The sequence below is a fragment of the Oncorhynchus tshawytscha genome, linkage group LG30, assembly GCF_018296145.1.
Source record: "Oncorhynchus tshawytscha isolate Ot180627B linkage group LG30, Otsh_v2.0, whole genome shotgun sequence".
NCBI classification, from domain to species: domain Eukaryota; kingdom Metazoa; phylum Chordata; class Actinopteri; order Salmoniformes; family Salmonidae; genus Oncorhynchus; species Oncorhynchus tshawytscha.
The window spans coordinates 42,716,970-42,789,058 of NC_056458.1; the positions used below are offsets into that span (position 1 = coordinate 42,716,970).

General features: G+C 43.7%; 2 protein-coding genes and 1 non-coding gene across 5 annotated transcripts in view; 2 read left to right on the forward strand and 1 right to left on the reverse strand.

Annotated features, from left to right (window-relative positions):
* Positions 1 to 30,282: 30,282 nt before the first annotated feature.
* LOC112228307 (beta-2 adrenergic receptor) lies at positions 30,283 to 37,882 on the forward strand. Of its 3 annotated transcripts, XM_042309303.1 has the most exons (3): positions 30,283 to 30,448; positions 30,662 to 31,684; positions 35,546 to 37,882. In XM_042309303.1, the coding sequence occupies exons 2-3, from the start codon at positions 30,672 to 30,674 to the stop codon at positions 35,598 to 35,600; spliced, it is 1,068 nt and encodes a 355-aa protein (XP_042165237.1). In that variant the 5' UTR covers positions 30,283 to 30,448; positions 30,662 to 30,671; the 3' UTR covers positions 35,601 to 37,882. The 3 variants fall into 3 exon arrangements, with proteins under 3 accessions (XP_042165237.1, XP_024249274.1, XP_024249273.1); XM_024393506.1 differs by lacking the exon at positions 35,546 to 37,882 and having other exon boundaries at positions 30,659 to 33,231; XM_024393505.1 differs by lacking the exon at positions 35,546 to 37,882 and having other exon boundaries at positions 30,662 to 33,231.
* A 16,833-nt stretch (positions 37,883 to 54,715) lies between these two features.
* Positions 54,716 to 72,089, forward strand: part of LOC112228282 (actin-binding LIM protein 3) — a 160,625-nt gene continuing 143,251 nt past the window's right edge. The window contains exon 1 of the mRNA XM_042309618.1: positions 54,716 to 55,366. Within this exon, the coding sequence (XP_042165552.1) occupies positions 55,354 to 55,366 (13 nt within the window). The 5' untranslated portion in view covers positions 54,716 to 55,353. The remainder of the gene's footprint in view (positions 55,367 to 72,089) is intronic.
* On the reverse strand, positions 67,330 to 67,406 carry trnaa-ugc. The gene has a single exon. It is a non-coding gene; the product is annotated as a tRNA-Ala (tRNA).

Genomic DNA, 72,089 nt, shown 5'->3' on the forward strand with positions numbered 1-72,089 from the left:
AACAAGTCTTGCATCTCAGATGAATACTTTTTAAAAAATCACTGCAAACAAATATTCCATTTTGTAGCTCAGTGATTAAATAACACCGATTGACCACAACAATCAAAGATCATTGTAAGAAACGTTACATAAAGAGATGTGAATCCACTGCATCGGCTGTTAAATATTGTTTGTCACGCTCTAGGCTATTTGCCATGATCTGGTGTGTAAACAAAAAAAAGCTGATACTGTTCTAATGAGCTTTTTCTATGTTGAGGAGATGATATGCATACACAGCCATAGACATGGGCATAAAAAGGCACACAAAGGCAACACATTCTCTTCAGTGTCAGATGACAAATGTGACGTATAGACCACCTTGTATATTACTGTGAGAAGGGAAGACGCACCATGCTCTTTCGCCCATGTGATCAGTCTAGTCTCATAGAATAGACGTAACATAGTTAAGGTAAATCCGGGACACTCAAATTAGTATGATATGTTACGTTTGGTATGGTTACTTACATAAGACAGATGGTTACTTAAAGCAAAAAAACAACAGTAGGATGGTTGGTCGTGATAACGCGAACATCTAGCAACAGATCTCATAACGGACATTTTTTTGCATTTGAAGCTAATTAGCAACTTTTCAAATACTTTGCAACTACTTAGCATGTTAGCTAACCCTTCCCTAACAATAACTCTTTTAGCTAATCCTTCCCCTAACATGCTGACCAGACCGGACACGTCGCGTGCACGAGCGTTGTAAAATACATTTAGAAATCCATGTTATTCAATTATTGCACCGACAACGAGTGTCTGCGATGCCAAGGGCTCAAATAGAACTCCTTTCTATTTCTGACGCAGATCGCGCTGGAATTCCTGCCTCTCCCATCTCCTCATTGGTTTATAGAAGCAGGTACCCACATGCCATCTCCTCATTGGTTATAGCCACGTTGGTGATTGAAAGATGAACTGTTTTGCCGGTTGTCTTTGTAATAGTATGAAAGTGTAGATGCGATCACCATATAAGTTCAATGAGGAAAAGGCCTGGAAGGAGGAGAGATGACTAGAAACGATTCAGTTGGCCATTTTATGTGTGGATTAATTGTCGGGTAGAGGACCTTGTGCATTTCAGGTAAAATAACAACTCAATGTTTATATCCCAAGACAAATTAGCTAGCAACAGCAAGCTAGCTAAATAGGACAAATTAGCTAGCATGTGCAAGCTAACTAGCTAAATTGACATACATGTTTAATGCTTTTCGACCTGTCCCCAAATTAATGTCATTGGCTCAGAGTTTGTTTTGATATTTTAACCTGTGTGTCGTGATCGCGTTTGGTGTGGGGGAACAAAATACATTTATGCACGATAGCACACGCGAAGCCTGGTTTGGGTTCCCATGTAACCCTTATTTTAACCTTTATTTAACTAGGCAAGTCAGTTAAGAACAAATTCCTATTTTCAATGACGGCCTAGGAACAGTGGGTTAACTGCCTGTTCTGCGATAGTATTATTTTGGAGCTTAGTGCCCCCTCGACCATGTCTAATCACGAGATATTGTAGCCAACAGCGAGGCAGGGAAGCGAATCCCAGTCAAACGCCTTACGCATCGAGACAATAGGCTTAACCCACTTGGTGGAATTGTAACATGGTTCATATAACAAGGACCCCCAAATGGGTAGACACGTCCCGTGCTTCGACTACTCATCCCCTCACATGTCTGGGCCGTGCGTTCCGATGGCCTCAAGGCCACCATCCCATTACTGATACCAATCAAACAAACGGCGTGGCAGGTAGGCATTGAGCAAACCCGGGTCGCTGGCGTGAAAGGCCAACACCCTACACATCGCACCAATAGGGTTAGCCCACTTGGTGGGAATTGTAACGTTACTCATATAGCGAGGGTCGTTATAATATACTGCCTAGAACAAGATCATTTAACGGTATCTCTGAGGGACCATTGAATGAATCTGTGGTGCCCTTGAACCACATATTTCAACCACAACTGTTCTAAGGCTCTTCTGTTCTCAATTATACAGCAACTCAGACAAATAACTGCCTCTTTAAGAGAAAGTCTATACAACGCTGTACTGTTGTCCCTCCAAACAAGACAACAGTGTTTGGCAGAACAAAAACATGTTGGTTAGAGCAGAGACAGATAGCCCCCTGAGTGTACTTATTGATTAAATAGCTAATGATATTTGCATTAGCATTTAAAAGAGAATAAGTCATGTCAAGACTGGGTGTGGGAAACCACACTGAGATGTGCTGAGAATCCAAAACTATTCAACTGTTTTATGAACTTAATGTGACATTAAATAAACCCATTAACCTCTTGGTCTCTGCTGAATTAGCACAGCTGTTCCTCCAACCAGTCCAACCTTTCTAGTGTTGACATTTAATAGGTAACCAACAGCCACAAAAGACAACTCCACAGGGACAGAGACAAGCCAGGGAAAACACTATGGAAAACGATTTCTTAAGGACAGTAATTTACTTATCTCCTTCCTCAACCCCCTCGGAGCAGGGTTAATAAGAGGAGGGTAATTGGTTGCCTAACAAATCAGACTGTGGTACCTGTAGTTACACAGTCTGAGATGAATGCCATTCATTTGTTTGGAATATTTCCTCTCACAAGCTCTGCCAGTTATCTGTGCTGTTGATTCTTTTTGTGGGTGGGAATTGGAGAGAAAAAATAGCCACAAGAAAATATTATTAAACCGATTTTTCCGTTACTGAAAGCCTTTGGTTAGTTATATCTTGAAGATACTGAGACATGCATGTTAAAGTCAGTTTAATAATACTTACGTGTGGATATTTCGTCTCAGATTTCGAACCACAAAAGGACGAAATCAGAGGACAACGTGTAGAGCAAGTCAAATTCCAATTTCATTTTATTCAAAATTTGCAACAGACAGTTGACATATAGGTTTTTCTCAACACAAATGTACGTGATTCACAGTCAGCTCCAAAAGTATTAGGTGACACAAATAGTGACACATTTGTTGTTGTTTTGGCTCTGTACTGCAGCACTTTGGATTTGAAATGGTAAAGTACAGAGTGTCATCTTTAATTTGAGGTTATTTTCATTCATATCGGGTTAACTGTTTAGAAATCAGAGCACTTTTTTGTACATAGTCACCTCATTGTAGAGGGCCAAAAGTATTGGGACAAATTCACTTCTACGTGTACTAAAGCAGTCCAAAGTTTAGTATTTGGTCCCATATTCCTAGCATGCAATGACTACATCAAGCTTGTGACTCTACAAACTCTTTGGATGCATTTGCTGTTTGTTTTGGTTTTGTTTCAGGTTATTTTCTGCTCGATTGAAATTCATCTTAAATAATGTATTGTCATTTTGGAGTCACTTTTATTGTAAATAAGAATAGAATATGCTTCTAAACATTTCTACATTACTGTGGATGCTACCATTGATTACGGATAGTCCTGAATGAATTTTGAATAATAATGTGTGAGAAAATTACAGACACACAAATATCATAGCCCCAAGACATGTTGACCTCTCACCATTACAATAACAGGGGAGGTTAGCGGTTTTTTGGGGGGGGGGTGACATTTATGGGGGACTATGTGCTGTAATTTCTAAATGATTCAGCCAATATGGATGAAAATACCCTGAAATTAAACGGCCAGTCTACACTTTAACCTTATAGTCAATGTATAATTTCAAATTCAAAGTGTTTGGAGTACAAAGCCAAAACAACTGAAAAATTGTCACTGTCCCAATTACTTTGGAGCTCACTGTATGTTGTCCACGGGACAGCATAGGAAGGTTGGGGCTACTTCTGCTGCCATGTGTTAAAACATGACAACCAGAGAGTCTACAGACCACAACAACAAGCCTCTGGGCCGGATGAGCATTGGGGCCACAGAATGGAACAGTCTTTTCTTCAACATAGCTGTTACGGATACAAGTATCCTGTGTGTGTATCCTGTGTGTGTGTTTCTTTTCTCTCCTTCTCCCCTCACAGGTGAAAATCATCACTCCCCAATCAGTCACCAATCATCAATCAGAAGACACACCTCCTCCTGTTTCCTACCCAATCACCGTTCCTTTCCCTTGGTTTAAAAACCCAGTCAGTTGTTTGCTGTGGAGCGCAATCTCTCTGTAAATGCCATGTCTGTAGGACTCTCTGTTTCACTCTCTCTTTGTGTATTGACCTCTTTTGTTTGAGCACCTCCATAGCACTTTATCATCACCTGTGAGTTTTGGTTTTGGTGTTTGTTTGCTGGTGGGAAAAGGGGGAACCAAGACAAGTCGCCCATGGGCATACACTACCCGTAGGTAAACTTAGTTAAATACACTAGTTAGAACTGGGTGGACCACCCACTGTATTTTTGGTTAGTTAGTTAGCTGTTGTTAAAGTAGGCTAGTCTAGCTTAGGGATGTTTTTGAATACTTATTGTTTCTTTCCTTGGGTCCAGCTCAGCCCCCAGAGCTTTTTCCAACTCATAAAAATATTTTTAATCTCAAATTCTGGGCACAAAATGGTTTACATCCCTGTTAGTGAGCATTTGTCCTTTGCCAAGATAATCCATCCACCTGACAGGTGTGGTATATCAAAAAGCTGATTAAACAGCATGATCATTATACAGGTGCACCTTGTGCTAGGGACAATGCTACAGATGTCTCATGTTTTGAGGGAGTGTGCAATTGGGATGCTGATTGCAGGAATGTCAACCAGAGCTGTTGCCAGAGAATTTAATGTCAATTATTCTACCATAAGCTACCTCCAATGTTGTTTTAGAGAATTTGGCAGTACGTCTAACCGTCCTCACAACCACAGACCACGTGTAGGTCCTGGGCTGGGGTGGTTGCACATCAGACTTCTTCCCCTGCGGGATGCACCACTGCAGAATTTTGTCAAACTGTCTCATGGAAGCTTATCTGCATGCTCGTCGTCCACACCAGGGTCTTGACCTGACTGCAGTTCGGCGACTTAACCAAATTCAGAAGGCAAATCCTTCGATGGCCACTTGCACGCTGGAGAAATGTACACTTCACGGATGAATCCTAGTTTCAACTGTACTGGGCAGATGGCAGACAGCGTTTATGGCGTTGTGTGGGCAAGCGGTTTGCTGACGTCAACATTGTGAACAGAGTGCCCCATGTTGGTGGTGGGGTTATGGTATGGGTAGGCCTACGCTACGGACAATGAACACATTTGCAATTTGAATGCACAGAGATACTGCGACGAGAACCTGAGGCCCATTGTCGTGCCATTCATGTTCCGCCTTCACCTCATGTTTCAGAATGATGATGCACGGTCGCAAGGATCTGTTCACAATTCCTGGAAGCTGAAAATATCCCAGTTCTTCCATGACCTGCGAACTCAGACAATGCACCCATTGAGCATGTTTGGGATGCTCCGGATCTACGTGTACGACAGCGTGTTCCAGTTCCCGCCAATATCTAGCAACTTCGCACAGCCATTGAAGGTGGTGTAGGACAACATTCCACGGGCCACGATCAACAGCCATATCAACTCTATGTGAAGGAAATGTGTCTCGAGGCAAATGGTGGTCACACCAGATACTGACTGGTTTTCTGTTCCACGCCCCAACCTTTTGGTATCTGTGACCAACCGATACATATCTATATTACCAGTCCTGTGAAATCCATAGATAAGGTCCTACTTATTTCAATTGACTGATTTCTGTCTATGAACTGCAACTCAGCAAATTGTTGCATGCTGCATTTAGATTTTTTTCAGTGTATTTTGTGTCAAGGTTGCTGATGGGATCAAACAGCTTTCATCATTTGGGGCGGCAGGGTAGCCTAGTGGTTGGGGCGGCAGGGTAGCCTAGTGGTTGGGGCGGCAGGGTAGCCTAGTGGTTGGGGTGGCAGGGTAGCCTAGTGGTTGGGGCGGCAGGGTAGCCTAGTGGTTGGGGCGGCAGGGTAGCTTAGTGGTTGGGGCGGCAGGGTAGCCTAGTGGTTGGGGCGGCAGGGTAGCCTAGTGGTTGGGGCGGCAGGGTAGCCTAGTGGTTGGGGCGGCAGGGTAGCCTAGTGGTTGGGGCGGCAGGGTAGCTTAGTGGTTGGGGCGGCAGGGTAGCCTAGTGGTTGGGGCGGCAGGGTAGCCTAGTGGTTGGGGCGGCAGGGTAGCCTAGTGGTTGGGGCGGCAGGGTAGCCTAGTGGTTGGGGCGGCAGGGTAGCCTAGTGGTTGGGGCGGCAGGGTAGCCTAGTGGTTGGGGCGGCAGGGTAGCCTAGTGGTTGGGGCGGCAGGGTAGCTTAGTGGTTAGTGGGTTGGGGCGGCAGGGTAGCCTAGTGGGTTGGGGCGGCAGGGTAGCCTAGTGGTTGGGGCGGCAGGGTAGCCTAGTGGTTGGGGCGGCAGGGTAGCCTAGTGGTTGGGGCGGCAGGGTAGCCTAGTGGTTGGGGCGGCAGGGTAGCCTAGTGGTTGGGGCGGCAGGGTAGCTTAGTGGTTAGTGGGTTGGGGCGGCAGGGTAGCCTAGTGGGTTGGGGCGGCAGGGTAGCCTAGTGGTTGGGGCGGCAGGGTAGCCTAGTGGTTGGGGCGGCAGGGTAGCCTAGTGGTTGGGGGCAGGGTAGCCTAGTGGTTGGGGCGGCAGGGTAGCCTAGTGGTTGGGGAGGCAGGGTAGCCTAGTGGTTGGGGCGGCAGGGTAGCTTAGTGGTTGGGGCGGCAGGGTAGCTTAGTGGTTGGGGCGGCAGGGTAGCTTAGTGGTTGGGGCGGCAGGGTAGCCTAGTGGTTGGGGCGGCAGGGTAGCCTAGTGGTTAGTGGGTTGGGGTGGCAGGGTAGCCTAGTGGTTAGTGGGTTGGGGCGGCAGGGTAGCCTAGTGGTTAGTGGGTTGGGGCGGCAGGGTAGCCTAGTGGTTAGTGGGTTCGGGCGGCAGGGTAGCCTAGTGGTTAGTGCGTTGGGGCGGCAGGGTAGCCTAGTGGTTAGTGCGTTGGGGCGGCAGGGTAGCCTAGTGCGTTGGGGCGGCAGGATAGCCTAGTGGTTAGTGCGTTGGGGCGGCAGGGTAGCCTAGTGGTTAGTGCGGTGGACTAGTAACTGGAAGGTTGCAAGTTCAAACCCCGGAGCTGACAAGGTACAAATCTCTCTTTCTGCCCCTGAACAGGCAGTTAACCCACTGTTCCTAGGCCGTCATTGAAAATAAGAATTTGTTCTTTAACTGACTTGCCTAGTTAAATAAAGGTTTAAAAAAAAATGGCTCTGATAGCCGTTGATAACAGACTGCTATTTAGCCATAAGCAGCAGATTACGTGGCAATACTTTCATTCTTTACTTTCTTAGTTCTCGACTTGGAAGTCGCCGGTATCTCCTAAACTCACATGGCATAATGGGGCAGTGCAGTCAAAGTGATTTTCCAGTTGTTTTTTAGGACATTCCCACACTGAGGTCAAAATAACACTCTGAAATTGTAAAAATTATAATGCCCTTTTAGTGTAAAAGCTTTTTGAAAAGAAGTGGAATTTCAACCTGTTCAAGTGGGATGGAGTTTTTGACCCACAGCATGACATCACCATCTGATCTGACTATTCTGACCAATGACCAGTCATCTTTTATTTGCATATGTATCTTCCTACTTCGAATGGGTAAGCGGGGTAGGCTCTAGAGTGTAGCTAAGTGATAATGCCCGAGAAGCCGGTTGTTTGGAGGATATATTGGCATTCGGAAAGTATTCAGACCCCTTTCACTCTTTCCACATTTTGTTACAGCCTTATTCTAAAATTGAATAAATTGTGTTTTTTCTATCCCCTCATCAATCTACACACAATGACCCATAATGACGGAAATGTATGCAAATAACAAAACGGAAATGTCACATTTCCAGAAGTATTCAGACCCTTAGTACATTTACATAAGTATTCAGACCCTTAGTACTTTGTTGAAGCACCTTTGGCAGTGATTACAGCCTTGAGTCTTCTTGGGTATGACACTACAAGCTTTGCACACTCTGTATTTGGGGAGTTTTTCCCATTATTTTCTGCTGATCCTCTCAAGCGCTGTCAGGTTGGATGGGCAGTGTCGCTGCACAGCTATTTTCAGGTCTTTCCAGAGATGTTTAAGTCCAGGCTCTGGCTGGGCCACTCAAAGACATTCAGAGACATGTCCCAAAGCCACTCCTGCATTGTCTTGGCTGTGTGCTTAGGGTCGATGTCCTGTTGGAAGGTGAACCTTCGCCCCAGTCTGAGGTCCTGAGTGCTCTGGCGCAGGTTTTCAACAAGGATCTCTCTGTACATTGCTCTGTTCATCTTTCCCTCGATCATGACTAGTCTCCCAGTCCCTGCCGTTGAAAAACATCCCCACAGGATGATGCTTCCACCACCATTCTTCACTATAGGGATGGTGCTAAGTTTCCTCCAGATGTGACGCTTGGCATTCACGCCAAAGAGTTCAATCTAGGTTCCATCAGAATCACTATATAATATTATTTATCATGGTCTGAGAGTCCTTTAGGTGCCCTTTGTCAAAACTGAGCAAGATGAAAAGTACATTAGTGTCTAGTTTGAGAAACTGAAGCCTCACAAGTCCTCAACTGGTAGCTTCATTAAACAGGACCTGCAAAACACCAGTCTCAACGTCAGCAGTGAAGAGACGACTCCGGGATGCTGGCCTTTTTTGGCAGAGTTGCAAAGAAAAAGCCATATCTCAGACTGGCCAATAAAAATAAAAGATTAAGATGGGCAAAAGAACAGACACTGAACAGAGGAATGCTGGGTGTTGCCTCTTCACTGTTGACATTGAATACCTCCCTAAACCCACTCCAATTTACATACTGCCCCAACAGATCCACAGATGAGGCAATCTCAATCGCACTCCACACTTTCCTTTCCCAGGACCCTGGGACTGAACACCTCCCTCTGCAATTGAATCCTGGACTTTCTGACTGGCCGCTCCCAGGTTGCAATGGTAAGCAACAACACGACTGCCACGCTGATCCTCAACATTGTGGCCCCTCAGGGGTGTGTACTTAGTCCCCTAGCTGTACTCCCTGTTAACCCATGACTACGTGGCCAAACACGACTCCAACACCATCATAAAGTTTGCTGACGTCACCGACAACGATGAGACAGTCTATAGGGAGGCGGTCGGAGACCTGGCAGTGTGGTGCAAGGACACAACCTCTCCATCAATGTGATCAAGACAAAGTGGTTAGAGTGTTGGGCCAGTAACCGAAAGGTTGCTAGATTGAATCCCCGTGCTGACAAGGTACAAATCTGTCGTTCTGCCCCTGAACAAAGCAGTTAACCCACTGTTCCGCTGTAGGCCGTCATTGTAAATAAGAATTTGTTCTTAACCTTTTATTTAACTAGGGAAGTCAGTTAACTTAAACAATGTGCTGCTGCTCTACATGCATCCACTATGGACTAACAGGCATCAGGGGAGTGTGTCAATGCTCTGAAACAATGAGGAATACGTTCTAGTAATACTGGTTTTATCACTGTAGTATACCAGAGCACATTTTGTTTTGAAAGATCAGTGTGCTAGGAACATAAGCATGGCTCCTCAGGCTATTCCTAAACTTGACTGCTAGCGTATATTCTTTCCTATTCGCCCAATCATCACATCTACTTGCGCATAAATCACCACGCGTTCTGTTTAATGTTACATGTCACAAATATTTCCATTCCTTGGTGTCCTTTAAAGAAAGGCCACCTGAACACAGTGTAAACTCTACTACATCTTGGATCGGGATTTCACCATGGGAAGCCCCACCTAATGTGAGGAAATAACAGTATAAACAGTGTGTACTTTACATTTTTCATCCGATGTTTACAGTTCACCTCCTTTAAAATATGTCCCATTGTGGTGTTATCCTGCGTCTATTGTAGGCATAGTTGGTTAGTCATATCATCCACTCAATGCAAACGTCTGGCAAAATTTTGCCAAGAGCAAAGTGCTATTAAAAACTGCCACCACTACTGTTTTGTTGATCATCCAAACTAGACCAAGATACGATGAACAAATACTTAGACACAAAGTTGGCTCATCTTTTTATGGTCTGAGTTGTCTGTAAACCATGACAGTGGTCGGTAAAACCTCCCCCCTCCCCAGTTAACCCCCTCCCAAAACAAACAGCATGATTTATTTCTATATGGTGACTACTGTGTGGTATACCTGCTGGGTCAAGGATAGCACCTGACCTTTGATGTTCTCCCTCAGTGCTTTGGAGGCAGCGAAGCATGTGGTAATAAAAAAAAAATTGTAATTTATCTCTAAGGTGTGCTAGGTGATAAGGAGATGGTAGACTGTGTGTCAGAGCTGCTGTGAGGGGGGGGGGGGCAGTGGAATGTGCTGAGCCAGATTAGGGAGGAGAGGAATAGTCTTCTGACAGGTGGAATTGCTCTGTGATGTTCTATCCCCAGATAGAGAGATGAGACCAATAACAATGCTAATACTTTGGGTTTTATAAACTGGAAATAATGTATTAAATATGTGGGGAAAATAAAAACAAACTGAAATAAACAATGGTGGCACGGAGATAGACTTTAATATCATATTAAAAACGCATTCAGATTTAGCATATTTCTAAAAGTTTGGAAAAGTACTTTGTGTTGAACAAAGGTTAGTTTGGTAACACAACAAAGCATGATTGTGGTGACGCAAGGTCACCACAATCATTGTGAGAATTCAAAAATAGCTATTTCAATTTCTATTCAAATTTCATAGGTATCAGAATGGGTCAAACACCGCAATTTAACTGAGACTTGTTACTTCAGTAATCAGTGTCATCCAGAGGGGTGAAAATGATTAGGATACTAAAGCCTCTCTGCCTGGACCAGAGGGCTGGAGCACAGAGGGAAACACAGACCGGATCAAGTAGCAGCTAATTAATTAATAGCTCACGAATTGATCCAAGATTGCATGGCAGTCAGACATCTGTCTTCGTGTACCGTGTATCTTTTTTTTCTTTGCTTATTCTTTTATATTTTTCTTAACCTCAACTTCAACATACTCTCCTGCAATCAGCTAGCGGTCATCAGCTAACCTTAAGCCCGGACATCTCTAGCCAGTCTGCACACCGCGATTCAAATCTGAGCATATCGGACTTATTTTTCTCCACATCTCCGGATTCCTACCGCAAGAGCTGAACCTTTTCACCTGGATCATCGCAGCTAGCTAGCTGCTATCTGAGTGGCCACTCCTGGCTAACGTCTCTGTCCCGAAGCACAAACCAATTAGCCTGGAGCTAGCCTTTGCTATGATCATCTCCCGGCTAACAGAAGAGGTCCATCAGCCACTCCTTGGGCTACAATACCTATTTTGCCAATTGGTCTGGACCCCTTTTTCTGTCGACACGGAGCCCCGCTGATCCATCACGACTGGACAACCAACGTAATCTGCCCGAGGGAGGGGGTTTCAACTGGCTCCTCCACTCGCGACGTCCCCGAATGGCCATGTGCTAGCCGCTAGCTGTCTGAATAGTTGTCTCCAGCCCGCCAAGCTACTCACTGGACCCCTATGATCACTCTACTACGCATGCCTCTCCCTAATGTCAATATGCCTTGTCCATTGCTGTTTTGGTTAGTGATTATTGTCTTATTTCACTGTAGAGCCTCTAGCACCGCTCAATACACCTTAGCTAACCCTTTAGTTCCACCTCCCCCACATGCTGTGACCTCACTTGATTAAAATTGTTTCTAGAGACAATCTCTCTCATCGTCACTCAATGTATAGGTTTACCTCCACTGTATTCACATCATACCATACCTTTTGTCTGTACATTATGCCTTGAATCTATTCTACCATGCCCAGAAACCTGCTCCTTTTACTCTCTGTCCCGAACGTACTAGACAACCAGTTCTTATAGCCTTTAGCCGTACCCTTTCCTACTCCTCCTCTATTCCTCTGGTGATGTAGAGGTTAATCCAGGCCCTGCAGTGCCTAGCTCCACTCCCATTCTCCAACATTAGAAGCCTCCTCCCTAAGTTTGTTTTGTTCACTACTTTAGCACACTCTGCCAACCCAGATGTCCTAGCCGTGTCTGAATCCTGGCTTAGGAAGACCACTAAAAACCCTGAAATATCCATCCCTAACTGTAACATTTTCTGACAAGATAGAACTGCCAAAGGGGGTGGAGTTAGCCTGCAGAGTTCTGTCTTACTATCCAGGTCTGTGTCCAAACAATTTGAGCTTCTACTTTAAAAAATCCACCTTTCCAGTAAGAAGTCTCACCGATGCCGCTTGCTATAGACCACCTTCTGCCCCCAGCTGTGCCCTGGACACCATATGTGAATTGATTGCCCCCCATCTATCGTCAGAGCTCATACTGTTAGGTGACCTAAACTGGGACATGCTTAATAACACCCCGGCCATCCTACAATCTAAGCTTGATAACCTCAATCGCACACAAATTATCAATGAACCTACCAGATACAACCCCAAATCCGTAAACACGGGCACCCTCATAGATATCATCCTAACCAACCTGCCCTCCAAATACACCTCTGCTGTCTTCAATCAGGATCTCAGCGATCACTTCCTCATTGCCTGTGTCCGTAATGGGTCTGTGGTCAAACGACCACCCCTCATCACTGTCAAACGCTCCCAAAAACACTTCAGCGAGCAGGCCTTTCTAATCGACCTGGCCCGGATATCCTGGAAGGATATTGACCTCATTCCGTCAGAGGATGCCTGGATTTTCTTTAAAAGGTCCTTCCTCACCATCTTAAATAAGCACGCCCCATTCAAAAAATGTAGAACCAGGAACAGATATAGCCCTTGGTTCACTCCATATCTGACTGCCCTTGACCAGCAAGGAGAGCTACAGTCCTGTAGGTTTTCACTCCAACCCTGTTCCTGGAAAGCTACCGTCCTGTAGGTTTTCACTCCAACCCTGTTTCATATGTAAGATGGCTAAATAAAGAGCAAAATGTTGTGACAAACTCACTCATTCTTATGTTTAATAAATGTATTGTATAGAGTGTGTGTGGTAGGCTTACAATAATGTCAAAAAACAACATTTGAGAGTGCGCTGACCCTGGTGCTAGAGGGGGTACGCAACTGGAGGTCGACTGTTTGAAGGGGTACGGAACTATAAAAAGTTTGGGAACCACTGCTACAGACCATAACACTATTTAGCCTTGTGAAACTAAGCGTGAGAGCAGTGATCAGTCAGATTGGCCAGCCCTATGGCTACTATAGATGACCCACACAGTATCTATATGTTATTAAGAGTTATATTTTCTGATGATTATTCCCTATTGGAATTTGGCCTCTAGGTACTCTCTGTAAGACCAGAGTTCACCTTAAAGCAGGCCTCAGTAACGGGTATCTGGGCCTCTGATCCATAAAATCGGCCATGGTTGTCCTTAAGCGATTTATGATTTTTCACATTTATAGTCTATTCAACCCCAAGGTCAACACCTTGATTGAATGTTGTGGCACCGGGGCACGGAAGGCTGAAACAGCGAACAGATGAAGCAATAGGTCAGCCCTCTCCACTGGAGGGTGAGAGATTTGCTGTGAACCTCAGAGTAACGTTTTCCCATTCGTCTGAGTATGTCTGTCTATTAAACCTTTAAATATAGAAGCTGTTCATCTTATATTTCCCATGAAGCATTTCTCCACACCTTGACCAGTTGTCAATTCCTGCTGCGAGTAGGGTGGGCTTCTCATCACCTGAGGACATGTGACAAAAGAGGTGAGTGCTTTTTTCATATTTATTTAGAATGATATGAATTTGATAGTCTCATCTCACATGCAAGAGAACATTTCGCCACAGCTTAGCCATTTTCTTTGATAAAGAGAACAATACCTTTAAAAATGTATAATTATTGTGCAACTTATAGGCTTCATTGAGGTTTTTCTTTCATTATTTTAGGCGATCTGGCATGAGTATATAAATACAAGCTTTATGGCCTAACTGTACACATGCCAAATAGCCTACACATCAATTGCCAAAAAGGATTTGGGAACGGGCAGAAAAAGTTAAGTCGATCCACGGACGCAAAAAGGACTACGTCTGAATTGAATTCAATAAGAGAAAGGCTGTGAGATGGAGAATTGAAAGTATAGAGAAACGAGGTCCAGAAAAGTCATGTCTGGGAAAGATTAGGTAAAGTGGTGAAAGAGGATTATAGTAGTGCTGGATATGTTGAGTGTGATGATTGTGAGGGCGCTATACAAATTCTACAGTCACAAGATGGGGACTTCAAATAGGCCTTGGCACATCAAGGGGACTGTATCCTACTGTTCAGATCTGTTAAATGGAAACTGAAATCTGGACACCGACTCTAGGTTTATAACCTCCCACATAGCCTTAATATTAACTCCTGCACAATTAAGCATTTATTTCAGTAAAATGATACACCGATTGTACAATTCTTGCAGTAAAATTATATACAAAAAATGGAAGCAAACGTTTGACTCACAAATAGGAGTGGAGAAATATGATTTTCTTTCAGCATCTTGATAGAATGAGAATGCTCAGTTAGTCTGTAGAGGTGCTGTCTTTATCAGCATCATAAAAGCTGAAAGTATTTCAACCACATAAAATATGCATCCAAGCCAAACTGAAATCTTGTTGGGTCGTTTTCACAATTGACATCATTTGGAAATGTTCACTTCGTCACATATAGTTGGCTGGTTGCGGACGGGTTAGTAGCAGGTGAACTAACAGCTGACCCGCACACCCATATAAGGCCCTAAATATTGTCAAAGACTCCAGCCATCCAAGTCATGGACTTTTCAGCATGGCAAGCGGTACTGATGTACCCAGTCTGGAACCAACAGGTTCCTTAACAGCTTCTATCCTCAAGCCATAAGACTGCTTGCTAAATAGTTAAACAAACAGTTTCCAGGACTATCTGCATTGATACTTTTGCACTAACTCTTCTGACTCATCACATACACTGATTCTACTGTTTATTATCTACCTAGACACTATATATACAAATGTATGTGGACAACGCTTCAAATTAGTGGATTCAGCTATTTTAGCCACACCCGTTGCTGACAGGTGTATATAATCGAGCACACAGCCATGCAATCTCCATAGACAAACATTTGCAGGAGAATGGCCTTACTGAATAGTTCAGTGACTTTCAAAGTGGCAACGTCATAGTATTCCATCTTTCCAACAAGTCAGTTCATCAAATTTCTGCCCTGCTAGAGTTTCTTCGGTCAACTGTAAGTGTTATTGTGAAGTGGAAATGTCTAGGAGCAGAAACGGCTCAGCCACGAAGTGGTAGGCCACACAAGCTCACAGAACAGGACCACCGAGTGTTGAAGCACGTACATATTTTTCATCTTTCCTCTGTTGCAACACTCACTACCGAGTTCCAAATTGCCTCAGGAAGCAACGTCAGCACAATAACTGTTCATCGGGAGCTTCATGAAATGGGTTTCCATGGCAGAGCAGCCGCACCCAAGCCTAAGATCACCGCGCGCAATGCCAAGCGTCGGCCGGAGTGATGTAAAGCTCGCCGTCATTGGACTCTGGAGCAGTGGTAACGAGGAGTGATGAATCACGCTTCACCATCTGGCAGTCCAACGGAAGAATCTGGGTTTGGCGGATGCCAGTAGAACGCTACCTGCCCCAATGTATAGTGCCAACTGTAACGTTTGGTGGAGGAGGAATAATGGTCTGGGGCTGTTTTTCATTGTTTGGGCTAGGCTCCTTAGTTCCAGTGAAGGGAAATCATAATGCTACAGCATACAATGACATTCTAGACGATTCTGTGCTTCCAACTTTGTGGTAAGGCCATATCCTGTTTCAGCATGACAATGGCCCCATGCACAAAGCGAGGTCCATACAGAAATGGTTTGTTGAGATCGGTGTGGAAGAACTTGACTGATCTGCACAGAGCCCTGACCTCAAACAAATTTGTGATGAATTGGAATGCCGACTGCGAGCCAGGCCTAATCGTCCATTGGAACGCCGACTGTGAGCCAGGCCTAATCGTCCATTGGAACGCCGACTACGAGCCAGGTCTAATCATCCATTGGAACGCCGACTGTGAGCCAGGTCTAATCGCCCAACATCAGTGCCCGACCTCACTAATGCTCTTGTGGCTGAATGGAAGCAAGTCCCCGCAGAAATGTTCCAACATCTAGTGGAAAGCCTTCCCAGAAGATGGGACACTGTTATAGCAGCAAAGGGCGAGGACCAACTCCATATTAATGCCCATGATTTTGGAATGAGATGTTGGACGAGCAGGTGTCCACATACATTTGTGTATGTACATACAGTATCTACATCACTTCCCTCTTACCCCTGCACATCGACTCAGTACTGGTACCTCATGTATTTATTTATTTAGAGCAACTTACAGTAGTGAATGCATACATTGTCATATTTGTTACTGGTCCACTGTGGGAATCAAACCCACAACCCGGGCATTTCAAGTGCCATGCTTTACCAACTGAGTTACACGGGACAATACTTAGCCAAGTTATCATTACAATTATTTTCTATTGTTTTTCTATTTTTCTCTTTGCATTGTGTAGCCCGTAAGTTAGCGTTTCACTGTTTAGTCTATACCTGTTTACGACGCATGTGACAAATACAATTTAATTTGACATATTGAGCATCAAAGTTTTCACATTTCAGATCTCAGAAATGTTTTGTAGTGAATTCTTCTTTCATAACCAAGTAAGGTTCTCATCTCAAAGGTAGCTAAAGTATGAATATCCTCAGACATTTGTAAATCTGTCTTTTTTGGGGGGGTGCAATCACAGAACTTTATGGCTTTGAAGATATCAATCTGGGTTCAGCTATAGAGTTCTATCAGACGCTACTGAATACGACATGTTCAATTTAAGACGACTGTAGCTATTTGAATACATGATAGAATAACACTATTTTACCAACAAAGAGTCAGAACACATCATCAAATACATTAAGAAATATATTGTTGGTTAAGGGCTTGTAAGTAAGCATTTCACAGTAATGCCATTTACCTGTTGTATTCAGCGCATGTGACAAATTTGATTATGATCATCAGACGAATTACTGTCATCGCTGAACAACAATGTGACAACATCATTTACTCAGACATTTTCTGACAGTTTTTTTTTTTGGCTTGCCAGCCATTATTGCTGCCTAGACCATACTTAGAGGGAGATGGCAAAGATGTGTTCTGATTGGTCCGTCTGTATTTGTCCAGGCTTGTGATTGGATTGCAAGATAGAACCTTTTAGTTTAAATTTTTTTAGACTTAATGTATTTTTTATAAAAATGTAAAGATAAATTAGATAGTCCCAAGGTCTCAACGCTAAATCACCTTGTGCTTTAGTTTGGCTGCTTTCTGTTATGCATGCCTATACAATACAATACAATAGGGCAGGGTGTAATGTGATCTCAATTCCTCTTGTCGTTTCCCCAATTCCTCTCGTCGTTTCCCCATGTGATTGTGTGTGTGTGACAAGGGGAAGATGGGGAGAGGGACTGGGTGTGGTGGCTCTCAGGCCTCTCTCTAGGAAGTGTGACTCTCCTCCCAGCCGGCCCTGACCTGTAGGGAGCAGAGGAATACCAGAGGAAAACAGATGTGACTTGACCTCACCTTCAACTGTTTTACATCCTATTTATGTCCTCCGTGACTGGTGATGGCCCACACCAGACCCCACATCTGCTAGATCACAGCTTTACAATATATCAGGCATTACTTTTCCATGTTTGACAGATTTATTGAGTTTTCATATATGCGTTTGTTTGGATACAGTCAAATGTGTCATGTTTTGTCAAGAGTGGTCGTATATTTTAAGTTTGGAGAGAAATATTTTCCTATTTGAGAACCTTGTTTAGCCATACTCTTTCCTGCTTCAGCACTGAAATCCACCACCTTCTGGCATTCATGATAACACTTTGCTGTGTGTGCTTTATATTTTGATATTTGCACCAAAATACATTTTCTATTCATTTCCTGGAACCGATAGTGTTTTGTTTTATAGGGCTTATTAACAGAGGAAACAATCATGAAATTGTAAGGAAAAAATACATATTATTGAAGTAGGTCTGATAACAATACGGAGCATAATCCAATGAAACATTTTCCCAAAGACTATATTACTACCTAATGTACGCTTGTATTGACAGAGAAACATGTGAGAACACTGAAACATTTCACAGCTCAACAACCTTGAGGGCTGTTTTTAGGGATCGATTTTCAAAGAAAAACAGTGTGTGAACAAAGATCTCCTACCAGTGGTGGACTGCCCAGAACAGAATGATGGAGAGGAGTCGTCGATGGCCTCTGCTCCCAAAAGGAGTAATGGTAAGTATTGACAGAGTGGAGAACAGACATATGAATGGAGACAGAGAGAGCTCATTCTGCAGGTCATGTCTGTGTCATCTATGTGAATGATGTGGTAATTTAGTAATTCCCACTGATAGACAACCCCACCGCACAGAGATGTCAGTCAGTTCCACGTATGGTTTTGTTTTACATTTCATTGAGTTATCAACTGACGTGAATTCAATGTGAAATCAACTAAGCATTTCACCATGTCATTGGATTTAGGTGGAACAAAAATGTGGTGAAAAGCTGTGATGTTGACTTTTTTTCAAATACGTTTTGATTCAACGTCATCACAGATTTTTTTGAGGGGGATAAAATTACGTGGAAACAACATTTAACCAGTTTTTGCCCAGTGGGAAGTGAGGAAAGGTGCTGGAAATTGCATGGACAGAGGTAGACTGAAAGCCCCTCACTTCCTAATAAATGCCTCTATCACACCAACAGCGTCAATGCGCAAAATGGTACGCAGCATCATCTGGATATGTGTGCAACAAAAGTTCAACATTCACCTTCTGCTACCATTTCTGTCAAGCCGTCTACACATACAGTTTGACACACATGTTCGATAAATACAATGCTGCAAGGCAAACGTAGCGTTCCACTGGTAATGAATGTACTTCTTGGTGTACCAAAACGCAACGACGCTATTGGTCTAATCGAGGCGTTTTACTGTCAGTCACAGAATAAGCAGTGTGTCTCAGCCGGTGGCTTGATCATTTTTTATTTATACTATTAATTTAGTCAATCGGACCAAGTATGCATCTCACGCTCTGATGCATTAATAATTCATGTTCCTATACGGCAGTCTTAGACGGACAGAGAGCTGTGACTGATTGAGAATGGAGTTCTCTCTGCCTCAGGGTATATTCGCACAGGGACTGTAAGCACTCACGTACCAAGGGGGAGGGGGGTAATAGAGAGGGCAGAAAGAGCGGGGGGCAGAGAGGGAGAGAGCGAGGGGCGGAGAGAGAGATTGAGAGAGGGAGAGAGAGCGAGCTCAACTACCAGTGTTCAGAATGGCAGCTCAGAGATCACACTTCCATTCTTGACGTTCTCTGGGAAAACATAAAAAATATGTAGTGTAATGTCCAGATGACTTTGAGGAAGAGGTACTATAATGCAGTGTGCCAGTATGGACCAATGACATTGAGGAAGAGGAACTAAACTCAGAAAAAAAACGTCCTCTCACTGTCAAATGCATTTATTTTCAGCAAACTTAACATGTGTAAATATTTGTATGATTTGTATGAATATTTGTAAGATTCAACAGCTGAGACAAACTGAATAAGTTCCACAGACATGTGACTAACAGAAATGGAATAATGTGTCCCTGAATAAAGGGAGGGGGGGGTCAAAATCAAAAGAAACAGTCAGTATCTGGTGTGGCCACCAATTGCATTACATTTTGCAGTGCATCTCCTCCTCATGGACTGCACCAGATATGCCAGTTCTTGCTGTGAGATGTTACCCCACTCTTCCACCAAGGCACCTGCAGGTTCCCAGACATTCCTGGGAGTGTCCTGTAAAAGGCACATTTCTTTTGTTGCTGAGTTTATAATGCGGTGTGCCAGTATTGACCAATGTATGTGGCACAAGGGACACATTTCTTTGTTACTGTGGGGATAGTAATTACCCTCTAATCCAACAGGTCCCAGACATGCTCAATGGGATTGAGATCCAGGCTCTTTGCTGGCCATGGCAGAACACTGACACTTGCAGGAAATCACACACAGAATGAGCAGTATGGCTGGTGGCACTGTCATGCTGGAGGGTCATGTCAGGATGAGCCTGCAGGAAGGGTAGCACATGAGGGAGGAGGATGTCTTCCCTGTAATGCACAGCGTTGAGATTGCCTTCAATGACAACAAGCTCAGTCCGATGATGCTGTGACACACCGCCCCAGACCATGATGGACCCTCCACCTCCAAATCGATCCCGCTCCAGAGTACAGGCCTCGGTGTAACACTCATTTTTCCGATGATAAACCTGAATCTGACCATCACCCCTGGTGAGACAAAACCGTGACTCGTCAGTGAGGAGCGTTTTTTGCCAGTCCTGTCTGGTCCAGTGAAGGTGGGTTTGTGCCCATAGGTGACGTTGTTGCCGGTGATGTCTGGTGAGGACCTGCCTTACAACAGACCTACAAGCCCTCAGTACAGCCTCTCAGCCTATTGTGGACAGTCTGAGCACTGATGGAGGGATTGTGCATTCCTGGTGTAACTCGGGCAGTTGTTGCCATCCTGTACCTATCCCGCAGGTGTGATGTTCGGATGTACCGATCCTGTGCAGGTGTTGTTACACATGGTCTGCCACTGAGAGGATGATCAGCTGTCCGTCCGGTCTCCCTGTAGCGCTGTTTTAGGCGTCTCACAGTACGGACATTGCAATTTATTGCCCTGGCCACATCTGCAGTCCTCATGCCTCCTTGCAGCATGCCTAAGGCACGTTCACGCAGATAAGCAGGGACCCTGGGCATCTTTCTTTTGGTGTTTTTCAGAATCAGTAGAAAGGCCTCTTTAGTGTCCTAAGTTTTCAAAACTGTGACCTTAATTGCCTACCGGCTGTAAGATGTTAGTGTCTTAACGACCGTTCCACAGGTGCATGTTCATGAATTGTGGGAAACAGTGTTCAAACCCTTTACAATGAACATCTGTGAAGTTATTTGGATTTTTACGAATTATCTTTGAAAGACAGGGTCCTGAAAAAGGGACATTTATTTTGTTGATGAGTAAGACGGATAAATAAAGAGCAAATTATTGATTATTATTATTATGTTATTATTTGTGCCCTGGTCCTATAAGAGCTCTTTGTCACTTCCCACTAGCTGGGTTGTGACAAACTAATTCTTAAGTTTAATAAATGTATAGTTTAGTGTGTGTGGCAGGCTTACAATGATGGCACAAAACAACATTTGAGTGTGCGGTGACCCTGGTGCCAGAGGGGGGTACGCAGCTGGAAGTTGAATGCTTGAAGGGGACTATAAAAAGTTTGGGAACCATTGCAACAAGCCTGTCTCTTTGAATCTACTGCAGCACTAACCGCTCAACTGGAGTGACTCAGACGGCATCAAAGGAAAGTCTAGCCATACTCCAGAGCTAATCCCACAAGGTTCATGAAAATCTCCTTCTTTGGTAACATGGCATTCACATAAATGTAATGTTCATTCCGTCACCTACTGTACGGGTAGTAAACTGTAGACAAATGACATCATACTAAGTACAAAAATGTATAATGATAAATCAAAAAAACATCCCACTACTTTGGTCACTGTCCAATCCAAATCAAATCTCTACACAGGCTCAGGGGCCTGGGGGGACAGACGACATCTTCTTTCAGTATTCCCTGCAATGCTTCGGCTGTTAATTCCTGAAGACCAAAAACCTTTCACCCACACCTTCAATTAAGTCCAGTTTTTTAGACTTATTGTTTGTTTGGGCAGTGCAATTAATCACATCTGCAATAAATGCCACAAAATCCTATTCTTTCCAATCAATGTATCCGTATCCCTCAACTTTTGAGCGAAATTCTGATCTGGCTGCGGGTCATCCACTGCCATAGCTTTCTCATCTCCACTTGCTGTGGGAAATGTTTGTAACAGTTTCAGCGCCAGGTGTCTGTAATTGCCAAATTAAGGGAATGGCTTTTGGTATAAAAGCTGTGTGTGGTCTCTCATTCAGGAGATCTAGTGTTCTGTGTGCAGACTGGCGGGCCATGGGAAGATGGCATGTGTTTTAGGGTTGTAATATTTGTATTGCTTTGGCCAGAAAATCTGAAACATAGTCTCATTGTGATACCTAGTGGAATATTATGAGGCTGTAACGACATAACCATGTTTATCAAACGACAATCTTCAGAGCGCTAGGTGTTTGATGTTGTGGAGACCGATGTGCCCAAGAACAAGCTTGCATTGAATTGCTTAGCGAAGAAAATGTATTGTCGTATTATTTCTGGCCTGATTATTCCCGTGATGTAAAGAACCTGTGCATGTTTTAGTTTATCCCTGAGGACCTTGAGTATAAAAAAGTGGCTTATTATTGGCTACAGGAATGGTTCTGTATGTGTAAATCCCCCATATTACACATTCATGGAGGACCAGGTCTCATGGTTACAAACTTCACTTCGCTTTTGAATCTGAGTTTCCCATGGTTACATAACTGTAACTGCCTTGAGTAATTGAGGTCTGGAGATCTACAATGGTCCTGTAGTAGCCTGCAGTAGGAAGTCATAACATGAAAAGGGTTCTAGAGCTTAGAAACACGTCTTCTACTGATAAAACATTGCTTATGGATAATGTTTCTGACAGATTTTGCCAGATCCATAGATGGTGATGCTTAGCAGCTGCTTTGTAACTTAAGTTTTCTCAGCGGGATTAGGAATGTGTTGAATCCAAGTAAGTAATGGAAGTTAAACTTTTCTGCTCTCTTTGACGTCTATTTAAAAATGATCCACATTTTCCATATCACTTCTTCAACGTTAAGTGCTAGCTCTCTAAACGTTGTTATTCAGGATTGTAAAATATTTGTCTAACAAACTATCCTCTCCCTACCTATCTTTTGCACATAGCGGTGGTACTAACTGGAAGGAAATTACTCTGTCCGTTTACTGCCTGGTACACTCCGGAAATATCAGAGATCATTCATAAGAGACGATGCTTGGGTCAAGGCCAGGAACCCAGGCTTGGGCCCGGACTGGCAAGCTTTTAAGCAACTGAGGTATCATTGTGTAAGACGAATCAGAAAGGCTGAATCTGATTATGATGTAACCGCTCTCTAAATTCTGTCATGGGATTGGTTAACTCTTGAGGTGCCTAGGATCTACACCAAGCTAGGTCAATTTGATTTTAATTTGAATGCACCGTATTGCTGGAACAAAACTCTAAATACATTTCATCTTGATGTTCGGCAGTTTAAAGTATTGATCAGGGACTTATTTGTGGAGAAATGTAACTGTTTTCCTGGGTGATTTGAGATGTTTTATTTGCGCTTTCCATTACTGCATTTTAGAGTGTGTGGCACATTTGTATATGAGACCTAAGTCTCAATATGTCTTTGCTGTTAAAATACAGAAAATACATCTCTTGTCTCTATAGATAGGAGGTATTTTATTATAGCTAACCTGACTTCACCTGCGTCATGGCAACAGACCTGCTCAGCATGCACTGTGCATTCACCTTAGCCCCGGCCGGATTTGAACCCTGCAAAACAACCCGAAAGTCAGTGTAGTTGGAAATGAACCAACATTCCCCACATCCTTCATGTAAACACTTAGCGTGAACATCTAACATTTCTACAGACCAACTGTTTACGGAAGTGCCGTCCTGACGTACCACATCCAGGACTGCGGCTTAACAAGACAGTGTTAAACCCTGATAGCCTTTCAATGAAGAGCCGGATTCAAAATCAACAACATCCGTGTCACTTTGTCTCCGATGTGTTAAAAGCTTGTTTTCATCACCATGTGGTCCATTACTGCTTTTGTTTTTCTGGGCTGGTGGTTTTTCTTGTTTTGTCAAATGGATACAAAAGTGTCATCTTCCTACAGGCCATATTCATACTATTTGAATAATGAAAGTAAAATATGTAAAAGGGGATGTTTGAGACCTGTTGTTGTTTACCTGGTTAGCTTTGATGATTATAGGATAGAGATGGACTACTGAGTATCTACCAAGAAAATAACTAAACCTATATTGATCCAAATATACCTTTGTGAAAAACGGATCCAAAGCAGTTCTGGAAGTTGTGAAGATTCTCAGTGACTTGGATGATGGCGCCGGAGGAGATGGCTGCCGTCTTGTCGGCTCTTACCAACCATGCTATTTTGTTTTTTTGCGTTGTTCATAACTTACTTTGTACATAATATTGCTGCTACAGTTTCTTATGACAGAAAATAGCTTCTGGGCATCCGAACTGGGATTACTCACCTCAGATTAGACAGTTTTTCTTCAATGAGTCAGATGGGAGGGAGATACTACAGACACCCGAACAGGCTCAGTTCTCCGTCATTCGCTGGAGAAGGAAACTGAGATTTTGCGGAAAAAGTTCAGGGTGCCTTGTGAGGATCAGGCCTTCTGTCCTGTAAGCTAATGTTCAATCGCTGGAAAATGAATGGGATGAACTGAAAACACGTATATCCTACCAACGGGACATTAAAAACTGTCAAATCTAATGTTTCACTGAGTTGTGGTTGAACAGCGACATTAAGAACATACAGCTGGCAGGTTAAACACTATCGGCAGGATAGAACAGCAGCCTCTGGTAAGACACGGGTCCTGAGATCGTCAAAAGGTTTTACAGCTGCATCATTGAGAGCATCCTGATGGGTTGCAACACTGCCTGGTACGGCAATTGCTCGACCTCTGACCGCAAGGCACTACAGAGTGTAGTACGAACGGCCCAGTACATCACTGGGGCCAAGCTTCCTGCCATTCAGGACCTCTGACACGGCCTGGTATAGAGGAAGGCCCTAAAAATAATCAGACTCCAGCCACCCTAGTCGTAGACCGCTCTCTCTGCTACGGCACTGCAAGTGGTACCGGAGCACCAAGTCTAGATCCAAGAGGCTACTAAATAGCTTCTACCTCCAAGCCATAAGACTCCTGAACAGGCCCGCTATTGTTTTTTTTTTTTTACTGCTGCTATTTTATTTCTTACTTTTTTGGGGGGGATTTTCTTGGTGAAGGGCTTGTAAGTAAGCATTTCACTGTATCCTGTTGTATTCGGCACGTGACAAATAAAATTGCATTTGATTTGCGTTTCAGTGAAGGCTCTTATCCTCCATCCTTTCTACGTAAAAGTAATTTGGCTCAAATCGGTCCTGAAATGGTTATCTGGAAGGAGCAAGTTCATCATTTCATTTGTTAAGTGGACCAGTCCTCCTGATTTGCTTTGGAGCACAGAAGGCTTTTATCTATAATTGACTGGAGTGCGTCTGACTATTTTCATCACTTCATCGCTTTTGAAACCATGTCTCCACTGTACCAATAAGAAATGAATCAGGTGGGAGCAAATGTTACCTTCCTTCCATGGGGACAAAGCAGATCTATGTCCATCACTGCTACTGTAGAGACGGAGTGGTCTGAACGGGATTTCCTCACTCGCGTTGTTTCCTTCATCTCGCCACATACAGCCTCTAAAGTTAGTCTGCGATTTGTTCTCCAACAAAACGGCAGCTCAGCCACTTGTTTTAGTATACAGCTGGGGAAATGTAACCCCTGACATGCTCTAAATGCAAGGACTTACAGTTCAAGATAAGTGCGTAGATATTTTTTCTCCCCAATTTCAATCTTGTCTCATTGCTGCATCTTCTGAAACCTGCCAAACTGGGCGTCTGAACACCCGCCCGCTTAACCCAGAAGCCCCACCAATATGTCTGAGGAAACACACTGGTCAACTGACGACCAGGGTCGGCCCACCACAAGGAATTGCTAGAGTCCAAAGAGCCAAGTAAAGCCCCCCCCCGGCCAAAACCTCCGCTAACCCCGGACAACGCTGCGCTGCCCTATGGGACTCCCGATCATGGCCGGTTGTGATACGACCTGGGATCGAACCCAGGTATGTAGTGACACCTCTAGCACTGTGATGAAGTGCATTAGACCGCTGTGCCACTCTGAAGGCCCTCACAAGATTGCTTCAAGTTATTGTTTTAATGTTGGAGGGAAAAAACCTTATGTAACACGCTGTTTGGAGGGTTCAGAGTGGAGCATTCAATTCAATTATGAGAAGGAAGACCAGACTGAGGCAGCTCATAAATTAACTTCATTCTCTAGAAGCAACTACTATCTCAATCAGCTCACATGACATACAGGAATTTATAGACACTCATCAGGCATTACTAATCAACTCCAATTTCCGTAATCAGTTTCCGTTGCAAGACACAATGAATACACCCCCGAATCAAATCAAATGTATTTATATAGCCCTTCGTACATCAGCTGATATCTCAAAGTGCTGTACAGAAACCCAGTCTTAAACCCCAAACAGCAACCAATGCAGGTGTAGAAGCACTGTGGCTAGGAAAAACTCCCTAGAAAGGCCAAAACCTAGGAAAGAAACCTAGAGAGGAACCAGGCTATGTGGGGTGGCCAGTCCTCTTCTGGCTGTGCCGGGTGGAGATCATAACAGAACATGGCCAAGATGTTCAAATGTTCATAAATGACCAGCATGGTCAAATAATAAAAATCACAGTAGTTGTCGAGGCTGCAGCAAGTCAGCACCTCAGGAGTAAATGTCAGTTGGATTTTCATAGCCGATCTCTGCCACTCCTGCTGTCTCTAGAGAGTTGAAAACAGCAGGTCTGGGACAGGTAGCACGTCCGGTGAACAAGTCAGGATTCCATAGCCGCAGGCAGAACAGTTGAAACTGGAGCAGCAGCACGGCCAGGTGGACTGGGGACAGCAAGGAGTCATCATGGCAGGTAGTCCTGAGGCATGGTCCTAGGGCTCAGGTCCTCTGAGAGAAAGAGAGAATTAGAGCGAGCATACTTCAATTCACACAGGACACAGGATAAGACAGGAGAAGTACTCCAGATATAACAAACTGACCCTAGCCCCCCGACACAAACTACTGCAGCATAAATACTGGAAGCTGAGACAGGAGGGGTCAGGAGACACTGTGGCCCCATCCAAGGACACCCCCGGACAGGGCCAAACAGGAAGGATATAACCCCACCCACTTTGCCAAAGCACAGCCCCCACACCACTAGAGGGATATCTTCAACCACCAACTTACCATCCTGAGACAAGGCCGAGTATAGCCCACAAAGATCTCCGCCACTGCACAACCCAAGGGGGTCGCCAACCCAGACAGGAAGATGCCGTCAGTGACTCAACCCATTCAAGTGACGCACCCCTCCTAGGGACGGCATGAAAGAGCACCAGTAAGCCAGTGATTCTGCCCCTGTAATAGGGTTATGGGTTATTATGAATCCATAATGAATACACCCCTGAATCCCAGATCCCAGATCAAGCTTGGCTTGGCTAAGTGAAAATAAAAGGGGGAAAAATACAACAAAATATAGCTAGCTCTTTGTCTTGCTGCTCTTTTCATTTTGAAGGAATTAATCTGTTAGCTATTATATTTCTCTGAGTCAACTACTCACCACCTTATATACACTACAGTGCTAGCTAGCTGTAGCTTATGATTTTAGTACTGGATTCATTCTCTGACCCTTTCATTGGATGGGAAACATGTCAGTTCATGCTGCAGCAGCTCTGATGGGTTGGAGGACGTCTTCCGGACGTAATTGCTGTTTAAGTCTATGGAATGGGGTGAGAACCATGAGCCTCCTAGGTTTTGTATTGAAGTCAATGTACGCAGAGGAGGACGGAAACTAGCTGTACTCCGTGGTACCCTTCAGAGTGCTGTTGAGGCTACTGTAGACCTTCATTGCAAAACAGTATGTTTTAAACAATTTATTTGGTGATGTGAATATATTTAGTATAGTTTTATTTAAAAAATAATAACTTTCATTATTTTTTATTTTAGTGAAATTTACTGAGGAGGATGGTCCTCCTCTGAGGAGACTCCACTGCCAACCACCCTCCTATAGTATGAGATGTATGCCTGAGAAAACAGGCAGGCTCTCCCTCTCTCCCTCAGCAGGAACCAGGGTTAAGCTGCACCACTTCCCCTGGACAATAACAGTCCCTCCACGTCTCATCACTCTGACCTTACACGGAGGTTGTGTCCAAATTGGCACACTCTTCACTATCTAATGTTCTACTTCGACCTGGGCCCATAGGGTTCTGATCAAAAGAAATGCACTGTGTAGGGAATAGGGTTCCATTTAGAACCAGCTGACAGTCTATCAGAGTGCATGTGCCCTGCTGTCTGCTGGGTGTCTCCTTCCTGTGGAAAGGACCTCAGTAAACCCTTTCATTTCCTCTTTGCCGCCTAATGAACCTTTCCAGAAGCTGCTGCTAACGTGCAACACTGGTGGAGTTGTTTTGAGAATGGGGATGAAGCCTTAGCCTCATCGTTACACTGGATGTTGTAGATGTGTCTCCTGGGTTAGATCACAGAGCTCATGCCACTTGGCTCTTAGTCACAGTAAAATGTCTCTCATAGGCAGGATGCAGTTATACAGGGGTGCAGATACTGCAAAAACTGTGCTGTCACTTCACGAGAAACTGTATCTGGTGCGATATTTACAGTAAACTGTGCTGTCACTTCACGAGAAACTGTATCTGGCTCGATATTTACAGTAAACTGTGCTGTCACTTCACGAGAAACTGCATCTGGTACGATATTTACAGTAAACTGTGCTGTCACTTCACGAGAAACTGTATCTGGTGCGATATTTACAGTAAACTGTGCTGTCACTTCACGAGAAACTGTATCTGGTGCGATATTTACAGTAAACTGTGCTGTCACTTCACGAGAAACTATCTGGCTCGATATTTACAGTAAACTGTGCTGTCACTTCACGAGAAACTGCATCTGGTGCGATATTTACAGTAAACTGTGCTGTCACTTCACGAGAAACTGTATCTGGTGCGATATTTACAGTAAACTGTGCTGTCACTTCACGAGAAACTGTGTCTGGTGCAATATTTACAGTAAACTGTGCTGTCACTTCACGAGAAACTGTATCTGGCGCGATATTTACAGTAAAGGCAGGTTATTGTAGTACTACATATATAAGTGAATTCACTGTGTTTATTGTGTTGTCTACAAAGTGGTTGCATATGAAGTGCTTATGTTCAATTGCATGGATTTTCTTCATTAAAATCTGCAGTTTCCAGCTACAATAGTAATTTACAACAACAACAATGTCTACACTGATCAATTTGTGATCAATTTGATGATATTTTAATTGACAGAAAAATGTGATTTTCTTTCAAAAATGTCTAAGTGACCCCAAACTTCTGAACGGTGGTGTATATGTTCAATTGCATGGATGTTCTTCATTACTGGTTCCATCTGAGCGTGAACAGGATATAATGAAAGAGAATGTAGTTCCATGATCAGAAAGTGCCTCTAAACACTAACGTCACTAAATACTGAATGAGTTGTAAATCCATGTAGCCTCTTCTCTCTCCCCGGTCACAGCTCTTCTCTCTCCACTGTCACAGTACTGTACTGTATGTCCTGAGACACAATGCAAATCAAACAACTATTTTTGGGGGGTAGGGTATGTAAAACACATATGCTACTGTGTTCATTTGTTTAAGTGTGTTTCTACATAAAACCAGATCTATGTGGTGGAGCTAGCCATGCAGTCAGTTAATGATAATATAATATATGCCATTTAGTAGACGCTTTTATCCAAATTGACTGACAGTAGCGCGTGCGTACGTTTTCATATGGGTTGTCCCAGCGGGAATCAAACCCACAATGTTGGCAGTGTAAATGTTCCACCAACTGAGACACAGACAGCCACAGAGAATCTACTATACCCATGTCCAATGGACTATACCTTATGTCTCTGTTTTCAGTTGGAATATGGTTGAGATTCAGGTCAGGAAGTGTGAAAGAGGTCTATTGACATCACATGACATAATTATGCTCTGCATGACAACCCTATAGAACAGTATGTAACTGTAGGTTGTCCATATACGTTGCTCTGTTTGTTCTGTTTGTCTCCAGCAGAGTTATCTGCAGAACTATTATGTTGCTAGGTGAACAACCCTTTCCTTTTCAAAGCATTTTCAAAACAAAGGCCAGGATGCAGAATTTGGAGTGAAAGTTCAATTACTTAATTTCTAATCACCTTGTCCAGTGTGTTGTTGCCAAGAGTGAAGGTAGATTTTTAGATTTTTTTTGGAACAAAATAATAATCTAGTATGGTTTAATTTAATGACGTACAGCTTTTATCACGATCACAACAGCAGTTTCTTTGATTGATCTGATTACATTTTTAAAATATTTTCCTTTACAAATATTACAGATAAAAACAAAGTTACATAATGTTAATTTGACTTGATTCTGTGGAAAAACATGACTGTGTTTAAAAGGAACTGTTATTCACTTCTCCTGTGGTCTGCCTGCCTGCTGATTGGCTGTTGCCAGAGTGTGATGTCATTCTTGCCTGCTATAAGAGCACTGACTAGGTCGGGAACAACATTCAACAGTGACAGAGTGGTGTTAGAACACAGAGCAAGGGGGACTGTTAATGTGTGTCACACGGCAAAAGAGGAAGGGAGAACATTTCTAATGAAGTATAAACACCTAATTGGAGCTGCAACGTATTTTTATCCAAAAAAGGAATACTTTTAGATTTATGGGAGACCAGGAGAACATTTGGAGGTTGGTAAACTACTTCAAGATTAAGTATTCAATTAAATTGCCTCTAAGAAATCTTGGATGAAATTACTCAGAATTGATCAATCCTCACTCATGCTTCCTACGTTGACTTTATACACATTACATTTACACTAGCTTATAAACCTATATGGTTTATTCTTTGTTTTATGGGTGTCTAAGACAATACGTTTCTTCTTATCTAATCTCTTCAAGCAGCCCATAGATCATGGAGAATGTGAGCACGTCTGCCTTGTTCAACCTATCGGACCTACCAGTGGAGAGGAACTCGTCGTCTCACCAGTGGTCTTACTCGGAGTACAGTGAGGCCGAGGCAGTGCTGCTGGGCATCATCATGGCCCTGCTGGTTTTGGGCATCGTCTTTGGCAACGTGCTGGTCATCACCGCCATTGTGCGCTTCCAGCGGCTGCAGACGGTCACCAACATGTTCATCACGTCTCTGGCCTGTGCTGATCTGGTCATGGGCCTGCTGGTGGTGCCCTTCGGTGCCTGCTACATCCTCCTCAACACCTGGCACTTTGGCAGCTTCCTGTGCGAGTTCTGGACGGCGGCAGATGTCTTGTGTGTGACGGCCAGCATCGAGACGCTATGTGTGATCGCGCTGGACCGTTATCTGGCCATCACATCGCCGTTGCGCTACCCGTCCCTGCTGACCAAGCAAAAGGCGTGCGTGGTGGTTGTGACGGTGTGGGGCGTGGCCGCCCTAATCTCCTTCCTGCCAATCCACATGAAATGGTGGGTGTCTGACGAGCCCGAGGCGCTCAGCTGCCTGGAGAACGCCCACTGCTGTGACTTCAACACCAACGCAGCCTACGCCGTTGCCTCCTCCGTCGTCTCCTTCTACATCCCACTGGCGGTCATGGCCTTCGTCTACGGACGCGTCTTCCAGGAGGCCAGGAAGCAGCTGCAGAAGATACGTGGCAGCGAGGGACGGTTCCACGCCCAGATTATCAACAACAACAAGGGGCAGGATGGTGGGGGAGGAGGAGGGGGGAACGGGAAGAGGCCAAAGTTCTGTCTGAAGGAACACAAAGCCCTGAAGACGTTGGGGATCATCATGGGAACCTTTACTCTCTGCTGGCTGCCATTCTTCGTGCTCAACGTGGCGGTGACCATCTGGAAGGTGGACAACATTAAAATGCCATTCAGGATATTGAACTGGATAGGATACGCCAACTCAGCATTCAACCCCCTCATATACTGCAGGAGCCCTGAGTTCAGGTACGCCTTCCAGGAGATTCTGTGCCTAAGAGGGACTGCTTTCCCCACTAATGAATACATATACAGAGGACACAGTTTGCAGGTTAGCCCTAAGGATAAGCCAGGCAGCTCTATACATGATACTGGGACCATGGAGCTGAGTACTGGCTCTCGGTCTAGTGTCCCCAACACAAACAGGAATTGCAATAAACCTTCACTTGCCTCCATTGTCTGAATCGCAGGTTGTTACCAGTAGACTGGTCTTTCTCGTTTAGTCAGACCTGGTGAGCAGACATGGGATAGGAAAAGACATGTGAATCTATTTCCATGCTTAAATGTGTTACTATAAGAATATTATTCTAGTAATGTGTAGGTTATTAAATGTTATGTTTCATCTTAATATTGAACAGTCTGAAAAAGACTTAGGAAGTATTGTTTGTGGACGTGATCATGTGTACGTGTGGTTTGTAGACATGAGTATGTGCACATGTTATGTACTCTAGTGCTTGTGTCTGTGTGTATTTCAACACCAGGGTTCAGGTACTAAGTTCATGTCTCCAGTTTGGTTGCACAAAAAAAAAAATCTACCTCATTAGCATTGTTTTTGATTCATCTCCATCTCAAAGAGCTTCAAGAACAAATCATTATAATCTGTTTGTATGAAAATTAATAATGTTGTCTGTCAGTTGAACTGGCTGTTCTTTGCTGGGAGTGGTCTGAAAGGCCAGGGTAGGAAAGGTCCAGAGAATTAAGAGATCAAATTAGGGTTCTACAGTAATATATGTCCCTCCCACTTGTGCCTGTAGCCAGCCCTCTGTCTGTAACACATTCCATATTGACCTGGGTCTCTCCCAGGGGCTTCTGTCTGTCTGTGGGATTCTGAACGCTCCCTCGGCCACGCCCACAAATCCAACTCTCTGACGAGTGACGGCAGGTGCATATCATCACAGGCAGGCACTATTACCAGCTGCACCGCACCAAAAAACATTTAAACAAACGCTCACGCTGCTCTGTCCCACTCCCTCCAGCCACCACCTTCAATACCTCAACCTTCACCTTCTCTACAACACCATTTAAGTGTGGTTATATACGCATGTCCTGCCGCCCCTCAGACGGTGTGTGTAAGGACACACAGACAGACAAGCCTCAATAACCCTTGCAAGCACAGTATAGGTCAGAGCAGCAGTACCTTAATGCTGGGTAGTATGAACACCATTGTACGTCATTCTGACACCAATACCCAGCCAGTACATTTAGACTGTAAAGTTATATTTAGTGATTGCTTTTACACTCTACCTTGCTGCTTCTCTGTGTTATTGGTTGTTAATGGCGACCGTGGGAACGGTTGTTGTTGTGCTGCTCTCCGCTGTTGCTCTAGTGTTTCAAGTTGTATTTTTGGGGAGGTTTTATTTATTTATTTATTTATTTGCTGTTGTGAAGCTACAGTGTTTACAGAGATTCCTGGACAAGCTGTCTGATTTGGGAGACAAACAGAATGTAGTAATAGATATACGCAATGTACTAACGTAGCGAAAATATAAGGAAATAAACCACTACAGTAAGGGAGAGTGGGGGAAGTTGAGCCACTTCGTTTCTAGGAAACCATACACAACATTAATCATGTGAGCAGATATTTAGGAAGAGGTCATCATTTCATGGAGTCTGTGAAGGAAGAAACCGCAGAGAAAAAGAAAATTAGTTCCCCCAAAAAATGATTTTCACAAAGTCAAATATATTGTCTTAAAGGTTTCATGATGCTTTTATCTAAACCAAGGTTTTAAGACTTATACATCTGTTGGGGTCTCTATACATTTCAATATGAGGTCCTAAACCTGCATTAAAATGCATCCTTGTAGCTGTGGGGGCTAATAAAGACTAAATGTTTGCCTTGGGGTAAATTGAGCCAATGGCCACTATACCCCCATTCAAATGATGATTGCATTTGGTCAGTTTTATGCTTAGTATTCCTGCAGTGTGCCTTACATATGACCTCAACATTGTTACAGAGCAGACATCATCATGCCTCGTGTATACAAACATAAAACAGGCTCTGGAGAGCAGCCAAGGAAATGAGAGAAGGGATGAAGTCCATTTGAACAACAGCAAGGGATGAACAAATAGACTGAATGACACTGAAGAGGTACATTAACAAAAAAGACGATTAACATGTATCTGTGTGAAAGGGAGGCTATGACAGAGTAGCAGAGACACACCAGGTCTTATCTGATGACATGGAGTCTCAGCTTGATTAACATTTCAAGAATCTCACAGACCAGTTTCATGGGCTTAGCAGCCTTTAATGTAGAGAACTGCCTACGAAACAACCTCCCTTTCCCAGACAACTGGTTGACAAATGGAAGGGTAAGTGATATTAAAAAGAGATCTATATCTTAATGTACACCCCCATTCCATTAATTAAACTTTGACCTACCAGCACTATCACCCACTGTTATAGGACACCATCACCCACGGTCACAGGACACCATCACCCACTGTCACAGGACACCATCACCCACGGTCACAGGACACCAACACCCACTGTCATAGGACACCATCACCCACGGTCACAGGACACCATCACCCACGGTCACAGGACACCATCACCCACGGTCACAGGACACCATCACCCACGGTCACAGGACACCATCACCCACTGTCACAGGACACCAACACCCACTGTCACAGGACACCAACACCCACTTACCCCAATGCGGCTTAACTTACTCTGTCCCTATTCTCAATTTACAACTTACCCCATAGTCAGGAATCCACTTTTTTTGGACAAGCTATGTTTTCAAAACTATGTAGATATCTTTTTTTTAGAAAGAATACTACATTTCTCTTGAGGTGTGATGCTGAATGTAAAAAAAAAATGTCTCAACTTACCCCACTCTCCCCTATATCTTTTGCAGAATTTGCACATATTCTTGTCTAAGAATGATCAAATGTAAGATTGGAACTTGCAGATGTTGTGGTTGGGTGGGTAGGTAGGTGGTTGGGTGGGTAGGTAGGTGGGTAGGTGGGTAGGTAGGTGGGTGGTTGGTTGGGTAGGTAGGTGGGTAGGTGCTCTCAGTGATGATGAACGCTGTAGGTGTCCTCAATTTTTTGCAGATTTTGTCCAGGTGTTAATGAAAAGAAACCTCTAAAACACAGTGATTCAGCCTGTAATGAACACAGCTAATGGTGTAGCTCACTTTTAGTGAAACATTTTAAAAATTATTTTTACCTTTATTTAACTGGGCAAGTCAGTTAAGAACAAATTCTTACTTTCAATGACGGCCTAGGAACAGTGGGTTAACTGCCTGTTCAGGGGTAGAACCACAGATTTGTACCTTGTCAGCTCGGGGGTTTGAACTTGCAACCTTCCGGTTACTAATCCAACGCTCTAACGCCCAACGCTCACTAGGCTACTCTGCTGCCCCATATATTGAAACTTATAGAGAACATAGACTGCATCGCACCCTCACGTCAGCCAGCGAAGTGAAAAAAGTTACTCTAAAATGGTCTCATCATGCACTGACTGTAAATATTTAGAATGCTTCAAACGATTTCTTTGTGTATAGGTCTATACTAAACCCTGTTACTTTACAACTACTTAGATAGCTAGTGATGTGTGTGTGTAGGTGTCTGTATGCTTGTGCTAACTGTCTGAATATTTATTTAACCTTTTTTGACAGCGAGTCATGCTGAGACCAAGGTCTCTTGTTCAGATGAGCCCTGTACACACATCAATATACACATCAATATACACATCAATATTCACATCAATACATGAAAAGCAGAACACAATCATAGAAAACAAACACATTCTTCAGTACAAAGGTCCTCAACCAGCCTTTTGAATTGCTTTAGAGGCACCAATTCATCACATTTTTTTTTTAGATCGAAGGGATCCCCAGAGAGAGCCATCCATGAGACCGGGTCTGGTATCTTGTAAGTTAACAATGAAGATAGGTATGGCGGACGTTTGTGCAAGAGGGCTTTATAAACAAAAAGAGTGCAATGCATGGATCTACAAGACTTCTACTTTCTGATACAGAATACAGTGATGTGTACTGAACCTATTGCCCGTAATAAACCGTAGTGTGTCCAATAGCTTCAATACAGTGATGTGTACTGAACCTATTGCCCGTAATAAACCGTAGTGTGTCCAATAGCTTCAATACAGTGATGTGTACTGAACCTATTGCCCGTAATAAACCGTAGTGTGTCCAATAGCTTCAATACAGTGATGTGTACTGAACCTATTGCCCGTAATAAACCGTAGTGTGTCCAATAGCTTCAATACAGTGGCAGCTGCATTCATATGGACAATATCTTCATAGTCTGTAACCGGTATGAATGTTGACTGAATGATTTGATTTCTCCTGTCTAATGAAAGGCATAACCTATTCCTATAGAATTCATGACCTATTCCATTTTAATTCTTAATTTCTTAACTAATTCGTCAACATGCTTTTTGAAAGAGCTTTTTCATCCATCCAGATGCCCAGATATTTACAAGCGAGGACATGGTCAATGAGGGCATCAACCAATGTACATATCCAGTATATTCATTCATCATCATATCCATTATTACGGGATTTGGAGAATAACATATACTTGGTTTTGCCTGCATTAAGTATGTAAGTACATACTTAAGTCAGAGTTTGCTCAGACAATGGTGCTTTGGAGGTTTGATTTCATAGGAATACATGAGGTACTGTTAACTCACTAACTCACCCTCTTTGTTATGGACACAAGGACACTTTTGATGTACTGTAAATGTGAATAACATATTATCCTTGCATTGCAAAATGTTACCATGAATATATTGTGTATAACTTCAGACACGTAGCTACAAAAAGTACGAGACATGGTCTTAGATATTTACGTATCAAAATTATTTAATTCTACTGAAAACTTGTCATTTGCCAAATGAAATTACTGTACATTCTCAGAGGTAACAAAGGCAGAATATTTTACAGCTGGAAATGTTTTATTAGAAATAAATATTTGCTAGAAATATTAGCAGTCAATTTTATTTTGTTAAATGTTTATTTTCATGTCTGACATGCTAGGTCTGAGATTAAACCCATTCGTGTCTGTTACGTTCTAAGACCTGGTTCTGTGTAGTGAGAGAGCACACTGCCCCCCTCTGGTAAGGCTGTTAACTGGAGCAGACAGGAGGATCCGTCAACACTGTTTATAACCATATTTTTCCAGTCCAACGCTTATTCTCACCTCTGCTGCTCCCCAGCCCTTTTATAGAGACATCCTGTTGCTAAGGCCAGTGTCCTACATTACAGGACAGGACATTGCGCCTGGATTCCATGAACAACATGACATTTCATATGCCCACAGCTGTTGTGCACTGGGAAGCACTGAGGCAGGCATGAGAAGGACTGACTGGTGGAGTTCGTCTACAGGGGTTCACACATCTCTTCTGACAAGGAGACGAGAAAGATGCAATGGAAACAGCTGTGTCCATGTTGGACAATAACACTCACTGGACTGAAGGGCAGCTCTTCTCTTTTGCACAGATATTGATCTCCACTGTGGGAAGGAATGGTGCCTCTGACCACTGATCAAAGAAACTGAGTTTACATTTCTCAATCTCTGCTGGCCTGATATGAGTCCCAATCTAATGCTCCAGGGAATGTGGCATTGCAGGTTCCACACTGTAGCTGTTGCCATGATGGTAAAACGATGTACAGTTTCAATTGCATACCTTTTAGTCATGTGAATCAATTCTGCAAGTGTAATGTATTTCAAACATTCTGTATTTGCTATTACCTTATAGCGCAGGGGTATTCAACCGGGGGTCCACGGCCCCCTAGGGGCCCACAGAGGTGCTGCTGGGGGTCTGCAAAATATATATACAATTATATATGTGTAAAAATATTTTAATGAATGTCGTTAGCAACAACAGAATAAATCAAATTAGAATGTCATACCTACAGTAGAAATAGGAGAATATCTTATTTCTTATGATGGTAATTGTATTTCTTAACTCCTAATATTGAGCGAATTACATTCATTAGAGACAATTATACTCATGCACCTGCAAATGAATTAAATCAAAAATGTATTTGTCATATGCTTCGTAAATGACAGGTGTAGACTAACAATGAAATGCTTACTTACTGACACCTTCCCAGCATTGCAGATAGAAACAAAACAGAACATAATAACACAATGAATAAATAGACAACCAGTGTTGCTGGTTGCTGCGAAGTTTTCTTGACTTGGACCTAAATGTTTTGCCATCACATGGCTAACCCTTGTTTAACCAGCTAAACAGATGCTCCTAGCAAAAATGTGTTTGGAGTGACCTTTCTAACTCATAGGCTAGAGTTTACACTTCCTCTTCTAATTATAATGTGGGAAGGTCAAAATAATGAAACTATCTACCAAATGTATTAATTTTTATTTCTTCTTACTTCACCCGATGATAAGACATGTGATATATTTTGTTGCTAATGTACAGTACCATTCAAAAGTTTGGACACAGTTTTTCTTGATTTTTTAAACTAATTTCTACATGGTAGAATAATGGTGAAGACATCATCATTATGAAATAACACACATATGGAATCATGTAGTAACCAAACATGTTTTAAACAAATCAAAATATATTTTATATTTGAGATTCTTCAAAGTAGCCACCCTTTGCCTTGATGACAGCTTTGCACACTCTTGGCATTCTCTCAAACAGCTTCATGAGGTAGTCACCTGGAATGCATTTCAATTAACAGGCGTGCCTTTTTAAAAGTTAATTTGTGGAATTTATTTCCTTCTTAATACGTTTGAGCCAATCAGTTGTGTTGTGACAAGGTTGGGGTGGGTATACAGAAGATAGCCCTATTTGGTAAAAGACGTCCATATCATGGCAAGAACAGGTCAAATAAGCAGGGTGAAATGACAGTCCATCATTACTTTAAGACATGAAAGTCAGTCAATATGGAACATTTCAAGAACTTTGAAAGTTTCTTCAAGTGCAGTTGCACAAACCATCAAGCGCTATGATGAAACTGGCTCTCGTGAGGACCGCCACAGGAAAGAAAGACCCAGAGGTACCTCTGCTGCAGGGGATAAGTTCATTAGAGTTACCAGCCTCAGAAATTGCAGCCCAAATAAATCATAGGAAGGGGTCCCTGGGTCACCGGTTTTCCTGGGAGGGGGTTCCATTGGTCGCCTGTTCCCTGGGAGGGGGTCCCTGGGCAAGAAATGGTTGAAGACCCTTGTTGTAGAGCCACGGCTTCTTTCTGCATTGTTCCACTGTAACAGTGCGTGGGTCTGCTGCTGCTAGCCAGTGTTATGATTATTGTATATATTATCATAAACAGAAGTGTTTTATCTGGTAACTGGAGAGACCTGTACTACTGACCAAGAATACAATCTGGAGGTGACACATTTCCCATGCTGCATGTCAGTCACACAGTATGGTGTAAGTAATCTAGCACCATTCCCTGTTGTTCAAAATGATCTACTGTATCGGCATTGATGTTTTCTTTATTTTTTACGGTGGTCATTGTGTATGTGTACATTTAGGCTGAACTAATGTGATATGGTATTTGTATTTAATAAATCATTTATTGTTCTTCAACGGTAATATATCATTTTTTTTTGCAGTTGTACGAATCTATTTGTATCTATCGGCAAACTAGACAGTCTTTTAAATACTGAGAAAAGTGTGCATGCACACACACACACACACACACACACACACACACACACACACACACACACACACACACACACACACACACACACACACACACACACACACACACACACACACACACACACACACACACACACACACACACACACACTCTTTGGCTGACTTTTGTGTGTCAACCTCTTATCAGTCTCAGTGGGGCATCAGCCAGTAACCCTAGGTAACCCCAGGTAACCCAGGACAATGAGAATAGATTTTCTGGGAGTTCCCTGGTCTGCTATGTAGTAAATAGATCCAATCCAGCTAATCTACCCCACCTGCTGCCAGATTGTCTCACTCTAATACCCAGATCAAAGCACCAAGCCCAGTGCTTAACCAGAGCCTGTAGGCCTGGACACTAACCAGCAGGATTGTTGGCCAGGGCCATAGACCTGTAGCCACAATAGAGACCAGTGACAGACAGATCACACAGATGAAATATGACTGTAGTCCAATGTTTTGCATTTCTCTGCTCTGAGCTAATCATTAAGTTTTATCAGATCCTCTGACTCATGGTCTTTGAGGAGAGTAATGTTCACCATCTGTTTACATGGCTGTCGGTCAGCTGTAGGGGATGGTAGGGGACTCGCTGCCCAGCCTGTAGCTATGCACTCTCTGCTTTTTGGAATTTTGACTACATTATTTTTCCTCCTGTGCTGTGGGTCATCTTGGATTATTTGCCCAGCTGTTTATATCCAGGTTATGAGTTATGCTGAGAAAGATGAGATTAGTTGTAGTAGCTATCTACTGTACTATGTATAGTTCTCAATGTTAGTAAATGTTAGTTAGCAGATTATACAATAGCCCTGTCAGTGTTTTTGGGTGCCAAAGCAAAATGTCTGACACCAAGCCACCTGTAGACTATCAAAGACTAACGAGACAGTTAAACAACACCAACTGAACTCACACACCCTTACAATTAAAATCTGTTTTGCTGTGCTTGACAACTGGTAAGGGTGAGAGATACATATGGCTTGAATGGCATATTCATCATTAAATAATACTAAAACAGAAGCACTAGTAATAATACACTCATAATCAAACAGTCTATTACAGCTATTACGTGTGTCCCAGTGATGTCCCTCGAAATGTCACACTTTCAAAGATACACTAATTTTCTCTTTATATTCTAGTCACTTCTTTATTGTCCTCTGAGGATTCTTTTACAGTATAATTATTTCATCCCGGAGTGATTTCTACTCTGGGAGTGATTCTGACAGCTGAGCTGTTCCCAGGACAGGGAGTTGGCTGGTGTTGATACAAGGTGGTAATAGCAGGTGTCTCCAGCATCACGTTACCCTGGGCTCAGGCTAGGTTTAGACTGAAGTGTGTAAATAGACAGTCTCCCCAGGAGAACAGGTTCACACCACATCGGCTAAATGGATATTATAAAGACGGAATCAGACTAAAGCTGTGCCGCTGAATGCCCAATTACATTCCATTGTTAGAGACCGTGTACCAGCAGGTAAATAATTAATGAAAGGTGTGAGATCTCCTGTTGAATCCCAATGATACTCTTATTTAGTGACGCTGATGTTGTGCTTGTTTTCAATGAAGCAAGAGCTGCAATCATTGTCGGATAGCTAATAATGTTTCCATTTATAGGCTGATAGGCCAATCAAATACTGAAGCCTACATCAGAGGTGATCACGGTGGTCTTTCTCGGGATAACGTCCCACCATAGAGCTGTTAATGGATGCCATTAGACTGAGTATGTGGAGACAGGCCCCTGAAATCAGCTTTTGGTAGCTATTCTGGCAAGTCTCAGCAACACGACGGTGCAGAGGCTGTTTGACAAGATATTTCATAGATGTTTAATGAAAGCAATCTGTTTTAGGAGCTTAACCGTGATTGGGCCCCAGCTGTGTAACCTCACCACTTCCTGGTATTACTGCAGATAAGGTCCACTCCCGTAGAGAATGTGTTCCTGAGATTCAGAGGGTTTTGTGTAAACTAAGGAATAAACGACACTGCTGGTCTTTGCTGTTGGCACTTATGTTCACTCTTCCCGGTCTTATGTAGGGGAGTGACGAGGATTCAGGAATGTAAAGGAATAAGATAGGCCAGGTCCATTATCCAGCGAGAATGTCTCTACCTCTTTCCAACATCTGTTTCTTGTGTGATTTTTGCCTCTAAATAAGGGTTTGTCCGTCGTTTTAGGCAATTTAATTCTCAGATGCACTTCTTAGTGCAGTATCTTGTTTAATTTGTTTCCATGCAGTAACACTGTCCAGTTCTCCCTACTTTGAATAATGTATTTTTACACTATCTCATCTGCATTAATGATAAATTAGTTAACCTTGCTAACAGCACTGGTGGAGACCTGAGTCATCCACACATGGGAATCTGATTCTTTTTTGTAGACCATGCTTCCTGCTATGTTCCATCCCTAAGGCTCTGTTCAGATTTGTTTTTGTTTGTCCTTATTAATGGCAAAATATTCACATAGAAATAGTAAGGTGAATGGTCCAGGGACTGATGTTCCTGCCTCATGAGTTGAACACTAAATCCATACGTGTAAATCCAGCCTGGACCAAGATCTCCACTCCGGTCACAACACACTGTCCTCTCCCAACTGCTCCCTCTCTGTCATCCATCTATCAGCTCTCTGTCATCCTTCTATCACCACTGTCATCCATCTATCAGCTCTCTGTCATCCATCTATCAGCTCTCTGTCATCCTTCTATCACCACTGTCATCCATCTATCATCTCTCTGTCATCCATCTATCACCACTCTGTCATCCATTTATCACCACTGTCATCCATCTATCAGCTCTCTGTCATCCATTTATCAGCTCTCTGTCATCCTTATATCAACTTTCAGGGGACAAAATTTGGCTGCCAACCTGGTGGTTACTGTGATGCTGTCATCCTCAGTGCATTCCTCAGTAATGAAAGACTCCCACAGTGGTCTCTGTGAAAGACACCCACAGTGGTCTCTGTGAAAGACTCCCACAGTGGTCTCTGTGAAAGACACCCACAGTGGTCTCTGTGAAAGACACCCACAGTGGTCTCTGTGAAAGACTCCCACAGTGGTCTCTGTGAAAGATTCCCCTAGTGGTCTCTGTGAAAGACTCCCAGAGTGGTCTCTGTGAAAGACACCCACAGTGGTCTCTGTGAAACTGTCAATACAACCAATAAAAAAATATGGTCCACTATGGATAAATAAATCAGCAATTCTACAAGAAAAGAGGAGTGCACCAATGACATTCATTTATGGTTTGCTTATGTTTTTTTACCCATTGGTGCTGTTTGGTGTTGCTGTTCAGTCGTTGAATAGTAAAACACCTGGCTTTAGTGTGTGTCAACACTGCTCCACGTAGACACTTAGTGTTAGAGAAACTGCTTACGTTTGCCTACTGTTGCTCTGTGTCTATTTACCATTGAGGAACATACAGTGTGTGCGTGTGCACGTGCCTGTGTCTGGGCAGTAGGTTTTATGGACCTACATGAATCATAGGCTTTAATTATGTGACGGCAAAAACGGTGTTGTGATGGTAATAGGACCAAAAAATATGGCTTTAGACTGGTGCTGATTTCAGAGAAGAACACAATGTTATTTCACCCAATGTGCCTCAAATAAAGGGAAGGGAACATTGCAGAAAGAGGACATTTGTTCTAGTCTCCTCACTCAGTCCCACACTGACTCACTCAGACAACACAAATCTCTTTTGTCATTCAGCAGGTAAAACATGATGATGTGTTCCATGAGAGTAGAGTTTATTGACGCACTCGGTGTGAGAGAATAAAAAAATAAAAAAATACCCATCAAAGCTGGAGATATCAGTTAATTAGCTGAATCTCAATCCAAAGCAATCGCCTATGTCTGCCGTTTTGTCAGACCATGAGATTTCCCCGAAATTTCGGTCTTCTCACGATGGTGTTCTCTGTTTTGCTCCACCACTCCCACAGGTGTCACAGGACTCCTCTGAAGGTAACCCATACAAACACAAAAATAAGGGGTTAAATATCTGTCCAAAAAAACAAAAATATTTCCTGAACTTTCTTATATCTCCTAGATATAGGACAGAGACTTCAAAATCTTATTCCTTATGATTTATTATTTGACTGTCATTTGCCATTTATAGATGCGTTATTCAATCCGTTTCTATGGACTATCGTAGTAAAAGCCAAATTCAATATTTTATCAAAATATATATATAATTGGACACACCTACTCATTCAAGGGATTTTCTTTATTTTTTATATTTTCTACATTGTAGAATAATAGTGAAGACGTCAAAACTATGAAATAACACCAAGTACACCAACACCAAGTACACCAACACCAAGTACACCAACACCAAGTACATCAACACCAAGTACACCAACACCAAGTACACCAACACCAAGTACATCAACACCAAGTACACCAACACCAAGTACACCAACACCAAGTACACCAACACCAAGTACATCAACACCAAGTACATCAACACCAAGTACACCAACACCAAGTACACCAACACCAAGTACATCAACACCAAGTAACCAAGTGTTAAACAAATCAAAATATATTTTATATTTGAGATTCTTCAAAGTAGCCACCCTTTGTGTCACGGCCGTGGAAAGAAGTAGACCAAAAGGGCAGCGTGGTGAGCATGCTTACGTTTATTATAATGATGTCGCCAACAAAACAATAAACATAGAAACGACCGTGAAGCTTAACTGGGCTAAACAGGCCACTAACAAAGTCAACTACCCACACTGAAGGAGGGAAAAAGGGCTACTTAAGTATGATTCCCAATCAGAGACAACGATCGACAGCTGTCCCTGATTGAGAACCACACCCGGCCAAAACATAGAAATAAAGAAACATAGAAAACAAAACATAGAATGCCCACCCCACATCACACCCTGACCAAACAAAGAAAGAAAACGGCTCTCTAAGGTCAGGGCGTGACACTTTCCCTTTGCCTTCTCTCAATCAGCTTAATGTGGAATGCTTTTCCAACAGTCTTGAAGCAGTTCCCACATATGCTGAGCAATTGTTGGCTGCTTTTCCTTCACTCTGCGGTCCAACTCATCCCAAACCATCTCAATTGGGTTGAGGTTGGGTGATTGTGGAGGCCAGGTCATCTGATGCAGCCCTCCATCACTCTCCTTCTTGGTCAAATAGCCCTGGAGGTGTGTTTTGGGTCATTGTCCTGTTGAAAAATGATAATCCCACTAAGCGCTAACCAGATGGGATGGCGTATCACTGCAGAATGCTGTGGTAGCCATGCTGGTTAAGTGTGCCTGAATGAATGTGCCTTGAATTCTAAATAAATCAGACAGTGTCACCAGCAAAGCACCCCCACACCATTACACCTCTTCCTCCATGCTTCACGGTGGGAACCACACATGCGGATATCATCCGCTCACCCACTCTGCGTCTCACAAAGACACGGTGGTTGGAACCAAAAATCTCAAATTCAGACTCATTAGACCAAAGGACAGATTTCCACCAGTCTAATGTCCATTCCTTGTGTTTCTTGGCCCAAGCAAGTATCTTCTTCTTACTGGTGTCCTTTAGTAGTGGTTTCTTTTCAGCGATTTGACCATGTAGGCTTGATTCACGCAGTCCCCTCTGAACAGTTGATGTTGAGATGTGTCTGTTACTTGAACTCTATGAAGCATTTATTTTGGCTGCAATCTGAGGTGCAGTTAACTAATGAACTTATCCTCTGCAGCAGAGGTAACTCTGGATCTTCCTTTCCTGTGGTGGTCCTCATGACAGCCAGGTAACTCTAATGAACTTGTCCTCTACAGCAGAGGTAACTCTGGATCTTCCTTTCCTGTGGCGGTCCTCATGACAGCCAGGTAACTCTAATGAACTTGTCCTCTACAGCAGAGGTAACTCTGGATCTTCCTTTCTTGTGGTGGTCCTCATGAGAGCCAGTTTCATCACAGCACTTGATGTTTTTTGAGACTGCAAGTTATTGAAATGTTCTGTATTGACTGACCTTCAAGTCTTAAAGTAATGATGGACTGTAGTTTCTCTTTGCTTATTTGAGCTGTTCCTGCCATAATATGGACTTGGTCTTTTACCAAATAGTTCTATCTTCTGTATACCACCCCTACCTTGTCACAATACGAACGGGTTGGCTCAAACGCATTCAGAAAGAATGAAATTCCACAAATGTACTTTTCAGAATGCACACCTATTATGTGCAAAGCTGTCAACAATTTTTTGATTACTACATTATGTTATTTCATCGTTTTGATGTCTTCACTATTATTCTACAATGTAGAAAATAGTAAAAATAAAAACCCTGGAATGAGTAGGTGTTTCCAATCTTTTGCCTGGTACTGTGTATCTTTATATATACCTAAAGGGGTCCTAAAATTCCAAATCAAATATCTACAGTGCCTTCTGAAAGTATTCAGACCCCTTGAATTGTTTTCACATTTTGTTAGGTTACAGCCTTATTCTACAATTGATTAAATAGTTTTTTCCCCTCATCAGTCTACACACAATACCCCATAATGACAAAACAAAGAGGTTTTTAGACATGTTTGCAAATGTATACAAAATGAAAAACAGAAATATCACATTCACATAATTATTCAGACCATTTACTCATTACTTTGTTGAATCGCCTTTGGCAGCAATTGGGTATGACGCTACAAGCTTGGCACATCAGTATTTGGGGAGTTTCTCCCATTCTCCTCTGCAATAAATGTCTCTCCTGGAAGGAGAAGGGAGGGGATGTATGTTTCATGATTAACTGTGATTGCGATAACATACAGGAACTCAAGTCCTTTTGTTCACCCGACCTAGAATACCTCACAATCAAATGCCAACCTTATTACCTCCCAAGAGAATTCTCGTCGGTTATAGTCACAGCCGTGTATATTCCCCCTCAAGCCGATACCACAACGGCCCTCAAAGAACTTCACTGGACTTTATGCAAACTGGAAACCACATATCCTGAGGCCGCATTTATTGTAGCTCGGGATTTTAACAAAGCAAATTTGAGGAAAACGCTACTGAAGTTCTATCAACACATTGACTGTAGTACTCACGCTGCTAAAACACCTCAACCACTGCTACTCCAACTTCCTGGATGCCTACAAGGCCCTCCCCCGCCCTCCTTTCGGGCAAATCTAATCACGACTCCATTTTGCTCCACCCTTCCTATAGGCAGAAACTCAAAAAGGAAGTACTCGTGCTAATGACTATTCAATGCCGGTCTGACCAATTGGAGTCCACGCTTCAAGATTGTTTTCCGGGTAACCTCTGAGAATAACATTGACAAAAAAAACACTGATACGGTGACTGAGTTTATCAGTAAGTGTATTGGAGATATTGTTCCCACTGTGACTATTAAAACCTACCCAAACCAGAAACCGTGGATAGATGGCAGCATTCGTGCAAAACTGAAATCGCAAACCACCGCATTTAACCATGGAAAGGTGACTGGGAATATGGCCGAATACAAACAGTGTAGTTATTCCCTCTGTAAGACAATCAAACAGGCAAAACATCAGCATAGAGACAAAGTGGAGTCGCAAATCAAGACGTACAGCTGAAGTTGGAAGTTTACATACACTTAGGTTGGAGTCATTAAAACCTGTTTTACAACCACTCTACAAATTTCTTGTCAACAAAATATGGTTTTGGCAAGTCGGTTAGGACATCTACTTTGTGCATGACACAAGTAATTTTTCCAACAGTTGTTTACAGACAGATTATTTCACTTATAATTCACTGTGTCACAATTCCAGTGGGTCATAAGTTTACATACACTAAGTTGACTGTGCCTTTAAACAGCTTGGAAAATTCCAGAAAATTATGTCTTGAATTTAGAAGCTTCTGATAGGCTAATTTACATCAATTGAGTCAATTGGAGGTGTACCTGTGGACAAATTTCAAGGCCTACCTTTAAACTCAGTGCCTCTTTGCTTGACATCATGGGAAAAGCCAAAGAAATCAGCCAAGACCTCAGATAGAAAATTGTAGCCCTCCACAAGTCTGGTTCATCCTTGGGAGCAATTTCCAAACGCCTGAAGAAAAAAAAATGCCGAAAAATGCAAATGAATCCCAGAACAACAGCAAAGGACCTTGTGAAGATGCTGGAAGAAACAGGCACAAAATTATCTATATCCACAGTAAAACGAGTCCTATATCGACATAACCTGAAAGGCCGCTCAGCAAGGAAGAAGCCACTGCTCCGAAACCACCATAAAAAACCAGACTACGGTTTGCAACTGCACATGGGGACAAAGATCGTACTTTTTGGAGAAATGTCCTCTGTTCTGATGAAACAAAAATATAACTGTTTGGCCATAATGACCATCGTTATGTTTGGAGAAAAAAGGTGGAGACTTGCAACCCGAAGAACACCATCCCAACCGTGAGGCACGGGGGTGGCATCATCATGTTGTGGGGGTGCTTTGCTGCAGGAGGGACTGGTGCACTTCACAAAATAGATGGCATCATGAGGACAGAAAATTATGTTGATATATTGAAGCAACATCTCAAGACATCAGTCAGGAAGTTAAAGCTTTGTCGCAAATGGGTCTTCCAAATGGACAATGACCCTAAGCATACTTCCAAAGTTGTGGCAAAATGGCTTATGGACAACAAAATCAAGGTATTGGAGTGGCCATCACAAAGCTCTGACCTCAATCCTATAGAACATTTGTGGGCAGAACTGAAAAAGCTTGTGCGAGCAAGGAGACCTACAAACCTGACTCAGTTTCACCAGCTCTGTCAGGAGGAATGGGCCAAAATTCACCCAACTTATTGTGGGAAGTTTGTGGAAGGCTACCCAAAACGTTTGACCCAAGTTAAACCATTTAAAGGCAATGCTACCAAATACTAATTGAGTGTATGTATACTTATGTCCCACTGGGAATGTGATGAAAGAAATAAAAGCTGAAATACATTTTAACGACAGATTTCCTCTTCGTTTGAAGAGGAGTAACAGGGATCGGAGCAAAATGCAGTGTGGTAAGTGTCCATGTTTTAATAATATAAACTGAACACGACAGAAGACAAAGTAAAAAAGTGAATATAAACTAAACAGTCCCGTGTGGCACAAACACTGACACAGGAAACAAACACCCACAAACCAACAGTGAAACCCAGGCTACCTAAGTATGATTCTCAATCAGAGACAACTAACGACACCTGCCTCTGATTGAGAACCATACTAGGCCGAAACAGAAACCAAACATAGAAACACAAACATAGACTGCCCACCCCAACTCACGCCCTGACCATACTAAATAATGACAAAACAAAGGAAATAAAGGTCAGAACGTGACATAAATCATTCTCTCAACTATTATTCTGACATTTCACATTCTTAAAATAAAGTGGTGATCCTAACTGACTAACAGGGAGTTTTTACGAGGATTAAATGTCAGGAATTGTGAAAAACTGAGTTTAATTGGCTAAGGTGTATGTAAACTTCCGACTTCAATTGTACCACTTTAATAAACTTAACTTACTGGCCACTTTAATAAACTTAAACCTTTAATAATGTTTTCATATCTTACATTACTCATCTCATATGTATACTGTATTCTATACTGTGCTGCTCTGACATTGCTCATCAATATATTTATATATTCTTAATTCCATTCCTTTACTTAGATTGGTTTGAATTGTGTGTATTGTTGTGAAATTGTTAGATAAAGGGGCTCTTTATATATCTTTATATAGAGGGGCTCTTTATATATCTTTATATAGAGGGGCTCTTTATATAGAGAGGTTCTTTGTATAGAGGGGCTCTTTATATAGAGAGGTTCTTTATATAGAGGGGCTCTTTATATAGAGAAGTTCATTATATAGAGGGGCTCTTTATATATCTTCATATAGAGGGGCTCTTTATATAGAGAGGTTCTTTGTATAGAGGGGTTCTTTATATAGAGAGGTTCTTTGTATAGAGAGGCTCTTTATATAGAGAGGTTCTTTGTATAGAGGGGCTCTTTATATAGAGGGGTTCTTTGTATAGAGGGGCTCTTTATATAGAGGGGCTCTTTATATAGAGGGGCTCTTTATATAGAGGGGCTCTTTATATAGAGGGGTTCTTTATATAGAGGGGCTCTTTATATAGAGGAGCTCTTTATATAGAGGAGCTCTTTATATAGAGGTGCTCTTTATACAGAGGTGCTCTTTCATTGACTCCCTTTGGTGAAACATTTTTTTTTGTTGTAATTTTAGTTTATAATTTTTGTTATTGTGATTAATTGCATCTTCTGAAAGCATTGAAAATACACTGAAAACATCCAAAATACATGATATATACAGCTAAAATCTACAATGCGATGTGAAAACAAGTTGACATTGAGGTTGAAAAAAGTGTGCTTTCTCAATTTACCTAATTTCGCTAACTGTTACTTTAGACAAAATGAAGACGTTAATATTCTTGCAATGTTTTTGTTGTATGAAAAAATCTTAAATTACAGTTAACTTTGAGCACATCCTGTGATGACCTATGACCTATTATTATCTATTTATTTTTCATTTGACAGCCCTAGTAATTGGAAATATTGTTTTGGTGGAAAGATGTAGAAGGTGTGATCTTTGTATGTGAAGCTGATGATGTGACCTGCCATTGTTGGTGTCGTATTCAGGGCCGGACGAACGCATTTAGGGCACCTATCTCCAGGGCCCCCCCCAACCTCTCAAAAAACATTTCATTCTGGGGGGTTTGGGGCCCCCTGGAGGTCAGGGGCACGTGCCCTGCATGCCTGTTCGGTAATCCAGCCCTGTTATTAGCCTGATCTGAGACTCATCAACACTTTTCACAGTGTTGGGTCCATACCGTACATCAGACAGTGTTGGGTGCATACCGTACATCAGACAGTGTTGGGTTCATACTATGCATCAGACAGTGTTGGGTCCATACCGTACATCAGACAGTGTTGGGTTCATACCGTACATCAGACAGTGTTGGGTCCATACCGTACATCAGAGAGTGTTGGGTCCATACCGTACATCAGACAGTTTCGGGTTCATACCGTACATCAGACAGTGTTGGGTCCATACGGTACATCAGACAGTGTTGGGTCCATACCGTACATCAGACAGTGTTGGGTTCATACTATACATTAGACAGTGTTGGGTTCATACTATGCATTAGACAGTGTTGGGTTCATACTATGCATTAGACAGTGTTGGGTTCATACTATGCATTAGACAGTATTGGGTTCATACTATGCATTAGACAGTGTTGGGTTCATACTGTACATCAGAGAGTGTTGGGTCCATACCGTACATCAGAGAGTGTTGGGTTCATACCGTACATCAGACAGTGTTGGGTCCATACCGTACATCAGACAGTGTTGGGTGCATACCGTACATCAGACAGTGTTGGGTGCATACCGTACATCAGACAGTGTTGGGTTCATACTATGCATCAGACAGTGTTGGGTCCATACCGTACATCAGACAGTGTTGGGTCCATACCGTACATCAGACAGTGTTGGGTCCATACCGTACATCAGACAGTGTTGGGTGCATACCGTACATCAGACAGTGTTGGGTCCATACCGTACATCAGACAGTGTTGGGTCCATACCGTACATCAGACAGTGTTGGGTTCATACCGTACATCAGACAGTGTTGGGTCCATACCGTACATCAGACAGTGTTGGGTTCATACTATGCATTAGACAGTGATAGGACGCATCCTAATTATGAACCTTTCTCCTAAAGTGTGCACTTGCACACCGCCAGACATTGGATTGGAGGGAGTTTTCACCAATGTTAAATGCATGATGGGAAGTATGCACAATCTGCAGTAGCTACATCCAGCTTTGGATTTATATATTAATAATATGTACTCATTGATTGTTGAAGAATATAACTTATAAATGACTCATGAGCTTAGTTCAACTGTCGTAGTCTATCAGAACCCAAAATATAGTTTCAGTCCATTGTTTGTAAACAAAGTCAATGTAAAGTTTTGTAAACAAACACTATATAGCTTTGAAACATGGACGGTCAGTCCTTGCATTCCTAGATCTAGCTATGAATTTGAGAGTGGCTTTTGCTCCCGAGTGGCTTTTGCTCCCGCAGTCTAAGTCACTGCATCTCAGTGCTAGAGGCGTCACTACAGACCCTGGTTCGATTCCAGGCTGTATCACAACCGGCAGTGATTGGGAGTCCCGTAGGGCGGCGCACAATTGGCCCAGCGTCATTAGGGTTTGGCCGGGGTAGGCTGTCATTGTAAATAAGAATTTGTTCTTACCTGACTCGCCTAGTTAAATAAAGGTTAAATAAAAAATATATATTTCTTAAGCATGAAGAAAGTAAAAACCTGCACTCACTGAACTATTCTATATACGTTTTAATGTATATTTTTGCAGCAGAGGTCAGAAAAACAGATTTATTTCATAGAACTGTATGTAAATAATGTATGTAAATAATGTATGTAAATAATTTATGAACCCGGCTCCCGAGACCTTTTGTCACTACAAACATGAAATGAGCTGAGCACGCCAATTTCTCTTTCTATATTTCTGAAGCCCCATCCCTCAGCATTTTACCAAAGCAAGTGGGGGATGGTCCCTTCAAAGGGTGGTAAATCAGAATGCAGCCTTGTTCAGTCCAGTCCAGTGTCTCATCCTGATCAACACTGACCCCCTCTGGATCTAGGGGAGGCCTACTAGTGAAACCATCATGCATCAGTGTGTTCTCTACATCGAAAGGTGCACAGTGATTCATAATCAGTGCAAGCTGAGAGTGATTGATCTCTAACGTTACAGGGAGATCAACTAATGCATGTGGAGTGATTAGAAATGTAACAGTCACTTATTTTACTGTTACTATAGTGTTGAAATGAGGCACAGGCAAGTAACAGAACTGACCAGGGTTTGAAGAGAAAGAATCTTTTTATTTTATGTTTATTTCACCTTTATTTAACCAGGTAGGTTAGTTATTTCACCTTTATTTAACCAGGTAGGCTTGTTGAGAACAAGTTCTCATTTACAACTGCGACCTGGTCAAGATAAAGCAAAACTGTGCGACACAAACAACAACACAGAGTTACACATGGAGTAAACAAGCGTACAGTCAATAACACAATAGAAAAAAAGAAAGTCTATATACAGTGTGTGCAAATGGCGTGAGGAGGTAAGGCAATAAATAGGCCATAGTAGCGAAGTAATTACAATTTAGCAAATTAACACTGGATTGATAAATGAGCAGATGATGATGATGTGCAAGTAGAAATACTGGTGTGTAAAAGAGCAGAAAGGTAAATAAAAACAATAAAGTAGGTAGATTGGATGAGCTATTTACAGATAGATATCATCTAAATGGTTAGTGCAATCTGGAATCCTTGGGACGTCCCTATCCTAAACCCTAACCCTTAACCCCTAACCCTAACCCTTAACCCCTACCCTAACCATAACTGTGACCCTAACCCTAACCTTAACCCCTACCCTAACCATAACTGTGACCCTAACCCTAACCTTAACCACCTAACCATAACTGTGACCCTAACCCTAAACCTAACCTTAACCCCTACCCTAACCATAACTGTGACCCTAAACCTAACCATAAACCCTAACCCTAAACCTTAACCCCTACCCTAACCATAACTGTGACCCTAACCCTAAACCTAACCTTAACCCCTACCCTAACCATAACTGTGACCCTAACCTTAACCCCTAACCCTAACCTTAACCCCTAACCCTAACCCTTAACCCCTACCCTAACCATAACCCCTGACCCTAACCTTAACCCCTAAACCCTAACCATAACTTAACCCCTAACCCTAACCCTTAACCCCCTACCCTAACCATAACCATGACCCTAACCCTAAACCTAACCTTAACCCCTACCTAACCATAACTGTGACCCTAACCCTAACCTTAACCCCTACCCTAACCATAACTGTGACCCTAACCTTAACCCCCCCTAACCCTAACCTTAACCCCTACCCTAACCTTAACTGTGACCCTAAACCTAACCTTAACCCCATAACCTAACTAAACATAACTGTGACCCTAACCTAACCCCTACCCTAACCATAACTGACCCTAACCTTAACCCCTAACCCTAACCTTAAACCCCCTTAACCCCTACCCTAACCATAACTGTGACCCTAACCTTAACCCCCCTAACCATAACTGTAACCCTAACCTAAACCCTAACCATAACTGTGACCCCCTAACCCTAACCATAACTGTGACCCTAACCCTAACCTTAACCCCTACCCTAACCATAACTGTGACCCTAACCTTAACCCCTTAACCCTAACCATAACTGTGACCCTAACCTTAACCCTAACCTTAACCCCTACCCTAACCATAACTGTGACCCTAACCTTAACCCCTAACCCTAACCTTAACCCCCTAACCTTAACCCTAACCCTACCCTAACCCTAACCTAACCTAACCATAACTGTGACCCTAACCCTAACCTTAACCCCCCTAACCCTAACCTTAACCCCTAACCACCCCTACCCTAACTTAACCCCTAACCATAACTGTGACCCTAACCTTAACCCCTACCCTAACCTTAACCCCTACCCTAACCATAACTAACCCTAACCTAACCTTAACCCCTACCCTAACCTTAAACCCCCTAACCCCTACCTAACCATAACTGCGACCCTAACCTTAACCCCTACCCTAACCTTAACCCCTACCCTAACCATAACTGCGACCCTAACCCCTACCCTAACCTTAACCCCTACCCTAACCATAACTGCGACCCTAACCCTCATCTTAACCATTTTACATGTCAACTTCAATGGGGTAGGGATGTCCCAAGGATCTCCGATAGCAATGACTGTATTTAAATGACCACTAGATGCAGTGTTGCCAACTATATTTAGCGAGTATTCAGACCAATCTAACAACACATTTCAAAAAAGCGAATAGTGACAAATCTAGCGACTTTTTCTGGTGTTATTGGAGACTTTTGTAAGACTGACATGAAAGCACGTATCGTTCTTACTCTTCTCAACGAGCAGTGGGTGCTGCCGTGGGCCCCACCCCTGTCCCAAAGCACTCACAGGTGGCCCAGTCCTCGCGCAGCAGTCCCTCCCAGCTGCAGTCAGAGCAGGACATGTTCACCCCTCCGAGTCTAGACTGCAAACGAATCGCGCATGCTGGAAGCCATGTAATAATTATTTAAATAATGATGAGGAAAAACTGTAGGTTGTCCAAATCTTGGAGTTTAATAGACATATTTATTTTACAATCTTCTCTTTTTAGTCATACATGTGGCTAGGACTTAGAAAGCCCAGTAAGCATCCTAAGCTTAAATGTACATTAACTATTTTTTAGGTTCTGATAATTACAAAAAGGTACTTTGCATACTAAAAATTCCAATGTTTCCATGTCATGTGTTGACACTCAGACACCCACATGTAGGCCTATCCTTCCTGCCAATGAAACGTAGCAGACAACCTCGTTCCTCTTAAATGGAGTTGCGTAAAAAGCACGTTGGACCACTGCTCGGCGCTCGCGTACCATTTCGGTCTACCGCTCCATCCTGCCACTGCGCTCAGATCCGGTCATCCGAAAAGCTTCTACTCACCAGAGCGCATTGACAGCAGCGATGTACAAGTAGCCTACTACCATCGAAAGCGCCGCCTCGTTACTGTATTCCTCAGAAGAAAGGATGCGGTGACGCTGGAACAAGACAGAGCAGCTCTGTAGTAGCCTACTGTACAACAATTCCAATCCGGATTTACATGAAATCCCCAACTGTCTCTACCAGAGCATTGTTGTAATCCGCTTCTGAACAGAGGGAACACCCCGTTTTTTCCAATCAGGTTTCAGATTGATTCTTCACCTTGCTTAGAGAGGATAGGCACCCTGGACTGTATTCGGAGCTGAGAGAGGGCTGAGGAGTTTGGAGCTGCTCTGAGCTGAAACCCTACAAATTAAATATGCCAGCCTTGCTCTAGTATTTTTCATTATTTTGGTTTTATTTTCTACCTATTACACAGCAGGACATGGTGCATATGACAACTGTATTTATCCAGTAACCAAATAGTTTGAAGGTATCCCTTTTCGAATGCCAACTCAACAATGAACTCTAATGGTAAGTAGCCTATACTTCCTGTTATAATTTGTAATGATGTTTTTCATTACATTCTTATACCTTTGTAAAGAAAGTGAACTCAGAGAAAGGCATTGAACCTTCATACAGGTTAAAAGGAAACTTAAGTTACTAAACCTGATTTTGCAGTAATTACTATGGCAATGAATGTGGGTGTAACCTACTAGAGAATAAGGCTCAGTGGTGCTTTAGGTTGCCTAGTGAGGGGAAGTGGAGGTATGGAATTGTTTTGTAGGGGTTACACTCAGTACTGTAACACCTGCACATTCCAAATGACCCGCACCTTCTCTCTCTCTCTCTCTCTCTCTCTCTCTCTCTCTCTCTCTCTCTCTCTCTCTCTCTCTCTCCTGTCTCTCTCTTTCACTCTCTCTTTATCTCTGTCTCCGTGTGTCTCTCTCTCTTTCTCTCTCTCTCTATCTCTGTCTCTCTGTGTGTCTTCTCTCTCTCTCTCTCTCTCACATGTACACAGACAAACCCACTCAATCAGTTAAATTGTTTATTTCTATATTTCACATCATCTTACTCAGGTTGATTTGTCTCAAAGTGCTTCAGTGTGCTAGACTGTGGGGTGGGACAAGGTGTAGCCATATCCTATAATTGAACTACTTGACACTCACACTGAGATTCATCTTGGGAGAGTTTTCTCTAGCAATTCTGAATGGAGGGGGCTGGTTTTAGTGGTGGAATTATCATCAACAAGCCATGCAGGTTTAGTAAGACCCTCCTACATCCAAATCAACAGCAGGTGGCTTGGGATGGTTTAACCTCTAGCAGATGGCTTGGGATGGTTTAACCTCTAGGAGGCGGCTTGGGATGGTTTAACCTCTAGGAGGCGGCTTGCGATGGTTTAACCTCTAGGAGGCGGCTTGCGATGGTTTAACCTCTGTCAGATGGCTTGGGATGGTTTAACCTCTAGCAGATGGCTTGGGATGGTTTAACCTCTAGGAGGCGGCTTGCGATGGTTTAACCTCTGTCAGATGGCTTGGGATGGTTTAACCTCTAGCAGATGGCTTGGGATGGTTTAACCTCTGTCAGATGGCTTGGGATGGTTTAACCTCTAGCAGATGGCTTGGGATGGTTTAACCTCTAGCAGATGGCTTGGGATGGTTTAACCTCTGTCAGATGGCTTGGGATGGTTTAACCTCTAGCAGGCGGCTTGGGATGGTTTAACCTCTAGCAGGCGGCTTGGGATGGTCTGTCAGATGGCTTGGGATGGTTTAACCTCTAGCAGGCGGCTTGGGATGGTCTGTCAGATGGCTTGGGATGGTTTAACCTCTAGCAGGCGGCATGGGATGGTCTGTCAGATGGCTTGGGATGGTTTAACCTCTAGCAGGCGGCTTGGGATGGTCTGTCAGATGGCTTGGGATGGTTTAACCTCTAGCAGGCGGCTTGGGATGGTCTGTCAGATGGCTTGGGATGGTTTAACCTCTAGCAGGCGGCTTGGGATGGTCTGTCAGATGGCTTGGGATGGTTTAACCTCTGTCAGATGGCTTGGGATGGTTTAACCTCTAGCAGACGGCTTGGGATGGTTTAACCTCTAGCAGGCGGCTTGGGATGGTTTAACCTCTGTCAGATGGCTTGGGATGGTTTAACCTCTAGCAGACGGCTTGGGATGGTTTAACCTCTAGCAGGCGGCTTGGGATGGTCTGTCAGATGGCTTGGGATGGTTTAACCTCTAGCAGACGGCTTGGGATGGTTTAATCTCTAACAGACGGCTTGGGATGGTTTAACCTCTAGCAGGTGGCTTGGGATGGTCTGTCAGATGGCTTGGGATGGTTTAACCTCTAGCAGGCGGCTTGGGATGGTCTGTCAGATGGCTTGGGATGGTCTGTCAGATGGCTTGGGATGGTTTAACCTCTAACAGATGGCTTGGGATGGTTTAACCTCTAGCAGGCGGCTTGGGATGGTTTAACCTCTAACAGACGGCTTGGGATGGTTTAACCTCTGTCAGATGGCTTGGGATGGTTTAACCTCTAGCAGACGGCTTGGGATGGTTTAACCTCTAGCAGACGGCTTGGGATGGTCTGTCAGATGGCTTGGGATGGTTTAACCTCTAGCAGGCGGCTTGGGATGGTTTAACCTCTAGCAGGCGGCTTGGGATGGTTTAACCTCTAGCAGACGGCTTGGGATGGTTTAACCTCTAGCAGGCGGCTTGGGATGATTTAACCTCTGTCAGATGGCTTGGGATGGTTTAACCTCTAGCAGACGGCTTGGGATGGTTTAACCTCTAGCAGGCGGCTTGGGATGGTCTGTCAGATGGCTTGGGATGGTTTAACCTCTGTCAGACGGCTTGGGATGGTTTAACCTCTAGCAGATGGCTTGGGATGGTTTAACCTCTAGCAGATGGCTTGGGATGGTTTAACCTCTAGCAGGCGGCTTGGGATGGTCTGTCAGATGGCTTGGGATGGTTTAACCTCTAACAGACGGCTTGGGATGGTTTAACCTCTAACAGATGGCTTGGGATGGTTTAACCTCGGGCAGGCTTTGGGGTGAATTAATATTCCTTCAATCAATCAATCAGTCATTGATGGGTGGGGTATGATATTGGTTTGTGTTTATTCATTGATCTCAGTGTTAATGAGTGCGCTTTCTGGTCTGGGATTTGTCCGTGCAAATATTGCGCAGAATACCTTGAGGAAAATTGATGGAACACTACAAAGACACCTTTTGAATGTGAATCATTTCTCATTGTTAGTAACAATCTCCTGCCTCTACATAACTTGCCTGTAAATTCACAATATAACTTTAGCATTTATACAGATATTTCTAGTAACATCTTTCTAGCATTTACTCGGATCTATGAATGATCGTGTGTTGTGTTCTCTTGACAGCGTAGAATAGATTATAGATTCAATCTCCTGTATTCCCCCTGCTGGAGAAAATTTCATCATGCCAAAATATTGTTCTCTGGTGCTGTGGTGAAATGGCAGCCAAACAAGAGGATTAAGCAGCGCTCCTGCAGCCTAGTCCTGGCCTGGTCTGACTGACTGGCTGACTGACTGGTTGTTGCAGCCTAGTGCTGGCCTGGTCTGTCTGACTGACTGACTAGTTGCTGCGCCCTAGTGCTGGCCTGGTCTGACTGACTGACTGGTTGTTGCAGCCTAGTGCTGGCCTGGTCTGACTGACTGACTGATTGCTGCGCCCTAGTGCTGGCCTGGTCTGACTGACTGACTGGTTGCTGTAGCCTAGTGCTGGCCTGGTCTGACTAACTGGTAATCCAGCCGGTTGCTGTTGCAGCTAGCACGTGCCCCTGCGCCTCATGTTACAATCGCTCTATTTTGGCCCAATGTCATCTCTGGAATTATTTTGGTGTGCAGCTGACAAGCAAAAAGAGTGTCTTTGTGTCTGTGCCACCTCTACCACATATACACCTACACCTGGTAATGTTATCATTCAGCAAAGCAGGTGGTTAGAGTAAGCCACTGCCAGGGCCGTACTCTAGCAAAGTGTATGACCTCAATATCAATGTGCATATATGGATATATGTTCCACGTCAGCTGTAGCCAGCTGTTTTAGGCTAGATGTTGATCATCTTTTTCTATGATTCCAAGGGTCCTTAAGAAAATTGAAAAAACACAGAAAAGTTCCACATTAACAGCATTTCTTAGACATGACTATTATCCTAATTGTAACGCCGGGAGTCAGGAAGCAGGTGCGGAAGGTGAATTTAATAAAGAAACGATACAGATGAACAAACATGAGAAGCGTACAGAAGGTGAGAGAAAACAATACTACCTAATGACTGCCGTCAACTGAGGGGCTAAATAAAGTAATAACGGAGCAAATGATAACCAGGTGTGCGTAATGACGGGGAGCAGGTGTGCTGTAATGATGGAGAGCAGGTGTGCGTAATGATGGGGAGCAGGTGTGTGCGTAATGATGGGGAGCAGGTGTGCGTAATGATGGGGAGCAGGTGTGTGCGTGTAATGGGGAGCAGGTGTGCGTAATGATGGGGAGCAGGTGTGCGTAATGATGGGGAGCAGGTGTGTGCGTAATGGGAGCAGGTGTGCAGTAATGATGGGGAGCAGGTGTGTGCGTAATGATGGGGAGCATGGTGTGTGCGTAATGATAGGGGAGCAGGTGTGCGTAATGATGGAGAGCAGGTGTGCGTAATGATGGGGAGCAGGTGTGCATAATGATGGGGAGCAGGTGTGTGCGTAATGATGGGGAGCAGGTTTGCGTAATGATGGGGAGCAGGTGTGTGCGTAATGATGGGGAGCAGGTGTGTGCGTAATGATGGGGAGCAGGTGTGTGCGTAATGATGGGGAGCAGGTGTGTGCGTAATGGGGAGCAGGTGTGCGTAATGATGGGGAGCAGGTGTGCGAAAATGATGGGGAGCAGGTGTGTGCGTAATGATGGGGAGCGTGTGTGCGTAATGATGGGGAGCAGGTGTGCGTAATGATGGGGAGCAGGTGTGCGTAATGATGGGGAGCAGGTGTGTGCGTAATGATGGGGAGCAGATGTGCGTAATGATGGGGAGCAGGTGTGTGCGTAATGATGGGGAGCAGGTGTGTGCGTAATGATGGGGAGCAGGTGTGTGCGTAATGATGGGGAGCAGGTGTGTGCGTAATGATGGGGAGCAGGTGTGTGCGTAATGATGGGGAGCAGGTGTGTGCGTAATGATGGGGAGCAGGTGTGTGCGTAATGATGGGGAGCAGGTGTGTGCGTAATGATGGGGAGCAGGTGTGTGCGTAATGATAGTTGCCAGGGCCTGTGGTTAGTAGACCGGTTGACGTCGAGCGCCGGAGGAAGGGAGCAGGAGTAGGCGTGACACCGTGTCTGATGGGATTGTGTAAAACTGCTTTTTCATAGAAAGCTGTCTCCATTGTTGGTCAGTCCCTTTGGTATGGTAATAACAAATGTGTTAAAAGCACATCAGTAGCTGCTAATAGCCTGCTATTCATAATATCAGTCATGCTTGTCCAGACCAGGGGGGGTAATAACGACGCGCCACTCTTTAACCATACTGACTGGGATTTTATTTGAATTCTGTTTAGCATTAGTAAGGCAAAGAATCGAGTGGTGCATCATGTTTGATGCCGATAGCTAGCCCTGATCTCTCTGAATGGGCATGCAATGTCACCCCAGATTGCACATGACATTATGACACACTTCAGAGGGAGCCACAAACTGCTCACTGTGTACAGTAAGTATGCTGCCCTCCCCCTCCCCATTTCTCTTTCTCTCTCTCCATCTCTCTCTATATCTCTCTCCCTTCTTTCTCTTACTCTCTCTCTCGACACATATCAACACCATCATCCCAGACAACCTAGACCCACTCCAATTCGCATTCCGCCCCAACAGATCCACAGATGGCACAATGTCAAATGCACTTCCGACTGCCCCCTCCCACCTGGACAAGAGGGGAATTAACTATGTGAGAATTCTGTTTATAGACTACAGCTCAGCGTTCAACAGCATAGTCCCCTCCAAGCTCATCACCAAGCTAGGGATCCTGGGACTGAACCCCTCCCTTTGCAACTGGGTCCTGGACTGCATTACGGGCCATCCCCAGGTGGTGAGGGTAGGCAACAACACTTCCACCACGCTGACCCTCAACACGGGGTCCCCTCAGGGTGTGTGCTTACTCCCCTCTTATACTCCCTTTTCACTCACGACTGCGTGGCCACGCACGACTCCAACACCATCATCAAGTTTGCTGGCGAAGCAATGGCTATAGGCCTGATCACCGACGGCGATGAGTCAGCATACAGGGAGGTGGTCATAGACTTAGCAGTGTGTTTCCAGGATAGCAACCTCTCCCTCAACGTCAGTAAGACCAAGGAGCTGATCGTGGACTACAGGAGAAAGAGGGGAGAGAACGCCCCCATCCACATCGATGGGGCTGTTGTGGAGCAGGTCGAGAGCTTCAAGTTCCTTGGCGTCCACATCACTAAGGACCTAACATGGTCCACACATACACGCACAGTCGTGAAGAGGGCACGACAGCGCCTCTTCACCAGCAGGAGGCCGAAAAGATTTGGTATGGGCCCTCGGATCCTCAAAAAGTTCTACAGCTGCACCATCAAGAGCATCCTGACTGGCTGCAATACCGCTTTGTATGGCAAATCCACCGCCCTTAACCGCAAATCGCTACAGAGGGTGGTGTGGACAGCCCAGTACATCACTGGGGCCGAGCTTCCTGCAATCCAGGACCTCCACCAAAGAATCCAAGCCATAGACTGTTCACTCTGCTACCGTCCGGCAAACAGTACCAGAGCAATGGCTTTCGGACATACAGGCTCGGAGACAGCTCCTACCCCCAACCAATAAGACTGCTAAATAGCCAGACTGGTAAATATCCAATTAATGGTACCCTATCTATCTACACTGACTCTACGAACACTCACTAGACTCTATATACACACCATATACACACTCACTAGACTCGATATACACACTATATACACACTCACTGGACTATATATACACACTATATACACACTCACTAGACTCTATATACACACTATATACACACTCACTAGACACTCTATGCACACTATATACACACTCACTAGACTCTATATACACACTCACTAGACTATATATACACACTATATACACACTCACTGGACTATATATACACACCATATACACACTCACTGGACTATATATACACACCATATACACACTCACTGGACTATATATACACACCATATACACACTCACTGGACTATATATACACACCATATACACACTCACTAGACTATATATACACACCATATACACACTCACTAGACTATATATACACACTCACTGGACTATATATACACACCATATACACACTCACTAGACTATATATACACACTCACTGGACTATATATACACACCATATACACACTTACTAGACTAAATACACACTATATACACACTCAATAGACTATATATACACACCATATACATTTACATACGCCTTATTCAATTACATTTAAACTCAGTTTTTCACATTTCCTGACGTTTAATTCTAGTAAAAATTCCCTGTCTTAGGTCAGTTAGGATCATCACTTTATTTTAAGAATGTGAAATGTCTGAATAATAGTTGAGTGATTTATTTAAGCTTTTATTTATTTGATCACATTCCCAGTGGGTCAGAAGTTTACATACACTCAATTATTATTTAAACACATTTTTTACCCAATTTCTCCCCAATTTCACATTGATCTGGTACTGGTACTCCCTGTATATAGCTCCACATTGATCTGGTACTCCCTGTATATAGCTCCACATTGATCTGGTACTGGTACTCCCTGTATATAGCTCCACATTGATCTGGTACTGGTACTCCCTGTATATAGCTCCACATTGATCTGGTACTGGTACTCCCTGTATATAGCTCCACATTGATCTGGTACTCCCTGTATATAGCTCCACATTGATCTGGTACTCCCTGTATATAGCTCCACATTGATCTGGTACTCCCTGTATATAGCTCCACATTGATCTGGTACTCCCTGTATATAGCTCCACATTGATCTGGTACTCCCTGTATATAGCTCCACATTGATCTGGCACTGGTACTCCCTGTATATAGCTCCATATTGATCTGGTACTGGTACTCCCTGTATATAGCTCCACACTGATCTGGTACTCCCTGTATATAGCTCCACATTGATCTGGTACTGGTACTCCCTGTATATAGCTCCACATTGATCTGGTACTCCCTGTATATAGCTCCACATTGATCTGGTACTCCCTGTATATAGCTCCACATTGATCTGGTACTGGTACTCCTGTATATAGCTCCACATTGATCTGGTACTCCCTGTATATAGCTCCACATTGATCTGGTACTCCCTGTATATAGCTCCACATTGATCTGGTACTGGTACTCCCTGTATATAGCTCCACATTGATCTGGTACTCCCTGTATATAGCTCCACATTGATCTGGTACTCCCTGTATATAGCTCCACATTGATCTGGTACTCCCTGTATATAGCTCCACATTGATCTGGTACTCCCTGTATATAGCTCCACATTGATCTGGCACTGGTACTCCTGTATATAGCTCCATATTGATCTGGTACTGGTACTCCCTGTATATAGCTCCACATTGATCTGGTACTCCCTGTATATAGCTCCACATTGATCTGGTACTGGTACTCCCTGTATATAGCTCCACATTGATCTGGTACTCCCTGTATATAGCTCCACATTGATCTGGTACTCCCTGTATATAGCTCCACATTGATCTGGTACTGGTACTCCCTGTATATAGCTCCACATTGATCTGGTACTCCCTGTATATAGCTCCACATTGATCTGGTACTCCCTGTATATAGCTCCACATTGATCTGGTACTGGTACTCCCTGTATATAGCTCCACATTGATCTGGTACTCCCTGTATATAGCTCCACATTGATCTGGTACTGGTACTCCTGTATATAGCTCCAAACTGATCTGGTATTCCCTGTATATAGCTCCACATTGATCTGGTACTGGTACTCCCTGTATATAGCTCCAAATTGATCTGGTACTCCCTGTATATAGCTCCATATTGATCTGGTACTGGTACTCCCTGTATATAGCTCCACATTGACCTGGTACTCCCTGTATATAGCTCCATATTGATCTGGTACTCCCTGTATATAGCTCCACATTGATCTGGTACTGGTACTCCCTGTATATAGCTCCACATTGACCTGGTACTCCCTGTATATAGCTCCAAATTGATCTGGTACTCCCTGTACATAGCTCCATATTGATCTGGTACTGGTACTCCCTGTATATAGCTCCATATTGATCTGGTACTCCCTGTATATAGCTCCACATTGATCTGGTACTCTCTGTATATAGCTCCACATTGATCTGGTACTTCCTGTATATAGCTCCACATTGATCTGGTACTCCCTGTATATAGCTCCACATTGATCTGGTACTCTCTGTATATAGCTCCACATTGATCTGGTACTCTCTGTATATAGCTCCACATTGATCTGGTACTGGTACTTCCTGTATGTAGCCTCATATTGATCTGGTACTGGTACTTCCTGTATATAGCTCCACATTGATCTGGTACTGGTACTTCCTGTATATAGCTCCACATTGATCTGGTACTGGTACTCCCTGTATATAGCTCCACATTGATCTGGTACTGGTACTCCCTGTATATAGCTCCACATTGATCTGGTACTGGTACTCCCTGTATATAGCTCCACATTGATCTGGTACTCCCTGTATATAGCTCCACATTGATCTGGTACTCCCTGTATATAGCTCCACATTGATCTGGTACTCCCTGTATATAGCTCCACATTGATCTGGTACTCCCTGTATATAGCTCCACATTGATCTGGTACTCCCTGTATATAGCTCCACATTGATCTGGTACTCCCTGTATATAGCTCCACATTGATCTGGTACTCCCTGTATATAGCTCCACATTGATCTGGTACTGGTACTCCCTGTATATAGCTCCACATTGATCTGGTACTCCCTGTATATAGCTCTACATTGATCTGGCACTGGTACTTCCTGTATATAGCTCCACACTGATCTGGTACTCCCTGTATATAGCTCCACATTGATCTGGTACTGGTACTCCCTGTATATAGCTCCACATTGATCTGGTACTCCCTGTATATAGCTCCACATTGATCTGGTACTGGTACTCCCTGTATATAGCTCCACATTGATCTGGTACTGGTACTCCCTGTATATAGCTCCAAACTGATCTGGTATTCCCTGTATATAGCTCCACATTGATCTGGTACTGGTACTCCCTGTATATAGCTCCAAATTGATCTGGTACTCCCTGTATATAGCTCCATATTGATCTGGTACTGGTACTCCCTGTATATAGCTCCACATTGACCTGGTACTCCCTGTATATAGCTCCATATTGATCTGGTACTCCCTGTATATAGCTCCACATTGATCTGATACTGGTACTCCCTGTATATAGCTCCACATTGACCTGGTACTCCCTGTATATAGCTCCAAATTGATCTGGTACTCCCTGTATATAGCTCCATATTGATCTGGTACTGGTACTCCCTGTATATAGCTCCATATTGATCTGGTACTCCCTGTATATAGCTCCACATTGATCTGGTACTCTCTGTATATAGCTCCACATTGATCTGGTACTCCCTGTATATAGCTCCACATTGATCTGGTACTCCCTGTATATAGCTCCACATTGATCTGGTACTCTCTGTATATAGCTCCATATTGATCTGGTACTCCCTGTATATAGCTCCATATTGATCTGGTACTCCCTGTATATAGCTCCACATTGATCTGGTACTCTCTGTATATAGCTCCACATTGATCTGGTACTCTCTGTATATAGCTCCACATTGATCTGGTACTGGTACTTCCTGTATATAGCTCCATATTGATCTGGTACTGGTACTTCCTGTATGTAGCCTCATATTGATCTGGTACTGGTACTTCCTGTATATAGCTCCATATTGATCTGGTACTGGGACTCTCTGTATATAGCTCCACATTGATCTGCTATGGGTACTTCCTGTATATCTCCATTCTTGTGTGTTTTATTTTATTCCTCTTGTTTTACTATTGTATTTTTATTTTAAAACTCTACATAGTTGGGAAGGGTTGGTAAGTAAGCATTTCACAGTAAAGTCTACACCTGTTGAATTCGGTGCATGTGACAAATACGATTTGATTAGATTTTTCTCTCTCTCTCTCTGCAAAACGTGTATGGCATGTTGTCATGGTAAATGGCAGACCAAGTGGGCAGGGAGTATGATAGAGATATTGTCACATCTCTCCAGCCAACAGCAGCTTAGCGGACTATGTGAAAGGATTTGGTCCGCAGATGGTGTTAAGTGACAGGCATGTAATTCGTTATAGGTTCTGGAAATAGAGAGAAATATACTCTACCTTTTGCAGTCCACTACAACAGAAGCCCTACTGGGGTCATCTGTTCTTCCACTGCACTTCTCTCTCCCTACCTTATCCCTCATAACCCTCCACACACACACCCATACACATACCAAAGACATTCACAAAGACATAAACAGAGACACGGACACACACACAGATAGCATGACGTTCACACACAGATAGCATGACACACTGATAGCATGACGTTCACACACTGATAGCATGACGTTCACACACAGATAGCATGACGTTCACACACAGATAGCATGACGTTCACACACAGATAGCATGACGTTCACACACAGATAGCATGACACACAGATAGCATGACACACAGATAGCATGACGTTCACACACAGATAGCATGACGTTCACTGTGCCCCCTGCTTTTAGAAAGCCCCGTGTCAGCATTAACCGCCAGGGCTGTCACTGTTGGTCAGGCCTGAGCAGGGATGTACAAAATCACCTGCAGCAGTAGCTATCTGGAATGGCTAAACGGATCCCCTCTAAGTCTGTGTGTCCCTGGTGCACAGAGATAGTAGGGGGTTTCTAGTCTAAATGCCATAAAATGTTGAGGTTCAGCGATGGGAAATTGGCGTGATGCAGAATTGTCTCTGAGGTACGGGCAGTAAAAATAATGGAATTTTATAGCTGCATTCTGTGTTTGTATATACATTTGCTACTATATTATGGCTTTATAATCAACTGCTGCTATACTTAATCATGAAAAATCCTATATATTAATTCCATTATCTCAAACCATCACTCAGTTGACTCTCTCTCTCTGTGTGAGCAGCAGGTAGTGAACACAGCATGTGGTCAGCTCTAATCTATTGTCACCGCTGTGTTTATCCTGTTGTCCCTTAGGCCTGGCTATTGGCTACTGTCCATATGGACCACAAGGTCAGAAACAGTTGACTATAACAATGCCCATCCCCCTGATAACACCATCCACAAATAGAATATTGTCCCTCTGATCCCCCAGAGTAGGTCTTTGGAAGAGCAGCCCTGCCCTTCTAGATTTTGTACTTTTTTGGTCATTTATTAGACACTCTTATCCAGAGTAACTTACATTAGTAAGTGTTGTCATTTGGTCCCCCTGTGGGAATTGAACCCACAACCCTGGCATTGCAAGTGCCATGCTCTACCAACTGAGCCATACAGGACCCACTAACTGATGCCCTGTCAGCCCGTTGGCCCGCCTGTGTATGTGTGTGTTGGGGTGTGTTGGTGTATGTGTGTGTGTTGGGGTGTGTGGGTGGTGTGTTGGAGTGGCTGCCCCCTCTCTCCCCACTTCAGGCTCTTTTTGAGGGGATCCCAGATTGTTCAGGGATTTCAGTCCTACGGACGGAGGGATGGATGGAATCGCTGTCTCTTGTCCTTACTGAGTGGCATGGACAAAATGGCATGCTGAATGGAATGAACAGAGGCCTTTGTTTTGATGGGATAGATAGGGAAAGGCCATCACATACTGTATCCTCATTGTTCAACTGCTGCTTGACCAACAGCAGTAGTGTATTATTCATATGTATGCTGTTGAGGCAGGACAGTCATTATCACTCATCATTATAGGTTCTAAACTCAACCTGGTATCATGGCTCTGGATAGATACACTGGGCTTATAGCTATATCCCAGTACTGTCTGGATAGATACACTGGGCTTATAGCTATATCCCAGTACTGTCTGGATAGATACACTGGGCTTCTAGCTATGTCTCAGTACTGTCTGGATAGATACACTGTGTGTGTCCCAGTACTGTCTGGATAGATACACTGGGCTTCTAGCTATGTCTCAGTACTGTCTGGATAGATACACTGTGTGTGTCCCAGTACTGTCTGGATAGATACACTGGGCTTCTAGCTATATCCCAGTACTGTCTGGATAGATACACTGGGCTTCTAGCTATGTCTCAGTACTGTCTGGATAGATACACTGGGCTTATAGCTATATCCCAGTACTGTCTGGATAGATACACTGGGCTTATAGCTATGTCTCAGTACTGTCTGGATAGATACACTGTGTGTGTCCCAGTACTGTCTGGATAGATACACTGTGTGTGTCTCAGTACTGTCTGGATAGATACACTGGGCTTCTAGCTATATCCCAGTACTGTCTGGATAGATACACTGGGCTTCTAGCTATGTCTCAGTACTGTCTGGATAGATACACTGGGCTTCTAGCTATATCCCAGTACTGTCTAGATAGATACACTGGGCTTCTAGCTATATCCCAGTACTGTCTGGATAGATACACTGTGTGTGTCCCAGTACTGTCTGCTTCTAGCTATGTCTCATAGATAGATACACTGTGTGTGTCCCAGTACTGTCTGGATAGACATTCTGGGCTTATACCTGTGTCCCAGTACTGTCTGTATAGGTACACTAGATTTCTAGCTATGTCCCAGTACTGTAGATGCATGGCTTCCGTATATCCCAGAGGAAGTGGGCTGGAACAGAACCCAACAGAGGAAGTGGTACTGGAACAGAACCCAACAGAGGAAGTAGACTGGAACAGAACCCGACAGAGGAAGTGGGCTGGAACAGAACCCGACAGAGGAAGTAGACTGGAACAGAACCCGACAGAGGAAGTAGACTGGAACAGAACCCGACAGAGGAAGTAGACTGGAACAGAACCCAACAGAGGAAGTAGACTGGAACAGAACCCAACAGAGGAAGTGGACTGGAACAGAACCCAACAGAGGAAGTAGACTGGAACAGAACCCGACAGAGGAAGTGGGCTGGAACAGAACCCGACAGAGGAAGTAGACTGGAACAGAACCCGACAGAGGAAGTGGACTGGAACAGAACCCGACAGAGGAAGTGGACTGGAACAGAACCCGACAGAGGAAGTGGACTGGAACAGAACCCGACAGTGGTCTGGAACAGAACCCGACAGAGGAAGTAGACTGGAACAGAACCCAACAGTGGTCTGGAACAGAACCCAACAGAGGAAGTGGACTGGAACAGAACCCGACAGAGGAAGTGGACTGGAACAGAACCCAACAGAGGAAGTAGACTGGAACAGAACCCAACAGTGGGCTGGAACAGAACCCAACAGAGGAAGTAGACTGGAACAGAACCCGACAGAGGAAGTGGACTGGAACAGAACCCAACAGAGGAAGTAGACTGGAACAGTACCCAACAAAAGAAGTGCGCTGGAACAGAACCCAAAAGAGGGTAGTGGGTGGTGACAGAACCCAACAGAATCTCAGACCAGTCTGGGTCATCCTTCCAAAAGTTCCAGATTATGACATAGTTTAGCTGCTTTAGCCTGTCAATAGTTGCCTGCCTCAATAGGGAGGAGGAAAACATCTTGAGTTGCACAGTCTTCCTAGCAACGTGATGACATCAGCAGCATCCAAAGAGGAGACAGAAGCTTGGTTGGTGCTGCTGCCAGTTCCTGAGGGGCACCCATGATGCTGGCGAGGCCTCTCTAACCAGATGGCATGAGAGGGACAGTGGCACAGCGGCCAAAGTAAGCTGAGAGCCACCTGTGTGTGTGTGTGTGTGTGTGTGTGTGTACACGTGTGCACATTATAATGTAATTATTTATTCTAAAACACTGAAGTAGAAGAGCTGTGACCTGTCAAATGGTTTACTACAGCGATACTGTTGTCAGGGACAAGAATGCAATAAGAGATAAGCCCATTTAGAATGACTAAGAACCAGTCCAGAACCAGTCATAGCTGATTAATGTAATAGCTGATATGATTTAGCTTCCTACTGTTCTAGTCATTGCCTGATTCCCTCAGTCAGTCTTTCTTCTAACTTAACATGAAGTGCTTTGTAACACTAAAACTAGTAGCAACTGAGCTGCCACCAACTATACTTTACAGCAGGGGCTTCCGACCTTTTTCGATTACTGTACCACCAACTGAATGCTGCTCTGTCCAGTGTACCCCTGAAGTACCCCATCTTGTGCATTTGACCAGTATCCTATGGTCTCATGACTCTTCTCAAGTACCTCGTGTGGATAGACCACGTACCCCCAGGGGTCCTAGTACTCCTGGTTGGGATCCACTGGTTTACTGTATGTCCCCGTGTGTTTGCAGCAGCAGCCCAGGCTTAGCTCTGACATGTGGCAGTGTTCACTATTCTCTCCTGTCTGACCTTGAGATGGCATGATGGAGACAATCACTGAGCTGTCTGACCTGAGATGGAGTTGGCTTGAGATGGCATGATGGAGACAATCACTGAGCTGTCTGACCTTGAGATGGCATGATGGAGACCATCACTGAGCTGTCTGACCTTGAGATGGCATGATGGAGATCCATCACTGAGATGGCTGGAGACAATCTGAGCCTTGAGATGGCATGATGGAGACAATCACTGAGCTGTCTGACCTTGAGATTGAGATGGCATGATGGAGACAATCACTGAGCTGTCTGACCTTGAGATGGCATGATTTAGACAATCACTGAGCTGCTGCCAGATGGAGACAATCCAGATGGCATGATGGAGACAATCTGACTGCATGATTTAGACAATCACTGAGCTGCCAGATCCAGTCTGATGCCTCACCTGTCCCTGACATAAAAATACCCATAAATCCTGGCGGTGGGCCACCCTTGACATGTCTGAGTCCCTGCTGATTACACCATCATGGTGAGGTGACAAGGACGCCAGGCGCTGCTCTGCTCTCCTCTGTCATCGTCTCCCCCTCCTCTCGTCTCCGCTCAGGGCTTGTCAACATAGTCAGCCCTCACAGCTCTGTCTAATCCTGACATCTACTGTATTCAGCAGATCATACTGGTTGTTTACCCAGGATCAAATCACTTTTATTCGACAATGTAAGGAATTACTGATGAGTGTTTTTATGATTTCATTGATTGAATTGATTCATTGATTGATTCAGTTGATTGAAATAATCATAAGGACCATTGCCATGTCAATGAAGTCCTCAGCTGTTATGTTGAGTTAACAGTCAGAGAGGACAGAGGAGAAGCAGTTAACAGTCAGAGAGGACAGAGGAGAAGCTGTTAACAGTCAGAGAGGACAGAGGAGAAGCTGTTAAGTTAACAGTCAGAGAGGACAGAGGAGAAGCAGTTAACAGTCAGAGAGGACAGAGGAGAAGCTGTTAACAGTCAGAGAGGACAGAGGAGAAGCTGTTAACAGTCAGAGAGGACAGAGGAGAAGCTGTTAACAGTCAGAGAGGACAGAGGAGAATGTTAACAGTCAGAGGAGAAGCTGTTATGTTAACAGTCAGAGAGGACAGAGGAGAAGCTGTTATGTTAACAGTCAGAGAGGACAGAGGAGAAGCTGTTAACAGTCAGAGAGAACAGAGGAGAAGCAGTTATGTTGAGTTAACAGTCAGAGAGGACAGAGGAGAAGCTGTTATGTTAACAGTCAGAGAGGACAGAGGAGAAGCAGTTATGTTGAGTTAACAGTCAGAGGGGACAGAGGAGAAGCAGTTATGTTGAGTTAACAGTCAGAGAGAACAGAGGAGAAGCAGTTATGTTGAGTTAACAGTCAGAGAGGACAGAGGAGAAGCAGTTATGTTGAGTTAACAGTCATAGAGGACAGAGGAGAAGCAGTTAACAGTCAGAGAGAACAGAGGAGAAGCTGTTGAGTTAACAGTCAGAGAGAACAGAGGAGAAGCTGTTAACAGTCAGAGAGAACAGAGGAGAACCTGTTATGTTAACAGTCAGAGAGAACAGAGGAGAAGCAGTTAACAGTCAGAGAGAACAGAGGAGAAGATGTTGTCTTCAGCTGATGGAGGGGAAGAACATCTCACAACAGAGTTTGTGAGAGTATTAGTCATTGTCATAGAGACCAAAGCATTTCCATCCCAATGTTAAAATATTCACCAGCAAAACACAGTGTGTTGTTTTCCTAGTGGATTGTGGGAAGT

Coding starts and splice junctions, on each gene's coding strand:
- LOC112228307 (XM_024393506.1), top strand. CDS start 30,672: ATGGAGAATGTGAGCACGTCTGCCTTGTTCAACCTATCGGACCTACCA.